The 72,089-nt window shown below is 35.1% G+C and overlaps 2 protein-coding genes and 1 long non-coding RNA gene across 8 annotated transcripts; 2 read left to right on the top strand and 1 right to left on the bottom strand.

Annotated features, from left to right (window-relative positions):
* Positions 1-1,355: 1,355 nt before the first annotated feature.
* LOC136224941 (uncharacterized) lies at positions 1,356-4,174 on the top strand. Of its 2 annotated transcripts, XR_010686697.1 has the most exons (6): positions 1,356-1,607; positions 2,570-2,667; positions 2,759-2,827; positions 3,043-3,388; positions 3,493-3,563; positions 3,678-4,174. It is a non-coding gene; the product is annotated as an uncharacterized lncRNA (long non-coding RNA). The 2 variants fall into 2 exon arrangements; XR_010686696.1 differs by having other exon boundaries at positions 2,759-3,388.
* A 34,713-nt stretch (positions 4,175-38,887) lies between these two features.
* LOC136222510 (ribosome-inactivating protein cucurmosin-like) lies at positions 38,888-39,744 on the top strand. The gene is made up of 2 exons (XM_066010283.1): positions 38,888-39,415; positions 39,469-39,744. The coding sequence occupies exons 1-2, from the start codon at positions 38,888-38,890 to the stop codon at positions 39,742-39,744; spliced, it is 804 nt and encodes a 267-aa protein (XP_065866355.1).
* A 1,463-nt stretch (positions 39,745-41,207) lies between these two features.
* Positions 41,208-46,093, bottom strand: LOC136223789 (uncharacterized). Of its 5 annotated transcripts, none has more exons than XM_066011958.1 (6): positions 45,845-46,093; positions 44,855-45,037; positions 44,428-44,542; positions 44,041-44,135; positions 43,848-43,950; positions 41,208-43,684 (listed from the first exon to the last, which is right to left on the bottom strand). In XM_066011958.1, exons 1-3 carry the CDS (start codon positions 45,930-45,932, stop codon positions 44,454-44,456), a joined length of 360 nt encoding a protein of 119 aa, XP_065868030.1. In that variant the 5' UTR covers positions 45,933-46,093; the 3' UTR covers positions 41,208-43,684; positions 43,848-43,950; positions 44,041-44,135; positions 44,428-44,453. The 5 variants fall into 5 exon arrangements, with proteins under 5 accessions (XP_065868030.1, XP_065868029.1, XP_065868032.1 ...); XM_066011957.1 differs by having other exon boundaries at positions 41,208-43,672; XM_066011960.1 differs by having other exon boundaries at positions 41,208-43,672; positions 43,848-43,943.
* Between the last annotated feature and the right edge of the window lie 25,996 nt (positions 46,094-72,089).

Genomic DNA, 72,089 nt, shown 5'->3' with positions numbered 1-72,089 from the left:
TAATATTCATTTTTACACAAAAATATCTCATTTTATGAGTGACCTCCATCTAAAATATAGATGACGGGCTATAACATATTAATAGCGCAACATCACCATTTTAATTAGTCGGAGTTACTAGTTTTTTCTGGGTTGCATTTCTTGGGGTTATTTGTGAACATTTTGTGGTGAAATTGAATTGCAGATGGTAATGTCCTCCAACAACTTATTTTGTTTTTTTCCCCGGTAAAATAGGTTTTTGAAGGTTACTATATGGTGAATATTAGGAGCTGAAATTGTTTTTATTTTTTTTTTTAATTTCTGATTTTATTTTTCATTATATCATTTTTATTTGTTTTTGTAACTTTATGTAATTTATCCTAGAAAAAGTGTCTTTATAAACATGCGACACCACAAGAATTACTTTGTGAATTTTCGTTTTATATATATATATATAAAGGATAAGGTGTGGATTTCTATTTTCAACATTATAAAAAAAACTGCCTTCATGGACGTAACTTCCCTCTCTTCTCCCTTCTGATCGAATGTGGTCTTGTAGAGGGTTTTTGATGCTTAATTGTCTTGCTCATGTAGTTTTTGTTCTGTTATCTTTTGTGTAATTTATTGGTATTAGTGGTTTTATGTTAAGGTTTGATGGGATCAAGTTTAGAAGGGTTGCTGGAAAAGGTAAATTTGTCTGAGCATGAAAATGTGGTTGTGGATTTAGAACCTGTTCCTGTGGTGGATTCTGCAAGTCCATGCAGCCACTGTCTTGTTGGTAAAGTTCTATCTCCTAAACCACTGAATCTTAAGGGGATGGCATATGCTTTTACAGTGGCATGGAGAGTTAAAGATTTTCAGTTGAAGGACGCTGGAAATAACATGTTTATTTGTGAATTCGCGAAAAAACGTGATCTGATACGTGTAGTGAGAAATGGTCCATGGCATTTTGAACGACAATTGGTAATGTTGAAAATGTTGGAAGGTGATGAGCAGTTATCTGATATTTCTTTAAATGTCTGTGATTTTTGGGTCAGGATTAACAACCTTCCATTGAATTTAAGGCCGTTGCTTCTTGTGCTGGTGTTGTCATAGAAGTGGATGGTGATAGTGTTGGTTCTTGGTGTTCTTATGTTCGTGCTCGGTTCGGTTTGACGTGACAAAGCCGTTGTCTCGTGGTGTCAAGGTTAGGAATGGAAAAGGAGTTATTGTTTGGGTTTTTTTTCAATACGAAAGATTACCAAATTTTTGTTACTGGTGTGGCTGTTTGGGGCATAGCTTTGAAGAATGTTCAGATGCTCAAGAGGAAGGGGAAGATGTCGCTACAAAAATAATGGGCTTTGGCAGCCCTTTAGTTGCAGCGGTTTATGAAACCGTCCCTTGGGCTTTGTCTTAGAAGCCCACTACATAATTTGCCCAAGTTTAGTCCTCCTTCAAATATAAACCCTAAGCGAAATTATCTGGATCCAATTCTGGCCTTCCACAGAAGAAACCAACGGCCACAACAGAGCCCACTCTATTACTCCACAGCTAACCATGGAAACGAGTCGGAGCCAGGCGAGCCATGGCAGTTTTTCTCTCCACCGTTTTCTTCCGAAATATTTCCCGACCTACCGTCGCCACCACCGGTAAGACTTCGATACCTATTTTTGTCTCTAATTCGACGATCGACCTCCGTAGACCAACTAAATTACTAACCGCGCGTCAAAGCCTCGTCGTCTAGTCTTATTATTGAAAGAAGTTTTGATCAATCTATGCTTGATTTTCAATTAATAGCTGATTATATGAGCTTGTCTGATAGGAATTGACTATTCGGGTTAGGTGGATGAGGATTCCCCGAATTTACTGAATACTGTGAAAGTGTTTGATTTGGATGGAAATGGAATTCCTATTTCTGATATCTGGAAAGATTGGAAAGCTGTTGCCATTTTGAGTAAATTATGTTTGGTTTTAGCACTAATTTGAGGCTTAATTAGGCATATTAATTCCATCTTATATTTTCTGTTGGTTTTTTAGTTGTGTTTCTCAAACGTTCTGATTATCTTGCTTCCAATAAGGTTGAGTTGTAGCCGATTATCTGAGCTTGAGTTGATGGCGGTCGATATGCGAGGATCTATTTAGATTTGCTATGTTTAGATTTGATTGTTATTTGGAACTTATCTTAATTTAGCTTATGAATTAACCTATTATTATTGGAGTTGCAATGTATTCTAATTGCCAAACTAATGTCTATGTTTTGTTAGCTGTATTTTCATATTCCGATGATATCAAGTATATTGATCAACAAGGTATTTCTTTGTAATGTATCTAATAGTTGTGGAATAAGTTCATGGCATTTTCTGCCCTGCTATATTTTATGGAGTTTTGAACCCATCAGATTGTGGACATGATTATGTTTTATGGTTTGCTTATGAAATATAAGGATAAGTTCAGTGTCTACAAATTTGGTTTCAAATGTTATGTTTTGTTGCATTAACTTGGCTTGTAAATCTAGGATCTGATGCTTTTGAGATTGACAAATTGGTGTGAGCACTCTATGTGGTAATGAGTGTTTTAGGTGCTAATATGTCTTCTTATTGCTATGATATAGGCAACTAGCTTTTTATACAGGACAAAGAGGTATGAATCACTACAAAAAAAGAGGGCTTTAGCAGACCGCGTCAACTAAATGTTATTTCATCTGAAGTGGTATTTATGCCCACAAATCTTATTGTTATGGGTTTATCAGTTTAAGATTGTTCTTGTGTGTAATTCAATCTGTGTTTTTAAATGAAATCAGGTCCCTTTGCTGGCAGATTTCCTTGAGAAGTGGGAGAAAGATGAAAATGTACAACTTATATTAATCAAGGTTAGTTCTACTTCCTTACATGTAGACAGCTGAATCAGCTTTATACTGAGCTTGTACTATTCCTATTAATCATGGTTAATTCAATCTGAGTTTAATGTTGTGTATGTGAAACCATATAACAACCTCTTATTAGTAAAATAATTTTGTCCTGTTCCTTGGTCAAATTCAGCATACGTACTCTGATTTTCATTAAAGTGCATTTCTCATTATACCAGCCCTGTTGAATGATTTTATACATTGCACCGCTGATGGAGTGGCTACATTTTTGGACTTTTCCTAATATCTATATGAGGATTCTCTTGACGGTTCTCCAATGTACTCTTTCTTCTAATACCATCCACATGTTAGCTTTGAGCATCACCATGATCACAGTTATGAGAATCACGGCTTGAACCTTTCAAGAAGCATAACATGTGTTACTCTATCCGCATTAACAGTATCCTTTCTTGTTAATACTATGATTGGGGATATTAAGGACTTCCCTTTGTGCTTGGATGGAGACCTGTAAGCATATCACATTCGATTTCTCACATTATGATCGACTTCAATGGAATTTTCGGGGTAAGATAAATCCCATATTTGTTTAGATATGTGAGAGTTTCTCTTGTAGGTGTTATTCGTGTTCCCTGTACATTTTAGCTTAGCACCAAATTTAATAATGACAGGTGGAAGTTTCGGCTTCATGCTCATTTGCTTGCATAAAGGCAAGGCAGTTTTTCCCTGAGTTCTCAATTGTGTAAGTCTCTGTTCTGAATTGTCATACATTGATATTTCTAGCAGCCTTTCTATTTGGTGACTGGAAGATATTTGTATTCCTTACTAGTCTACATTCTACATTTACATGATTCAGATACTCAAACAAGAACTTATCTTTTGGAGTGGTTGATCTTAGACTCTTCCCAGATGCAGCATACCATGATGGGACCTTGTAGTTATAGGAGGCAAACTACAAGGATGGGTATATATATGATCTTAGACATTTCGTGCTGTTTGGTGCAATTATAGTGACCTGGGTATATATATGAAGCCAGGTATATATAACAAAGGGAAGCACAGTATTGGCTGCCAAAGAGCTCGTGATGTTGCAACATTGGAACTAAGAGGCAATGCCATTAGTGTCTAGGTTTCCAATACGTACGGATGGAGGATCGACAATTTAGAAACAAGAGGGATCTCATGTAATGGTTTTATTTTGATATTTAAATGACATTAGTGTTGCAATATCAAGCTAGTGATATTGAAATGACATACTTCATTAAATTTAGTGTTTTTTAATTTTAGAATCATGTATTGAATTTACTAATACATCAAAAGTTGAATTTTTTGATATTATATGTTCTTTTTGAATTGATTTGTACAATTAAATTAATCAATAAAATTAAATTAATCAATAAATATTGTAGGTAGCAAATTCAAATGTAAAAAGTATATATAATAGATGATGCATAAATTATGTTGGGGCGGTTTTAACCGCCCCTAGAGTCAAAAGGGATTTTAGAATCAGGTGTAGGGGCGGTTAAAACCGCCCCTATAAATTCGTCGCTAATTTTTAGTCTATCCCGTCAGTAATGATTTTCGTCGCTAATTCGTAGCTCTGGTCCCCTTTGGCGATAGTTTTGGGGCGGTTTGTAAAACCGCCCCTAGACCTTGTAGGGGCGGTTTTAACCGCCCCTGCAAGCGAAAAAAACTGCCTCTATAGGCAATTTTTGTTGTAGTGTGTTGTATGGCCATTTGGGCAGAATTTAAGGGCGTCGCCGATTCGTGTCAAAAAGGTACAAGTTGATTCGAAATGTAATATCATCTCTGATCATCATTTGGAGAGCAAAGGGCCATGTAGGAAAATTAATTTCTTTGTCGAGGAGGCTGGCTGTTCTATGTTAAGGAAGGAAATTTCTAAGGGTGCTGAATTTTCTAGTGAGGGACGTGCAGGGTTGAAACAATTAAGTTCTGTGCCCTCTAAGTTAAACATTACTGATGATGATAAGTGTAATGCTAATGTTAGGGAGGGAGGCGTTATTTCTGTAGTGGATTCCATTTTGCTCAAATCAAAATTTAAAGATGTTGAGTCTGTGAATACGAAGAGCTCGGGGGCAGTGGCTTCAAATTCTAGTTCAGTATCTCTAGAATTCATGAAATGGGATGAGATATAAAACTTTCTCTGTATTATTATTCCAAAGGATCTTAATAAAGAATACAATGGTGAACAACCATTTATATAAAGAGAAAAGAATGACAGCTGTAGATAGCTGTCAACTAAAGGGTAAATCTAACATGTATACAATTCCACACTAACTATTATAGACCTAATATTAATTTCATTACCCCCCTCTCAAGTTGAGGATGGTAGATTGACTAATCCCAACTTGATTAAACTGGGCAGCATCTGAGCAGAACTCAATGGTTTAGTCAGGACATCAGCAAGTTGAGAATTACTAGTGACATAGGCAGTAGAAATGAAACCAGCCATTAGACATTCTCTCACAATATGGCAATCAATAGCAATGTGCTTTGTTTGTTCATGGAACACTGGATTAGATGCAATATAGATTGCAGACTGATTATCACAATGTAAAGGAACTGGCAGAAGCAAATCAATGTTAAATTCCTTGAGCAAATAAGCTAATCACTTAATTTCACAAACAGTAGAAGCCATAGCTCTATACTCGGCCTCTGCAGAAGATTTAGTAACAGTACCTTGCTTCTTGCATTTCCAGGAAATAAGAGAGTTTCCAAGAAGGATGCAATATCCTGTTACAGATCTTCGTGTAGTCTTACATCTCTTCCAATCAGAGTCACAGTAAGCATTAAGTTTGAAATCAATATTGCTGGGATAAAATAATCCTAAGGTGCAGGTACCTTTAAGATATTTTAAAACATGCATTGCCATTTGCATATGAATTTCAAGAGGTTTAGTCATAAATTGACTAAGCTGTTGGGTTATGAAACCTATATCAGGTCTAGTAAACCCCAAATAAAGAAGTTTCCCCACTAACCTTCTATATTGATCAGGCTGACTGTGAATAGGGGAGTCATCTGTCAATTGTAAATTGCTAGAAACAGGACTAGATATAGCTTTTGCCTCCTGAAGACCTGCATCATTCACCATATCTCTGATGTACTTCTGTTGAGACAAAAGTATACCAGCAGAAGACCTAGCAAGTTCAATACCTAAGAAAAACTTGGCAAACCCCATGTCTTTTATAGTAAAAGCCCTGTCTAATTCTTTCTTAACTTCTTCAATCAATGAATCAGATGTCACTGTTATCAAAATGTCATCCACGTACACAATTAATACCAAAAATCAGTACCAGTATGCTTAGTAAATAAGCAATAATCATGAATGGACTTTTGAAACCCCATGTCCAAAAGTTTGTTTGTAAATTCCAAATTCCACTGCCTCCCTGCTTGTTTCAGACCGTATAGCGACTTGACTAACTTGCAATATTGACCAGGCTTAGCTTTAGTATAACCTTCAGGTGGCTCTAAGTAGAAATCCTCATCAATATGACCATGTAGGTATGCATTGTTTATATATGCCTGATGTATATTCCAACCCTTAGCAGCAGCAACATCGATGAATAATCTCACGGTTGTCACTTTGGTAACTGGAGAAAAACAATCTGTATAATCTTCGCCATAGGTTTGAGTAAACCCTCTTGCCACAAGCCTAGCTTTATACCTTTCAACTAACCCATCTGAATTGTACTTAGTTCGATACAACCATCTAGATGTAATAGGTTTCTTCCCTTCAGGTAACTTAGTTAAAGTCCATGTTTCATTGGATTCAAGAGCTTGAAGCTCTTTATTCATGGCCTCTTACCAATTAGGATCACCACAAGCCTCTGCATAATTTTTAGGTTCGTGAATTTTGGTGAGGTTGGCTAAAAAAGCTTTGTAATCAGGTGAGTAAGCAAAACAGGTTTGACTATAAGTGTTGATAACAACCCAAATTATTCTTGAATAAGGAATAAGGGAAAATTAATAGAAATAATGGCAAACCATTATTCCTTCTAAAAGAGATATTTATACATGATTAATGTGGAATTAATGATAATTAATGCAGGGAAGAATATGTAAATAATGAGGAAAAGGAAGGAGTCTCTAGCATTATGCCACGCCACGTGGACCATGGCGAGATACGCCATAACGAGATACGCCCGATGAGAGAGAGTAGCGGAGACCCGCCATAGCTCTCAAGGAGAGCGTACATACGCCTTGACGGATCAAAGAATACGAAAAGGGATATTCATCTTACTGACAGAATATTATCCCAAGGACCAAAAGGGATATTCACCTTGAGAACGCCGCAAGAAGAACCGGATGGCGGATCTCCACGGTTCAGCTCAGTGAGATCCGTTGGCGAACCTATGAGGCGAATCTCCTCTTTCACCTGATTCATCACAGTAACGGCTAACCGCCGACTCGGCCATAAAGACCATTAATGAGCTATCAATTAGCTAACCGCCAGGTTAAAGATAACCTGTAACCGCCATTAATGGAGCATTAATGGAGACCTTCTAGTTGCTGAAGGTTACGACTTCCTAGCTATATATAGCCTACATCCCTAGGCTATCAAGGTACACATTCTTACAACCTTTGTCAATTCAGTTTGCTCTCTTATTCCTCTATACTGACTTTGGCATCGGAGTGTCCCCGGCCGATCCCAACGGCGCCTCACAGGGAAGTGCTCCGATCAAGGATTTTTCACCAAGTTATCAAGTGTTGGCTTGTAAAACAAAATCACTAAACTTTATTGGCCTTTTATGAGGTCTGGTTGAGTGTCTAATTGGTATATTTGCATGAATCACCGAAGTATTTGTGTTTGGTACTATGACATCTGTTGTAGTGGTTTGAATATGGTTTGGAGACGTAACGGTAGGACTTTGAGAGTTAAAAGTGGGGCTATTTGGAATAGGCTCAGTAAGTTCTGTGGGGTTAGTGTGATGTGGGGAAACAACTGAAGGCTCACCACCAAACAAGGGCTGTAAAGACACTGCAGAGGAATCCCTCTGTTCTGTACTTGAATCAGAATGTTTAAAAGGGAATTTTTCCTCATGAAATACAATATCCCTAGATACACAAATTTTCTTAGTTTCAAGATTGTATACCTTATAACCCTTCTGGCCTAAAGAGTTACCCACATACACAGACTTATATGCTCTAACTTCAAATTTATCCTTATGAGGATTAGTATTGGCTATATGACACTCACTGCCAAAAACTTTGAACCTGTCATATACTGGTTCCTTGCCATACATCTTTAAGTATGGAGATTTCCATTCTAAAACTCTTGTAGGCATGATATTGATAAGGGTAGTGGCATGCAAGATGGCCTCTCCCCAAAAACAAATAGGCATTCCAGCATGAAACATGAGTGATCTTGCTACTTCTGTGAGATGTCTATGCTTTCTTTCAGCAACCCCGTTTTGCTGGGGGTATATACACAAGTCCTTTAGTGTACAATACCAAACATCTGAAAAACATGCTGTCAAGATTGACCTACAAACTCCATTCCATTGTCAGTTCGCACACATTTCACTGCAAGCTCAAACTGAGTCTTGACCATTCTTATAAAACTAGTAAGTAACTGTGGCACCTAATCCTTAGTTTTGAACAGTACTGTCCAAGTAGTTCTAGTATGATCATCAACCAAAGTAAGCATAAATCTATCAGCAGTCATAGACTTTTGCTTATAAGGGCCCCAACAATCAGCATGAACAACTTCAAATGGTCTATTAGTGTGAATAGAACTGTTTACAAAAGGCAATCTATGTTGTTTTGACTGATAACAGACATCACAATTCTTAATTACATCATTAAAAGAAAAGACAGATAAATGCTTCTATTTTTGAGCAGAAACATGACCTAATCTACAATGCCACAGCCATGCATCTGTAGACTTAGGAACATTTGCTACAATCGTACTGTTTAAAGCAATATTAAAAACACCACTAGACTTACGAGTAGCACTTGAATCAAGTAGATACAAGCCTTGGTATAAAGTTCATGTAGCCAAAACAGCATCAGTGCTCAGGTCCTGCAAAGAGCATTTCATACCAACAAACATCAGCTTTAGAGAAGGATCTCTAAGCAACTGCGGCACGGATAGAAGGTTGTACTTGAAATTTTCAACATATAGTACATTTCTGATTTTAAAATCAGATGTGAATATTATTGAGCCAGCTTTGGTTACCATTTGCGATGATCCATCAGGAAGAAAAACCTTCCTAGGAGGAAATATATCCTCAATATCATGAAACATATGAATGCAAAAACTCATATGTGCAGTTGCTCCAGAATCCACAATCCAGGCTTCTTCATAATTATCATTAGTAGATAACACTATATGTGTGTTAGGAGTACCTGAGGCAGATGCAAAAGCACTGAAATCCATTGATGAATTGTATGAGCTTTGGTTTTGAACTCCTTTGCCTTTTGATTTGAGATACTTCTGAATCTCCACCTGCATTATCCTCTGCATTTCTTTCTGCATATCTTGAGAAATCTGCTTTGCAGTATGCTCATCATCATCTGAACCAGCATAATCGTCAAAAGGTGTATTTGAGTCTTGAGTAAGCATAGCTTTATGATTATTGGATGCAGATCCATTAGATGATCCACCGGGTTTAGGCCCCTTCCACCAGTCTGGATATCCATGAACTCGAAAACAAGTTGTCTTATCATGTCTAGCACACTTGCAAATGTCACAAAACAGCTTGCTCTTATCCTCCTTATCCTTATTAAACCTATTGTTGGAATTTCCTCCTTTCTTACTACTTGAAGCACCCTGTGTATTCTTTGAAGACATAGACAAATTCACAAACTCACCATTGCCAGCAACATTTCCTGCACTGACCTCCTTTTGCTTCTGAATTCTCACAAACATAGAGCATGCTTTATTCAAATAAGGTGGAGGATCAGTAAGTAAGATTTGATTACGAACATGTTCATACTCTATGTTTAATCCACACAAAACCTGCATAAGCTTGTCTTCATCATATAAATCCTGAATCAATGCCCTTGCTTCTTTACATTTGCAATTAGGTATAGGTTTTAAGGTAGCTATCTCATCCCACAATCTCTTCAATTTATTGTAAAATACAGTAACAGAGGAATTTCCCTAAACTATTGTACTCAATTCTTTCTTTAGATGAAAATACAAGTGTCCGTCTCTTTCACCATACCTAGCTTCTAATTCTTTCCATAAAGCTCTAGCAGTAGGTGCATAAAGAAATGTTTCTGCTAAATCCTTGTCTAAAGTGTTCAATATCCATGCAAAAACAAGATTATCACCCTGAAGCCAAGTCTCATATTCAGTAGATTCTCTATCATGAGGTTCTAAATCATCTTTCAATACGAAATTAGTTCGTTTCTTGACAGCTAATGCAATAAGCATAGATCGTTTCCAGGATAAGTAATTGCTTCCAATTAAAGGAGAGTGAACTAAAATTAAACCTGGATTATCAGTAAGATAACTCGATTCAGATTGATTGCGGCTGCGGTCCATCTCCGATTTCTGTACGTGCTCAATTTCAGGTGATTCCGCTGAGTTTTCAGTATTCTCAATTTCTGGTGATTCCGGCGAGTTTTCAGTTTCCGATGAGTTCTTAGTCTCCGATGAATTTTCAGTCTCCAACGATGTTCGATCTTCTTGATCGTTACTGGTTCCACTAGTTTCAACAACTTCGGCGTAGCTTCTTCTTCTCCCTTTCACCATGAAAGAAGCGTGTTAACAGCCTTGAAGCTCTGATACCATCTAGAATTCATGAAATGGGATGAGATATAAAACTTTCTCTGTATTATTATTCCAAAGGATCTTAATAAAGAATACAATGGTGAACAACCATTTATATAAAGAGAAAAGAATGACAGCTGTAGATAGCTGTCAACTAAAGGGTAAATCTAACATGTATACAATTCCACACTAACTATTATAGACCTAATATTAATTTCAACAGTATCTACTCTTCTTATGGATCGAGAAGTGGTAGATTGTCTACAAAATCGAAATGATGTTCCACGTTTGCTGGATGGTGGAATTAATCAAAGTTCGTCAGTGATGCATTTGGAAGCGAGTGCACAGGTATTAGCTAATAATGATGCTTGTTTATTAGCAAAATGCTATACTAGGAAGGAGAAATATGTTTCTGACCCGATTGATCAATCTCCAAAAAGTGATGTGCCTTCTAAAGGGAGATTAAAGTCCATGGCGCGTAATGTGTTGCTACAAAATAAGAGTTCAATGCATTCTATTGTTGGGAAACCAAAATCAGATGTTGTTGTGTTTTGTGGTAAAAGGAAAGGACAGCAAAATGAAGGGGTGCAGGATATGATGTGTGATAGTGAGGATTCTGGTAAGAAGGTTTGTCTTCGACAATCTGTTGTGAAAGAAAGTATTTCGGTGGAGGCTGCAGGTCAGCCCTACCAACCATTATGAAAATCCTTAGTTGGAATGTTCAAGGATTGGGCAACCCTAGAACGGTCCGTGCCTTGACTCGGTGTCTTTGGAGTCATTGCCCAGATGTGATTTTCTTGATGGAAACTAGAATGTTTGGAGTGAATGTTGATGGTTTGAGGAGGAAGTTTCAAAATTATCAGTTTTTTAAAGTTGATTCTGTGGGTCGGTCGGGTGGATTAATTCTAATGTGGAAAACAGAGCTTATGTTACAAATTTTGGGATATTCTCAACATTGTATTCATTTTGGCATTGAGGATGATGAAGGTAATTTATGGTGGCGTGGAACAGGAGTCTATGGGTGGCCTGAATGCTCGAATAAAAGGCGTACGTGGGATATGTTAAGAGATATTCATTGTCGGGAGAATATTCCATGGCTCTGTTTTGGGGATTTCAATGAGATTGTGTATTCTAGTGAGAAGGAAGGTGGTGTATCGAATAATTATCGGTCTATGGAAGCTTTCAGGAATTGTCTTGATGATTGTGATTTATTTGATTTATGTTCTTCTGGGGGCAATTTCACATGGACTAATGGTAGGAGAGGGCCTGATCGAATTCGGGAGCGTCTTGATAGAGCAGTTTGTCAGGTTAGTTCCAAAAGTTGTGGTGTCGGTTCTTTCTAGAGTTGTTTCTGATCATGCTCCAATTTTTATAGATACAGATGGGGTTCATGTCTATAAAGAGAGACCATTCCGGTTTGAACGAATGTGGGTTCGTGATCCGGGTTGTCGTGATATTATTAAATCCGTTTGGGATTCTGAGACAATGCTGCAGATGAATGTATGTTAGAAGCTTAAACAATGTGGAATTTCACTGAAGCTGTGGAATAAAACTTGTTTTGGCCATGTTCAGTCAAAGCTTAAAAAACTTGGCAAGGACCTTCAAGATTTGGAGAATTGTCCGAGTTCTTATGATACTATTTTGGCGTAGAGCGTATTGAGAATGAGATTCTAAAGTTGTAGGAGGCAGAGGAAATTATGTGGAAGCAATGATCACGTGTGTCTTGGCTTCAGGAGGGTGATAGAAATACGAAATTTTTTCATTCAAAAGCGAATGCAAGGAGACGAGTGAAATTTGTTAAACGATTAAGGGATAATGAGGGGATTTGGCATGATCAAGATGATGAAATTGAAGATATTGTTGTTACATATTTTGATGATTTATTCACTACATCAGGTCCTTCTCCTTGTGCAGACATCTTGAGTTCAGTTGATCGTTTTCTCAGTTCAGATGAAGTTGCTTCTTTACAATCACCTTTTACTGCAGATGAAGTTTTGTTAGCTTTAAGACAAACTGATGGTTCAAAGGCACCTGGTCCCGATGGTATGTCTGGTTTTTTCTATAAATCATTTTGGGATGTCGTTGGTAATCAGATTATTTCTCTTGTCTTAAATGTCCTAAATGGTGCTCCTTTTCCAAGTATGTTGAACCATACGTTCATTACTCTAATTCCAAAAGTGAAACATCCCAGTACACTTAAAGATCTACGACCAATTAATCTCTGTAATGTTGTTTATAAGCTTATTTCTAAAACGTTGGCAAATAGGATGAAGCATTATTTGCATTCTATTATTCATCCTTCACAAAGTGCATTTGTACCAAATCGGTTAATTACTAATAATGCTTTAATTGCTTTTGAAATGTTCCATTCCATGAAGCATAGAATTAATAGCAAAAAGGGTGTTTGCGCTTTGAAGCTTGATATGAGTAAGGCCTATGATAGAGTGGAGTGGTGTTTTATCAAAGATATGATGTCAGTCACGGGCTTTCCGAGTTGTTGGATCGATTTGATTCAAAGTTGTCTTTCTTCAGTTTCCTTTTCTTTCCTTATAAATGGGGTGCCTAAAGGCTTTGTTAAGCCGAGTAGAGGTCTACGTCAAGGGGATCCATTATCACCTTATTTGTTTTTAATCTGTGCGGAAGGGCTATCAGCATTGATTAGGAAATCTGAATGTAATAGAGCTTTGCATGGTATTCGGGTTAGCAACTCTGGTCCTGTTATTTCTCATCTATTCTTTCCGGATGATTCTGTTATCTTTTTTTAGAGCAACTTCTACTGAATGTTCAAATGTTCGGGAGTTATTGCGCATTTATGAGGAAGCATCTGGCCAATGTATTAATTATGATAAAACGGATATCTCCTTTAGCAGAGGTGTGGGTTTTGATTCTCGAAATAGATGTGCAGATTTGCTTGGGGTGAGAATTGTCAGTTCTTTTGATAAATATTTGGGATTGCCTTCTGTTATTGGTCGTTCAAAAAAGGTAGTATGTAATTTCCTTAAGGAAAGGTTGATGAAAAGGATTGGTGGTTGGCAGGAGAAATGTTTATCTAGAGGGGGAAAAGAGGTTTTAATAAAGTCTGTAGCACAAGCAGTGCCTCAATATTTAATGAGCTGTTTTCTTTTGCCTAAGTCTTTTTGTGATGAATTGCAGCAAATTATAGCTCGATTTTGGTGGAATCATGATTCTAGACAACGACGGATTCACTGGGTTAGTTGGGATAAAATGTGTTTGCCTAAGGAAGATGGTGGTTTGGGTTTCAGGAATATTTATTCTTTTAATCTTGCTCTACTTGCAAAGTAGGTTTGGAGGATGGTTGAATATCCTGATTCACTTTGTTCACAGGTTTTCAAACACAAGTACTTCCCCAGGAGTGGTGTGATGGATGCTACAATTGGTTTTTGTGTTAGTCATGTCTGGCGAAGTATGTTAAAGGCTAAACAGGTTGTGTACGAAGGGAGCTGCTGGAGAATAGGGGATGGAAGATCAATCAATTTGATGGAAAGTAAATGGGTTCCAAATGTTCCTTGTAATCGGCCATTATATCTTTTGAATCCAACTCCAACAACTGAGGTTTCTTGTTTGATTAATTTTGATTTGTTTTGTTGGAAGGAGGATTTGATTAATCATTATTTCTCTTCTGATATTGCTGCTGCAATCTTAAGGATTCCTTTAAGCAGAAGGATTGGTTCTGATTCCCTGTTTTGGATCCATACAAAGACTGGAGAGTATTTGGTGAAATCGGGATATAAAGTAGCCATTGCTGTTATGCGGCTAAACTCAAATCAAGCAAGTAGTTCTGGAGGTGCGGATCATTTTTGGAGTTCTCTATGGAAAATTAGAGTCCCGGCAAAGTTTGTTCATACTATGTGGTGCGCCGCAAAAAATGTTTTGCCATGTTTTGCAAATCTTTTAAAGAAAGGTATCAATTTGCAGGGATGTTGTCGATTTTGTGGCTATCATGTTGAATCTCTAATTCATCTATTTAAGGATTGCCTTGGCACTAGATTATATTGGAAGAATGCGAACTTGGTATATCCTGTTTACAAATTACCAGGCTTGGATTGCTGGAGTTGGTTTGCTGCTGTTTTGCATTATTTATCAAAGGAAGAGTTTGGAATTTTTTGTGGTGTAATTTATTACATTTGGTATGAGCGGAATCAAGTTATCCATGGAAATCCTACTTTGGGAGCTTTGAAATCAATTGCAGCAGTTAAGAGTTCTTTGGCTGGTTATGTAGCCGGGTTGCTTGGTGGTTCTGGTCGTGAATTTGCTGTTGGGTCGGGACATAGAGGAGTAAGGAATAATGGAATTTATGAGGAGCAGGTGTTTCAGTCGAATGTTGGCTCATTTGGAGGATTAATTTTTAATTTTGCAGGTGGGGCTGCTCATAGGCCAAGTTTTGCTGATGTTGATGGTTTCATTTTATCCAATAGCCAAAGAATTAATGTTTTGGATGATCATGGAGTTAATTATAATGCTGCTGATTTTTTTGAAGTTCATGGTTTTAATTTTTCTGTTGATAGAGCTGCTGTTTCGAATTTGTATTTATGGCATCCTCCGATTTTTCCAAGATACAAATTAAATTGTGACGCGACTTTTTCAAATAGAAATTTTGCGGGTTCTTTCGCCATGGTTGTAAGAGACTGCAATGGCCTTGTTAATTTGACAGGGGGCGGGCCTATCGGTACAACTTTATCGGCTTTACACGCTGAATTAATATCAATTCTATTTTCAATTCGGGTTGTTCGTGATTGTGGATTTACTGCTTTATCAGTAGCTTCTGACTCTGTATCTGCGATCACATTGATAAGAGGTGATCAGGTTATAGCTAACTCTTTGGGAGTAATTATTGGGGATATTCTGGAGGAGGCAAAATCATTTTTGTCAATTGATTTTGTTCATGAGAGGCGGCAAGCTAATTCGGTAGCGCATAATTTAGCAGCTTGGGCTAGCTCTCTTTCTCAGTTGGAAATTCTTATAGAAGATTTTCCTTTGTGTGTTTCTTCTTATATTCAAAACGATTGTGATTGGTTTGTTTCGTAATATAAGGTTCTGTTCATCAAAAAAAAAAGGATAAGGTGAAAAAAATACCTCTAACGTTAACAGTCAAGAACAATTTTACCCATGACATTTATAATGGTGCAATTTTACCCATAATGTTGGCAACCGAAAACAATTCACTCATAATTGGCAAGTTTGATGAATTTCAGACATCATTATATAACAAAGATATTTTGTTCCTTATTATGCACCAGTTGTCTATCAATTGGTTCTAAAAAAATCAAGATGTTAATAGAATTTGGGATTAATATTCTTAAACTTTTAGATTTTTTTTTTGTCTAACTTGTACAAAATATAACATATATTTTTATTTTACTTTAACTTTTTCATATCTATTGCAAATTGTTGATAAAATGACGTAAATGGAGATGACACAATTAATGGCTGAAAAGACGGTTTATTGAATTATATCTCAAATTGACTCACCTTATCAATTTGTGGGATCAATGGGCCCTTTACAACTAATGCTCTGGATAAAATTGCACAATTTTAGACGTTGAGAGTAAAATTGTTTCTTGTTATCAATGGTAGGGTATTTTTGCGTTTTATCCTATATATATATGAGAATGATTAAGTGAAAACACCTCCTTACGTGAAAACAAATAATTTATGTGAGAACCCTCGTTAATAACATTATTGTCAATATTTTCACGGTGGTAAGGACTTTTCGAATCTCCTTTTTCTTATTTTCGACCCTGTTCTCCGATCTCCTTCGTTTTTCTAGCTCAGATGTGTCAAAATCATGCATAAAAGATTTTACCCTTATGGTCCTATTTCGGTTCAGATGTGTCGAAATTGATTACTAGCAAACAATGATAAAAGACCGAAGCAACAAACAAAATCTGAATCCGCCATGGTGTTACTCATATTTTGAATTCTATTTGTGTCAATCATACATAAAAGATTTTAGAACACAAGTTGTAATAAATAGAATATATATAGCATTATTTAGAACATTGTACTTAACATTTTAGAACAAATGCTATAAAATATAGAACATGTAACATATAGCCTAACATAGTTATGTTATTCGTATGTTCTAAAACCAATGTCTTGTTTCTATAACTAATATCTTATGTTCTAAAACATAGAACATATACTCCTCTAAAATTAATGTCTTATGTCCTAAAATTAATCTTTTATGTTCTAAAATTAATCTACAATAACTTAAGTAATGAGTGTTGTCTTGTAAGAACCATTTTTATATAAGGAATGTGTTCTCCTACTCTTCCAGATCAAAATCGTGGTTTATTATTTTGGACTTTTCTTCCTTCATAATTGGAAATTAACTTTTTAGTTTAAGTGAAATACAGCATGTGTGTTAAATATCATGTATGCCAAATAAAATAAAAACCTTGCTGATAAGATCTACACATAAGTAAGCTAATATAAATCATATAGTTGTGCATATATATTTATATAAAAATGTGTGTTCCACGTGCATATACTCTTGCATTTTTCAAGGGGCATATATATTTATGATGTACGTTTTCGTACATAATAAATAAAATAAGTTGATATTTATTGAAGTAAGTGTCTATTGTAATCAACATTAAATAAATATTATGAGACTTATTAAAATAAATGTCTAATTCACTTCAAAAATGTAACTTAAAACCAGATAATGGTTTCACATGTTTAAAGAGATATTAAACATATATTAAATTGCTTACTTTCACATCTAAAGATGTTTGGTTTATCTTGTAGAAAGAACTTTTACATGTTCAGCATTATATAGTCTGACGCATTCTTCAGATACCTGATCTCTAAAAGGGGGATTGAGGCAAATCAGGTTCGTGTGTGCTAGCAAACTAACCAACCTAAAACTTGCACTTTAAGGGTGGAATGAGATTGATACCTCGAGTGATATTTGCTTAACCGACTAGCTCACTCCAAGTACTTTAAGTGAGTCTCTCGGCGAATCTAATAGCGTTTATATTTAAGGGTTACTGAAAATTCGTATGGTTTATGCTCTAAAACTAGATTTCCCTGAAAACCAATAATTTTTTTTAGTACGAGGTAATAATTGAAGTGCAAGAAGATTTGAGTTGAATGATTTAATCATAATTAGATGTCATCAGCAGGTTTGTTTAATGTTTGTTATATTGTTATTCAGAATATATACAAGGATCTCAATAGATAATTATAACATGTTTTCTTTCACTAATTTAAAGCAAAAAATAAAATAAAAAATACAGTTACCAAGTAAAAAAGTCAGAAAGAACCAGCCAGGATAAAAAAAAAAGTCAAAAACAACAAGCCAGGATTTCTCCTATAAAAGGAGAAGACAATGAAATGCTAAAATTCATCTTGTTCTCTTTGCTCACTGGATCATTATTCTATTCTGTAAGTAAAATCTCTCTTTCTCTCTCTCTCTCGAACTTACATCATCATACCCTCAGAGTAATACATCTTACTAAAATCTATATGCATAAATGTTATCAATTGATGGTATTGTAGAATTTTTCCTTCCCTCTTTATATACATAATAAGCTTATTTGTAACTCATTTGAAAATTTCAACGTGAAGAAAAATTATATTGAGAAGTTGAAGATGAAGCAGTGGTTTGTGTTGGCAACATGGTTATGCTTCAGTTTCGCAATTGCTTCGTCTCAGAATTACCCAACAGTCAGATTCACAACCTATCTCTACACCACTGGAAGCTACCAAAATTTCATTACCTCTTTACGAAACAATTTACCTACTGAAACTCAAAGCCACGGAATACCAGTTCTTCGAAAACCATCCCAAGTAACCTCTCAGAATAAATTTCTTCTGGTGGAACTCATTAATTATGATTCCAAACGTTCAATCACATTAGCATTATATGTTGTTGATGTGTATGTTATTGGGTATAAATCTGAAGGTAATTCATTCTTTCTAAAAGATGCTCCAAAAGGATCAGAAGATCTTCTTTTTGATGGAACAGAGAAAGTTAGACTGCAACTGGATTCAACTTATGCTAAATTCGGCGACAGATCGAAAATTCCGTTAGGAATTGGAGCATTAGCGACAGCCATTGATACACTCCATAACTTCGATGGTAGAAATGTTAATGATGCATTTCGTCATAGCCTAGTTGTTGTTGCGGAGATGGTTGCAGAGGCGACCAAATTCAAATTCATCGAGCAATGTATTAAGAATAATTTGGAATTTGGGTATACTCCAAAAGGAGATACTATTAGCTACGAAAACCAATGGAATTCTCTTTCGGAACAAATTCAGAAATCTGGTTCAGATGGAAAATTTAAAACGAAAATTCAAGTGCAAAATGAAGACTATTCAATTAAATATGTGTCTAGTGTTGCAGAGGTAAAATCAGATATTGCAATGTTGCTCTATAAAGGAACTGGAGAAACACTTGGAGAAGCAATTTCTGATGAAGAAGGGCTACAAGTTCTTTGAAAATGTTTGTGTTCTTAGTTCAAATGATTAAGTAGTCTTTGAGAATAATTAATTACTAGCAGATTCTCAATTTAATGCTACTGTTTATCAGCTATGAATAAAAGTATCAACACAGTATGTGCTTGGTTTATCTGCTTTATATTTACTATGAAAATAAGATACAAATTTGCCTCTACTGTTTCTTTTTTTTTTGTTTTCGACAAATGCATATTTTGCTCTAATATATTAAATAATAAAAATTTGAGTGGACTAATTTAACTTCTACGTTATGCTTAAAATGTTTACTACGTTATTAGAACATTTAGAAACTATCTACCAAAATACCAACAACTAATTTACTACATTTAAATCTCCATAAATGAATGTTCGATAAAGTAATAACTTCGTTTATATAATAAATTCTTTCGATCCCGACTTGGGCTAATGGACTAAAATAATAACCTCGCTAAATGCATTAAGTAATAAAAAAAATATATATATATATATGTATATATAGTAGCGCTCACCTGGATCCTGAATGACCAAATGAATTTGGTCATTCACTGTTAGACCTTGGTTCATTATAATCATGCGTGGATATCCAAAACGTCATAAGGTGTAGATTTAGTGAACATCGATCTAACGGTGAATGACCAAATTCATTTGGTCATTCAGGGTCCAAGTGAGTGCTATTGTATATATATACACCAAAACCTTTCAATCAATCAACTAGAAGTCATTTCTTCTGAAAAAATGCATCTATAGTTGATTGTTTTTTCTTTCCACCTAAACCAAAATGAACACCATCCTTAACTTTTTGTAGTGCAAACACAAGTAGTTGTTTAAGGTGATCATTGCTTGAAAGACCTCTTTTGACGAAACATTTGCGACAACGCAACTATCATCTGGCTCTGGATCAATTCCATCATCATTGTTCATTATTGACTAGATAATTTCTTCGTCTGTAGGCGATTCCATAACTGCATCATTCTCGCTAGGATAGTTCAAAAGATGTCGACATCCATCACATTTCTATAGCATAAATTAGAAATGACATCACCTAATCCTTGGATATCTTCATCTAATTGACCAACTTCTGGTTCATGAACATTAGCATCTTCTGAACAATCTTGCAATGTATGCATTTTACAATGAAAAATTATCTATAAAATAATAAATATTGATTTATCGATAAATAAATAATCTCGCGTAATGAATATTATTTTCCGGACCCAAGAATATACATTTATCGAGGTTTTACACTATCTAAAAGTTAATAATGATAAAATCAAACTATCTAAAATAATTAGTGTGTTACTAAAAATAATTAAAAAATTGGTCAAAAAAGATATTGTTTTAGTTTGTCAACAAAATTGTTTTGAATGTTCTATTTAACAGTCAAATAATAGGTCAAATAACTGTCAATCAAGTTTGTGTAAATTTTCTTTGTAAATATTGGAAAAACTTATGTTTCTACGTCACCAGCAGAGCTCGGTTCAGATTTCTCTCAATGTGGTTAACTCATAAAACAATCTGTGAGGTGGTCGTAAAGCATTGGTCTGATTCGCATATTTCATTACCGCCGGCTCAGCTCCTTACTCATAAATTGAAAACGCTGCGTCTGATTCTCCGGGAGTGGAACCGTAATATCTTCCGAAGAGTCACTGAAAACATTACACAGGCCAAAGTAAGACTTGCTAACATTCAGCTTGAAATCACAGACATGGGACTGAATTCGGACAAAGCCAGGGATAGGAGGACTTAGACATGCAGGAGACCGTAACTCCTCCTTTTTCCACCGTTGCGCTAAGCTGAGGAAAGTTCAATCAACGCTCGACGCCTTAACAATTGAGGGGGTCCGTACCACTGACGAAAACATAATTGACCGGCATGTTGTTGATTACTTTTCATCTCTTTTCACAGGCAAGAGCGCTCCTGCTGATATGTGTCCAATTGGAGGTAATTCCGAATTCAGTGTCCGAAGCTGACAATGTTTCACTTACAAAGAGACCTTCACATGCAGAAATAAAAGACGTCGTGTTCAGTCTAAACGGTGACAGTGCTCCAGGTCCGGACGGATTTGGCGGGATTTTTTACCACTCGTTTTGGGACATAATCGGCCAAGATGTGTGCAACATGGTCAACAGTTTCTTTGACTCTGGATACATCCTTCCTGGTATGAATTCTAATTTAATGACGCTTATTCCTAAATTGAACGAGGCAACTGTCATCAGGGCCGTCTCCAGCATTTTGGAGGCCCTATGCGCATTGTGCACTTTTTTTTCATATCCAAATCTAATACTATTTTAGAAATAATAAATATTATATAGTAAAACCAATATATTATTAACTACAATTCAAGTCATATAATAATAACATAAAACTAAGAAATTATTATTCTTCTTGTTTTTTTATATGTAAAATCGAGTTTTCTTTTATATATTTAAAATTAAGTTTCTTCTCACAAGTCATGCGAGAAGCAAGCAGACGACAAAGTATTAATTTTGGACGGCTGAACTCGAACCTAATCGCAAGATTCTATGGAAAGAAAAAGAAGAATTTATCTTCGAGATTAAAAATTGGTTGACTCGCATATTTATTATGAATTACATGCTTAAATCACTATTTGGACATCGATTGATCCAAGGAATCTTATCATTTGGCGCTTGATCTATCCAAAATTTTATCATTTGGCCACTGAACTATCACAATTGGTGAAATTCTAATCCAATGGAAACTTAATAGAATTATTGACATATGATGATATTTTGATAATTAGACTTGATAAATTTTAGTTTAGAGATTTGTTTTTTTGTTTTAATCTCATTAATTATTTGGGTAAATCAACTTTAAAACGTACGACATGTCAAGTTCATATGTCAAAATATCACCACATATTATAAAGAAACAATTTTATGAAGACTTCATCATAATTAAGTAGAATTTCATCAATTTGAATAGTTTATGGTCCAAATGTGACCAAATAATAAATTAGTGATCAAATATTAAAATTTTAAATAAATCAGAGTCTAAATAACATTTTATACCAAATTATAAATTGTAATTCATAAGTGAATTTGATCTTGTAATTTTTAAAAATAAAATAAAAAAATCAAAATTAACTATAATAACAAAATAATAATTTATACATTTGTGTTGTCAAAGAAAAAAAGAAAAAATAAGAGAAAATGTGAACAAAAAATGCTAATTCAAAGAATTGAATACTCACCCTTGTAAACATCTCCACTATGTCTTTACCATTCAAGCTAGCACCATTTCTTGTTATATATTTAATTCTATATACCTTTTAACCATAACTTTTTTAATAATTATCAAATTTTAAAAAATTTCTGATCGGAGGCCCTAGGCCGCCGCCTAGGTGGCCTCCCCCTGGAGCCGCCCCTGACTGTCATCTCTCAATTTCGTCCAATTGTGATGGGTAACTTCAGTTACAAAATTATTTCTAAGATTCTGGCTGACAGGCTAGCCATAATTGCTACAAAAATTGTGTCTGTTAATCAGTTCAGATTTGTTCAGGGAAGGTATATTCACCAATGTATTGCAGCTGCCTCCGAAGGAGTTAATATGCCAGGTAAAAAATGCATTGGGGGAATATGGCCCTAAAAATTGACACTAAAAAGTTTTTGATACTCTGGATTGGAATTTTTTACTGGCTGTCTTGGAAACTTTTGGCTTCTCTCTGGTCTTTAGGGACTGGGTTCTAAATATCCTATCGTGGGCTAAGATCTCAATACTACTGGGAGGTAATTCGAAAGGTTATTTTGGCTGCTCTTGTTGTGTCAGGCAGGGGGATCCCTTCATCAATTCTTTTTGGTCTCGCGGAAGATTTTTTCACACGTTGGATCTCTAAGCTAGAAAGAGATGGAAAGTTCAAACCCATGTATTATGGCAATAGAACAAACTTCCCTACACACCTTCTATATGCAGATGACATGCTCTTATTTGGTAAAGCAACCATGAGTAACATGAGATATATCAGGAACCTTTTTAATCTTTACACTACTAGAAAATACTCATTTACTGACGGAATGTTTTGACGGAAGATATTTCGTTAGAAATCTTTGATGGAATTTCCGTCAATGATGTAACCGTCAAACGGATTGACGGAATTGGTTGACGGAATTTATTTATCCGTCAAAATATTGGGCGGGAGATTTCCCGCCTTTCATGCTTGACGTTCTGGCTGGCAGAATTTATTCCGTCAAACGTAGATTGACGCTTTTTTTGACCAATTTTATTATTTCTGTTGAAAATGTTATTTGAAAAAAATAAAATAGACTGAATATATATATATATATATATATATATATTAATATAAAATAATGAAATATATAAATAGAATTTTTAGAAGATATTTTCAGGACTCTCACACTCACCAAACGCAGGATGGGTCTTTTCACTCTCTCCCTCATGTTGCGATTTCCCCTTCTCCTTTTTCTCTTCTTCTGCAAACCCTAGATCACTAAATCGAACACACAAAACCTCTCTCCTTACAATAACCAGATGTACTTGCAGTTTGTTTCTCCAAAAGCCACAACTATTGAAGACGATCAGATTTAGGTCTTTACGGTTGAGTTCCAGATTGCGTTTACCTTTTCTTTTTCTCTAGGTTTCTCTTCAGTTGAGGTAAGTTGCCTTGCTATTGTATTTATGAGATTTAATTTCGATTGGGTCTTTTGGATTTAGGGTTAATGTTTAGTGTATTAATCTTTTGGATTTATGCTCCTATTATTGTTGTTCTGTTGGAGACTAAAAGGTTTAAGCTTTAGAAATGGTAAAAAAAAGTCATCAGACAGCGAGGCGAAGGAAAATAGGAAGAAAATTAGATGAGTCTGTAAATCTGCTTACTAACTTCTCGAACCCAAACATCCATAGCCCACTAACCTCTGAAACCCAAACATCTTCTAGTTCTATTTCTTGTTGATTAGAGTTTGTTTTGATTTTTCAGGACATAAAATCTCTTAGGTCAAAAGCTTCCTGGAATTGCTACTTCAACCATTAAAAGCCTAACTAAAACTGATAATGTAAGTTCTTTTCTTGCTGTGTATATTTGCATTTTTTCCTGAAGCTAATTGTTTGTAAATTTGTGTTTTAAAGCTCTGAACGGTTGAAGAGAAGAGTGTTTGGGTTGTCTTCTTGGCTGGAGGGAAGGGCAAAAAAGAGGTAACCTAATCTTTTACCTTTTTTGTTCTTGTTTGTCTTAATTTCTTCTTGTCTTACCTGCATATCATATAATCGATGTAAATTGCCATTCTTGGGCACATCTAGATAAAAATGTTAGAATAATCAATTTGAATAACTAGCTATCCACAATCAAAGTCATGTCCATCTTGATAAAGTAAATTTAATCTACAATGGGTTTCCTGTATTTTCTTAATGCAAATAAGTGAATATTTGAGAGACAGATCTTCACATTTTCATTTAAATTAACATAAGAAAGATATAACTGTTAGTTTGACCAGCAGGCCTCATATCATGTCTTAATCAAATATCTACTATAACAGTTTCACACTTTGTTTCATATTTAGATGCAAAGTGTATGAATATATAAAAATGGAAGTTAGAAGAAATTGTATTAAAAGGAGAACAAAAAGCTCTACTTGATTTCGGACAGCAAAACTCTGTCTACTGTTGTAAATTTAACTGAGCATATCAAAACTCTAGCACAGGAATATCACTCCACAAAATTGCATGAGCAGATAAAACTAAAACTGTAGTTGCTAGGGAGACAGACCCTAACGAGGAATAAGGAATTATACAGCAAGTTGAAATAAATTTAATTCTATTTACAAGTGCCGACTTCCCTAATCTTCAACTGACTGAATCTCACCCATCATGATCCGGTTAACCACAACGTTGAATCCCAAATCTGATGGACTCACCTTCTTCCCCTTTTTCCCTTTCTTCTTTCCTCCACCCTTGGTTGAACCATCTGCCATGTCCTGGTCAAAGTCCCTCACACCTGCATTGTCGAAATTCATGTCTCCGGCACCTACCCCAGCTGCCGTTCCATCATTCCGACTCTGAAAGGCTATCTCAACCACATCTGCTGGTAACATTTCTTTGTAGTTTAGGAATTTGTCGATAAATTCATGGTCGGGATCAAATGATCCAATGTTCTGTATCAGTAGCATTGCAGCCTCTGATTTGGATTGCTTTATGCAGAACTCCAAGAAACAGATGCAAAGTGTATGAAATTAATTGACAAATGACAATTTAATTTTCATATAGTATATGAAATTTCCATCTCCTTTAAATTAATTAAAGACAAAGTGAAACAGCAAAACAGAGAACCCATATTCAAGTATCTCTCTATCCTTGTTCATATGGAAGAGCTTGGGAAATCTTAGAAGATGCTTCAAAACCAAAGTGCCTAATTAATATATCTGCTAAAACATATGTTTAAGCATCAAAAATCTGATTTAATAAAATATAAACATGATTAAGCTTAAGCTTTCTTAATTTTAGTAATATAAACATGATTTTCTTTAATGTATGTTGCTTCCTTTGTTTTTTGTCTTCACTCTCTCCTCAATGCTAATGCTTATGAGCCTCTTGCACCTTCTGCTTCTTCTCCTAGGGTTCATCAGAAGCTACATTTAGTTTACCAAAATTGCAGAATATGGTTCCGCTGAAGCAATAGGAGTTTATAGATAATCTATAAATCTCATAGGAAGCCTACAAATCCCAGAACATTCAAAAGCCCGCCTCTAATGTGCAGAAACACACTTTTTGTTATAGTCAATATTCGATCCAAATATAATATGGTGTCTGCTGGTCAAATCTAATTATATATCCTTCTTCTACTACTGGAAATGAAATTCTGAAAAACTGGTCAAATCTGCAAGGTGCATGAACCAATAGCCTAGCCTAGAGGTGTTAAAAAACCCGAACATGACCGAAATAACCATCGAATAGAATAATTTCGGTTTTTGGATTCTGTTTTTCGATCTATTAAGTTCAATTTCTCTTTTATTTTTGTAATATTTCATTAATTTCGGCTGGTTTGGTTTTTAAAGACCGAATTAACCGAACTGATTGAAATCAATCTTAATAAGAAATTAGATATATAATTATACTTAAATATTAATAAGATGATTAATTTAAATTATAAGGGAGGATGATAAGCTAGTTTCAAGTAGAAATTAGATTTGCAATTATAACTTATGTCAGTTCTAAGAACAAACTTACTTTTTCTAATTAGATTTATAAATAAACTCCTCGACTCTATAACTTAAGAGAATTTCTGTTAGTATTTAGTTTAATTCTTTTAAGATGTTTGTTTAAATTCATGTGAAGTGTGACCTCCTCCTATTATATGCATAAAGTTTCAAATATATATATAAGACTATTTTAAGTTTCAGAAGACTAGCTTACTTGATATAAAATGTGTCAAACCATTATAATTTATAAACATAACAACTATTAACAACTAGTTATTAGATTTTTCTATAAAAATGTTTAAATTTTCAATGGCAACTTAGAGACTTGATCTCACAAAATAGCTGATTGCTGGCCATTTTATTGTCTAATTTATCTTGCTAGGTCTAAAAACCGAATTACTTAAACTGAATGTATCTTCATTTAGAAAAACACATTTTCAATAGAGGACTTATTAATACAAGGAAGTCTTGGATGAAGTTCATCGGACTTTTCCCGTTGGAAAGTGTAATGTAAATTTAATGCTTGTGTTACACTGGGGTATAAAAATGTTGAAAAAACTTCGTCCGACTTTATCCTAGTTAATCTAACATTATCCGGAAAATAATTTTCAACCCGGTCATTTGCAAAGAACAAAAGCCGAGTAAGTATGTAGCATTCGAACATAAAATGGCCAAATCCAGCAAATGCAGCATGGCATCCAAACTCTTATGGTTGGATGTGAATCAGATCAGTCAGGTATGGATGGCATTGATTCTAGTCTTGAAAAAGTGTTAGGAGCACTTGCAGAGATGAGAGCTGAGATGGATCAGTTGCGTGTATACATTGTATCAGCCACTGAATCACATCGTCAAGCACCATTTCAATAGGGCAAGGTATGTTATTTATCCATATGATAGTAACTTTGTTTTAACAGTAACTATATCATCAAGATGCATAGAATAATCTTAAGTTTGTTAGCTATAGATAAGTTAACCAATATCAGATTATATACTCAATTGTTATGAGTTGTAGCTAGTTATCATTCCATCAGGGTTCTAAACAAACATAAATAAGATGTATTAATTAGTTAATTATCATTGAGATCCTTGGTGCATCTTTTTTTTAACTGATTTGATATTAAAATTGTTTTGGAAATTATAATTGTGTTATCTTATAGCTTAATAATCTTTTTTATATAATCTAATTTTATATATAAAAATGTGTTATATTTTTTTTACCAGGTATATTTTCTACAGTTATGAATGGGTGCCATCAATATCAACGTATTTTGATAGTTGAAGCGTGGCGCATTTTTTGACATTTCTTTTGGGTTAAAGATTTTTTAGATTTCTAGGGACACCAAATTATATCAACTTATTTTGGTACTTGATGCTTGGTGTCTTTTTGTATATGATCTAAAGAATCAAGTTACTTTAATTAGGTTATTTTTGCAAGTATGGATATATTTCGGATTGATAATTATTAATCTATAAGTTTAGTAATTATAATTATGTTTTTATGGATATATTGATTGCATTTTTTAGTAATTATATTTATGAAATTGGATTAAATTATAAATTGTAATTATAAAATAAAATAGGGCTACTACGGAATTAGTGTCATAATTCCGTCGTAATATATTTCCTGAAATAAAACATATCTACCAATGAAATGTTGTTGTCGGCATTTTGTCGTAAACGAAGAATTTAAAAAATTTATTTCTACAATTACTGACGGATTCATCCGTCAATATTATACTTTCTGACGGATAGCTATTCTGACGGAAGAGAGTTTCATCAAAGCTTCCGTCAGAAACATTGACGGATCAGAACGTCAGATACAACAAGAAAAATCATTGACGTGAGATTTGTCCATGGATTTATTCCCGTCAGCACTCCGTCAGTAATCTAAGTTACTGACGAAATTTAGGCGTTTACTGACGGAATTTTCCGTCAGTAAACTGGTATTTTCTAGTAGTGTTATGAGAATATCTCTAGACCAGCTGTGAGTTGGGAAAAATCGGCTATCTATTTTGGTATGGCAATATGCGCAACTGGCTTGCCTCAATAGTAGGCATACGGGCTGCCTCTTTGCCCTTCACTTACCTTGGTGTGTCGCTATTCCACAATGCTCCCAAAAAACGTCAGCTTCAGGCCCTCACAGACAGGTTCCTAGCTAAATTAAGCAGTTGGAAATGGCATTCTTTATCAATGGTGGGCAGATTAACACTGAAAAAATCGGCTCTTTCTGGAGCCCCAACTCATTCCTTCATGATCTATAAATGGCCTTTGGGCCTGTTGGCTCAGATTAATAGAGCTGTCAGAAATTTCATGTGGACTGGAGATAAAGACTCACGCAAGTTGATCACCGTTCCTTGGGATGTCTGCTATCAGAGTATGGATGCTGGAGGGTTGGGCATTAAGAACTTTGCTTGGTTTAATAAGAGTTTACTTGGTAAATTTTTCTAGGACATTTTACAGGGCAAGAATTTTGTGGTTAATTTACTCAAATCAAGGTTCCTGATGGTTTTTGGACAGCCGAAGAAGTACATCAATAACTCATCGATTTGGGGCTCCTGTAGGAACATTTACACAGTTATCAAAGGTCAGTCTAATTGGTTGGTTGGGCATGTCTCTCAACTGAATTTCTGGACTGATCAATGGATCACTCCCACCATTGCGGAACAGCTGGGAATCCCGATTGGAAACCAAGGTACTATATACGACAGCGTTGATCAATTCCTCGTTGAGGATTATTGGGACAACATTAACCACTTTTCGAAGGATCTGCAATTGAGTATTCATTAGATAAAATGTGGTCTTGATTCCTCGGATGTCTGTTTCTGGACCCCATCAGCTTCCCGTCAGCTAACAGCCAAGGATTATTATGAACATATTGCAGCGCCTGTGGGTAATGTCTAGGGAAAACTAATTTGGAAAAGTTATATTCCTCCCCGTTGATCTTTCGTCTGCTGGCTATTGCTCCACAACAAAATCACGGTACAGGTTACGCTTCAAGATCGCGGTATCCATCTTGCCACTCACTGTGAACTGTGTAAAAATGATGCAGAAACTACAGACCATCTCTTCATTACTTGTGACTACGCGAATGCAATTTGGGGCGTGTTGAGTCGTCGCTTTGAGATAACGGTCTCTTGCACAGGTACTTTTAACACGTTTTTTGTGTCTTTACTTCAGCAGGCCCTGCCGCATTCCCAAATAAAAGAATGGAGGTTTGCTGCAATCACGGCTCCATGGTTTCTGTGGCGCATCAGGAATAAGTTGATCTTTGACAATGAACTCCCTTCAATCCAAATGGCGTCCTCCCTCTTTGACAACTTCGTCAATGATGTGCGTTTAACAAATCAGTCGCTGCCTAGGCCGCCTGCCTCCCCAAACTACACTTACATCCGATGGATCCCACCTCTAGCTGGGTGGGTCAAAGTGAATACAAATGGTTCAGCAAATGGGTCCCCTAGAGCAGCGGGTTCAGGCGGCATCTTCAGGAATTACAGAGGTTTCCAGCCAACAGCGTCGTTTTGCTTTCCCTATTTCAAACTCCTATGCTCATATTATGCCAAGCTTAAGGCGGTGATATTTGCGATAGAGCTGGCTTGGAAAAAGAATGGAGGAATCTCTGGATCGAATCAGACTCAACCTTTGTGGTTAATTTGCTCAAAAGCCGCTCTACGGCAGTCCCCTGGACGGTTCGCCAGGATTGGCTCAGATGCTTATCTCACTGCAGGAACATGAATATAGCGAGTACACACATCTTTCGTGAAGGTAACCAGGCGGCAAACTCACTGGCAAAATTCGGCTCCACCTCAACGGGCATTACGTGGTAGGCCTCTGCGCCCCCTTTTTGCTCGTATTCAATTTTCAATGATCGGTGTAACATTTTTCATATTCGCATCTCCTAACTCTTTGTATCTATTCTTTATTTTTTATATATAAGGGTTTGAAGGTTGTGAAGGACTGGGGTGCTAACCTAATCGGGATGTCAGGTTAACACACCTCCTCATCCCAGATTCTTATAAAAAAAATGTTTCTACAAAACATTTGTAGATACATTTATACTATTTAATACATTATAAATAGTTTCAAAAAAAAAAAAACATTATAAGTAAATTTGAACTTACCAAAAAATGATTGGGTAACATTTAGATGTTAATTTAAATTAGTAATCCTTATAGTAATTCTATAATAGTCTCGAAGTAGTACACTTGAAAATTGCAAATATTTATTCCATAATACCAGTAATATTCTAATAAATAATATAGATTGGTTGGGTGTGATATTGTCAAAATTCCCTTCTCCTTAATCAATTAATAATTGACTTAATTGAAAAAGATCTTTGGTCGTTGAAACTAGATTCTAGTGCAAAATGCTGAGGATCCTAAGGTCGCAAAAGTCATAAGAGGTTATGAATAGTTGATTCGCACATCAATTAAAATCAATATAAAAAGTGAAATTTGTCTGTTCAATATAAAGAAAAAACAAAATCTATCTATTCAATATAAAAAGCTAACTATTACGACGAGAAATGTGACAATTTGAATATGTCAGGGCTAATGGACTGTTAAATCTCAATCTATGTAAAAAAAATTTGGACAAATCATCGTAATCAACTAATATTTCGTTAGTTAATAGGGAAAAATTGTCTATATATGAAACTCTACAATCTTGTCAAACATATTACAATTGCATATATTGTAATTATTGAATAGTTAGAGTTGCAAAATATATATTTGCTATCTTTGAGTGGGTAATTTGTGAAAGTATATGATCTTTTTCATTATTAATACAAAATTTTAATGTTGGGCGTTAAAGATGTAATGAGAGTATGTTCCATTGCTAATACTAATTTCTAATTGTTACAAATTTTTATAATAAGTGACTTTTTAATAGATACAACTACTTCTAATGAGCACATTTTTATCATTATAAGTACTTTTGATGAGCGTATTTTTAATCATTATAAACATTTTTAATAAACGTATGTTTAATCATTATAAAAACTTCTAATTAGTGTATTTATAATCACTATAAATACTTTAATTAGCATATAGTTTTTTATCATTATAAATATTTATAACTAGCGTATTTTTAATCATTATATGTAGCTTCTAGTAAGGGTGAATGTCCACTCATTGTTAGTGAATAGTGGCTCAAAATTATTCTGTTTTTGAATAATTTTAGTAAGAATGGCTTATTCAAGGAGAAAATTCAGCTTACTAAAAACATTTAATGAGTGTTATTACACTTTTAGTGATGGGTTTTCCCTATCATTAAATCTTATTTTTCCATGATTCTACGCCAGGCTCTGTAATATCAACCACGATGGAGCTTGCTCCATCAGAAGGATGTAGAAATAGAGGGTTTAACAATTTTTGGCTGTTATTTTGTTGCTCACCATTGAAGAAGGAAGAAGAAGGGAAAGAAGAAAGCTTTAAATTAGCTCTCTTATTTCTCTTTGTGCAACTTGTGCTCTAACACCATAAAAGTAAATTTTCAGGAATAAACACACAGAAAGTGCATTATTCACATCTACTGTCTCTTTCTATGTTGCTTGTTATTTATTGTTAAATGTGGTTGTTGTGAATTTCCTTTATTTTATATATGTGAATACTTGCCTTTATTTAGCGTGGTTTATGACCTATTCCTGGTCCATATATGTGTCTATTGCAGATATTGTGAGTTATAATCTTTAGATGACTTACTTTCGGAGGAAAAAGTAAACGTCAAACGGTATCAACGAGTTGGCTCCGTTATATTTGACACTTCGAGTATATAATAACATTTTAAAGAAGAACATGGTAATAATAAAATGACTAAAATCTTTATTGTTTATTGAATTTTAGTGAAAAATACTCTTTGGAGACCGAGGAAACATCATTTCTATGGTTATAAATTTTTAAACTACAAAAATGTCTTATTAATATGTGAAATCACAATATTCAATTTATAATTTTCCTTATATATATATATATTTATAGAATTTCAAATCTCCATTTAGGGTTTCAAATCACCTACTCTTAGAGACCAAAACCGTGGGTTACTATTTTGGACTTTTCTTCCTTGCTAATTGTAATTTAATTTTTTGTTTAAGTGAAATACAACATGTGTTAATTATCCGATCGTGTATAAATTAATTTTTTGTTGAAGTGAAATACAATGTGATCGTGTATGCCAAATAAAATAAAAGATCTAAACATATGGAAGCTAATATAAATCTTATATAGTTGTGCATATATATTTATATATAAATGAGTGTGTTCCACATGCATATATTCTTGCATTGTTCAAGGTGCATATGTATTAATTATGCACATTTTCGTACATAATAAACAAAATAAGTTGATATTTATTGAAGTAAGTGTATATTGTAACCCAATATTTAATATTATGATTCGATAAATAAATTTCTAATACATAGTCTAATTCATCTCAAAATATACGTGTAATCCATCTGAAAATATACGTAATAAGAGGATTGTTTCATCTATTTAAAGAGAGAAATTTTTTTAATTTTCTATGTTATATAGTCGACAAATTCTTCACATACGTGATCTGTTAAAAGGGAATCGAGGCCAAGTGTTCATCTGTGCCAACAAACTAAACAACCTAAAACTTACGCTTTAAAGGAAGAATGATATTTGTAACTTATTTGAAATTTTCTTAACCAAATAGCTTACTCTGCTAATCTGATATATTTTATATTTAAGGTTTGCTGAAAATTGGTATCTCTTATGTTTTAAAATTAGATTTCCTCGAAAATCATTAACGTTGTTGATCACCAAGTAATAATTCAAGTGCAATAAGCTTTATATGCATATAGAAAATAATATAAATAATCAAAGACTATTAGAAAATTTGAGTTTAAACTTTTGAGTTGAATGATTTAATCACAATTAAATCTCATCAGCAGGATTTCTTTATTTTTGTTATATTGTTATTCAAAATATATAGAAGCACCTCAATAGATAATTATCACACGTTGTCTGTCACTAACTTAAAGCAAGAAATAAAAAAAAATACAGTTACCAAGAAAAAATAGTCAAAAAGAGGAACCCAGGATTTCTCCTATAAAAGGAGAAGATAATGAATTGCTAAAATTCATCTTGTTCTCTTCGCTCACTCGATCATTATTCTATTCTGTAAGTAAAATCTCTCTTACTCTCTGTTAGAACTTGAGGTTCTAACTTTAATAAGAAATAGATTTAGGTGAGAAAAGAAAGAGAATAGGTAAGAGAGAAGGAGAGAAATTGATGAGAGAATATTTCATTAATTAATTGCATACCTTTTAATACAGACACTGTGCTCTATATAGAGGATGAAAGAAAGAGAAACAGTTAGCAGTACAGCTGACATAATACAGCTGGCTAACAAACTCACTAGACTCCAAATAACAAACAAGCTAGCTAGAATACATGCCCAAGCCTAACAATTGCCTTTTGAAGAAAAGACAAAACATTTGTTACTGAAAGAAATAATAACTAACAAAACCTGGAATAATTACATATCCAGTCCTCTAAGTTTTACCCCGCCGCTTATATGTGACAATACCCCCTCCTTCATTGCATTCTTGTCCCCAAGAATGAAAAAATTCAGGAAATTGGACAGCAAACGTAGCCTGGTCTGCCCATGCAGCATCGATAGGTGGCAGACCCTCCCACTGAATCAAAATCTGAGGGACTGCCTGGTCATTAAGAATAGCATTGCGAGAATTCACGACTTTAGCTGGGCGACTCACCCGTTACTGTTGGTGGCAATATAGTAATAGGAGTCGTTGTGGATGTCGGCTTCTTTTTTAACAAAGACACATGGAAGACATCATGAATTCTGCAAGTGGGCGGTAGCAGCAATTTGTATGCCACTTTGCCAATTCGTTCCACGATTTGAAAGGGCCCAAAATAACGAGCAGAAAACTTATGGGAACTCCGAAAGGCCAAAGTAGCTTGCCGATAGGGTTGAAGCTTAAGATAAACCCAATCTCCAACGTTAAATTCTCGATCAGTTCGTCGCTGATAAGCAAATTGTTTCATCCTATTCTGCGCAGCAGATAGGCATTCCTTAATATGAGAATTCAACTGAGCACATTCCTGTAACAGCTCCTCGACTGCTGCAACATTAGAAGGACCAGAAGGAAGGATTGGAAGTTGAGGAACAACTCCATATAAGGCCTGGAAGGGGGACATTTTGAGGGCGCTGTGGTAAGATGAGTTGTATCAGTACTCCGCGAGGCTGAGCCAGTTTGACCACTTCTTAGGATTCAAAAAACACATAGCACGCAAATAATTCTCCAAACACTGATTGAGACGCTCAGATTGGCCATCTGTTTGGGGATGGTAAGCACTACTAAAATTCAGCTGAGTGCCCAAAAGCTTCATTAATTCCTTCCAAAAAACTCCCGTAAAAATTCTGTCTCGGTCAGACACAATTGATTGTGGCATGCCATGGAGTTTGAAAATGTTGTCTAAGAAGACTTTCGTAACCATGGCAGCATTGAAAGGGTGAGATAAACTGATGAAGTGCCCTGCTTTAGAGAAACGGTCCACCACCACTAGAATTGTGTCATAGCTATAGGATTTAGGTAATTTTTCGATGAAATCCATGGCTATGTCTTGCCATGCTCCAGCAGGAATAGGTAAGGGCTGGAGAAGCCCAGGATAAGCAGAATGGTCAGCTTTACAACGTTGACATGTGTCACACTGAGATACCCAAGCAGTCACTGACTGTGATAGATGAGGCCAATAAAAATGTTGTTGAACTCTAGTTAGAGTGCCTTTAATGCCAGAATGACCCCCTAAAGGAGAATTATGACATTCTCCAATGATCTTCTGCCTTAGATCAGTAGAAGTCCCAATGTAGAGCCTTGAGTTAAACCGGAGAAGCCCGTTGGAATATGTATAAGAGGAATGAGACTGAGGTTTAACAGTTAACTGTTGGATGAGTGTAGTAGCTAATTCATCTTGCACATAAGAGGACTGAATATCTTCCATCCAAGTGGGGATATTCATTGATAATGCCAACAATTGAGCTTGGGACTGGACTTCATCTTCATGTTGCCTGGATAAGGCGTCTGCCACTTTATTTTCAGTCCCCTTTTTATACTTAATGGTATAATCAAGCCCCAAAAGCTTGGAGATCCCCTTGTGCAGGAGATAAGTGTGTAACTTTTGCTCTAAGAGGTGTTTGATACTTTCGTGGTCAGTCTTAATGACGAAGACAAAACTTTCCAAGTAATGGCGCCATGTAGTGCAGGCCTGTAAAATTGCCAATAGCTCTCTCTCATAGGCAGAGAGTCGCTGATTTCTAGGACTGCGACTTTTGGATAGAAAACATAGATGTCGTCCTTGCTGCATAAGGACTGCCCCAATTCCAGTTCCACTCGCATCGCACTCAACAATGAAAGGTTGGGTAAAATCAGGAAGTGCCAAAACTGGTGCTTGAGTCATGATATCTTTGAGTTGAAGGAAGGCTTGCTGAGCTGCTGGAGTCCACTTAAATCCATCTTTTTTAAGTAATTCTGTGAGAGGCTTGCTAATAATACCATAACTTTTGATGAATCGACGGTAGTAGCCCGTGAGACCCAAAAATCCCCTTAAGCCCTTCAAAGTCGATGGAATTGGCCAATTCTTCATGGCTACAATTTTAGCAGGATCAGTGGCAACACCCTGTGCAGAAATGATGTGGCCTAAGTATGCCACATGGGAGACACCAAAATCACATTTGGATTCCTTGGCAAACAACTGGTGAGTAGATAGTAGATTGAACACCAATTCAAGGTGGATCAAGTGCTCTTCCTCTGATTTGCTGTAGACCAATATGTCATCGAAAAATACAAGCACAAATTTCCTGAGAAAAGGCTCAAAAATTGTATTCATTAGTGATTGAAATGTGGCTGGGGCGTTAGTAAGGCCAAAAGGCATGACTAAAAACTCAAAATGCCATGTATGTGTGCGAAAGGCAGTTTTTGGAATATCTGCAATTTTCATCCGTATTTGGTGATAACCTGCCCTTAGATCAAGTTTAGAAAAAACTCTAGCCCCCCCTTAACTCATCAATCAACTCTTGAATCACAGGAATTGGGAATTTATGTTTAACAGTCGCCTTATTTAGTTCCCTGTAATCTACACAAAACCTCCAGGTACCCTCTTTTTTCTTTACTAAGAGAACTGGTGAAGCATACGGGCTTTGGCTAGGCTGTATCACGCCATTGGCTAACATTTCTGTGACTAACTTCTCAATCTCATTTTTTTGATGATGAGAATATCGGTAAGGTCGAACATTGATAGGGTCAGTGGTGTTCTTTAAGTGAATGGCATGGTCATGAGACCTTTGTGGTGGTAAGGTTGTGGGTGGTTGAAACAGAGCTTGGTATTTATATATTAAGGATTGATACGACGTAGCTACTATTGGAGTGTGAATTGATTGGTTTAGTGTCTCTGAGTCGTCAATTTCAGAAACTGACATTAAAAATAACCTTGAGGTAACCCCTTTCCAACCCTTAGAAACTAGTTGGTTCATGGCCTTAAGTGACATAGCCTTAATCTTTGGTTCCCCTGTCATTCCCAGCAACTTTATTTTCTTGTTATCCTTATGAATTAACAATCTATTGCACTCAAAATCAAAAGTGATTGGAGTATGACTCCTCATCCAATCCACTCCTAATATTAAATCATAATCACCAAGTTCTAACTGTCACTGCAGCAGGTTTGACATTGAATAGAGGTATCCTGGCCTCTATGGCCAACTTCTGATCCACAAAGCTGTGGGTGCTCCCACTGTCGATGAGAACCATAATAGCCTTCCTCTGTGCCACTCCCTTGAGTCTAATGGCATTTTGAGTAACTCCACCATCAAGTGCATTGACTGATAAGGATATGGGCTCTGATTGCTCCTGTAATTCCTCTATGGAATTGCCTTCCTCTTCTTCCACTATCTCATCTCCTACTTCATTGCCTTCCACCATATTCATCATATTCAGTTTCTTGGTAGCACACTGGTGTCCTGGAAAATATTTATCACCACATCTCCAGCAGGCGCCAGCAGTTCTCTTAAATGTTTGAGAAGGTAAGGGTGGTTTAGGGTCTGGTGCCTTTGGTATGATGGCAGTGGAGGTTGAAAGTTGGTTATTAGGTTTGTAAGCTGATAATGGAGTGGGGTTCCAAGTCTTAGGAGTAAAGGTTGGTTTGAAGGTGGATTTGGGTTTAACAACATCCATCAATTCTTTGACATGAGTTTCTTGAAGCTTAGCCTGTTTAATGGCTGTATAGATCTCAGTGGGTTGGCTAGACCTTACTTCAGACCTGATTTCAAGTTTTAACCCTGAAATAAAACTGCTAACATAATACGATGGAATGATCGATGGAAACTTCTTCTCCATTTTGAGTTTCAGGGCTTCGAAAAGCTCCTGATACTGAAGAGCTGTGGTAACCTGCCCGAGATTAGCCATTTCTTCTACTACATCACTGGTTTCAGTATCTTGGAACCTCTTGCTGATTTCTTCAACAAATTCTTCCCAACTGGCTTCTTCATTTGCTTGCACCCAATTTTTGAACCACTTATCTGCCTTTCCCTGCAGATAAAGTCCTACCAAATCCATCCTCTTCTCAGGAACCACATCAAACAACTGGAAATATTTCTGGCACTTGCTAACCCAATTCTCCACATCTGTGCCCTCAAAGTGAGGAAGATCACATTTAGGTAACAGTTTGTTGAAGTAGGGTGGTTTCGAAGATTGATCTCCTATCTAAAATGGGTATGGGTTGTTAAGAATTCCTTTGCTGATGAAGGAGGAAGGTTGGTTAGCAGAAGGAGATCCTCCTGTGGAAGTTTGAACTATTTTGGTAAGTGCAGCCATGGATTTGTTCAGCTCCAACAGTATCTCTTGAGTGGTCAAATGATCCTTCCTATTCTGAGCCTGCTCATGGCTAAATGAGTCCATGCGTTGCTGCTGAGCATTATGCATATCAGTCATCTGTGTTTGCATAATCTGCAGTTGCGAAGCAGTCGATTATCGAATTTCCAGTATCTGTGCATTAATTTCCTTAATCTGTCGATCGGAAATATCCATAGCTTCTTTCTGTGCTCTAATGGCTGCTCTGGTTTTCTTGACAGTGTTAGTTACCATACAACTATAATGGCCAAGAATGGCAGTCTCTGATACCAATGTTAGAACTTGAGGTTCTAACTTTAAAAAGAAATAGATTTAGGTGAGAAAAGAAAGAGAATAGGTAAGAGAGAAGGAGAGAAATTGAGGAGAGAATGTTTCATTAATTAATTGCATACCCTTTAATACAGACACTGTGCTCTATATAGAGGATGAAAGAAAGAGAAACAGTTAGCAGTACAGCTGACATAATACAGCTGGCTAACAAACTCACTAGACTCCAAATAACAAACAAGCTAGCTAGAATACATGCCCAATCCTAACAATTGCCTTTTGAAGAAAAGACAAAACATTTGTTACTGAAAGAAATAATAACTAACAGAACCTGGAATAATTACATATGCAGTCCTCTAAGTTTTACCCCGCCGCTTATATGTGACACTCTCTCTCTCCAACCTATATAATATTGCTTATGTGATATTGTAGAATTTCTCCTCCTCTCTTTATGTATGTACTAAGCTTATTTTTATCTAATTTTTGACTGTTGAAATTTTCAGCAGGTGAAGAAAAACTATATTGAGAAGTTGTAGAAGTTGAAGATGAAGATGAAGCAGTGGTTTTTGTTGGCAACATGGTTATGCTTCACTTTTGCAATTGCTTCGTCTCAGAATTACCCAACAGTCAGATTCACAACCCATCTCTATACCACTGGAAGCTACCAAAATTTCATTACCTCTTTACGAAACAATTTACGTAGTGATACTCAAAGCCACGGAATGCTAGTTCTTCCAAACCCATCCCAAGTAACCTATCAGAATAAATTTCTTCTGGTGGAACTGATTAATTATGAGTCCAAACACTCAATCACATTAGCATTATATGTTGTTGATGTGTATGTTATTGGGTATAAATCTGAAGGTAATTCATTCTTTCTAAAAGATGCTCCAGAAGGATCAGAAAAGCTCCTTTTTGATGGAACAGAGAAAGTTAGACTGCAATTGGATTCAACTTATGCAAAGTTAGGCGACAGATCGAAAATTCCATTAGGAATTGGAGCATTAGCGGCGGCCATTGATATACTCCATAACTTTGATGGTAGAAATGTTAATGATGCTTTTCGTCATAGCGTAGTTGTTGTGGCGGAAATGGTTGCAGAGGCGACGCGATTCAAATTCATGAGGAATATATTAAGAATAATTTGGAATTTGGGTATACACCAAAAGGAGATACTATTAGCTACGAAAACCAATGGAATTCTCTTTCGGAACAAATTCAGAAATCTGGTTCAGATGGAAAATTTAAAACCAAAGTTCAAGTGCAAAATGAAGACTATTCAATCAAATATGTCTCTAGTGTTGCAGAGGTAAAACCAGATATTGCAATGTTGCTCTATAAAGGAACTGGAGAAACACTTGGAGAAGCTATTTCTGATGAAGAAGGGCTACAAGTTCTTTGAAAATGTTTATGTTCTTTGTTCAAATAATTAATTAGCCATTGAGAATAATTAATTACTAGCATATTCTCAATTTAATGCTACTTTTTATCAGCTATGAATAAAAGTATGAACACTGTATGTGCTTGATTTTATTTGCTTTATGTTCATTATTAAAAAGATAAGGTCAAAATTTGTCTAAAAAATAACACCAACTAAGTTTGCTATATACAAGTTAATAAAAAATATTGTAAAAGTATCTAGAATGTTTGGTGTGTAATATTTGTAAGGTTATTTTGGTCCTTTTACTGAAGCACAGTTTATAATTACCACCATTTGACATCCATGTAAAGGGTTATATTTTCTCTCATTCTATTGTATCTCTCTTTTTACTCTCTTAGATCATCTACCTTGATTCCCATCATCATAGATCAAGCATTTTTAGAAGACTTTTGCTGAATATTCTTCATATCAATTATGTTATGCCAACTATCATATCAATTACATTCCAACAACAAATATATTAACTAAAACTGTCATGATATCCACATAATAGTTTATATATATTGTCATCTGAACATAAATACATTGACAAAATTTAATACATATTTTGTCATGTTAATTACGTTCCAATTACACTGAAAAAAACATATATGTCATAAATGTCATAAAGTTATTATAGCAACTACATTTTAACTTCATAATCTGATAATTATTTAAATAGTATGTCAGGAGAATATAATTAAGGTGACAAAGCATATTAGCTATGTTGTTATATGATTACTATTCAGATAATACCGTACAATTTGATTGCTACCATATGAACGTTATTCACACAACACATTTTGTCTGTCATCTAAAGCATCAAGAGACGGCGGCGAACCATGTATTTCTACCTTTAGTGTGTATAAGTGTGTATATATATATATATATATATATATATATATATTTGTATTATATAATCAATTAAAAATACTAGGTTTTGTAATTATTGTAATATTTTGGATTTATATTATTGTTTTTTTTAAGAAAGATTTATATTATTGTTAAATATATAAATTTGTACCATATTGTGTTTTTGTTGTATAATATTTTAATTGGGATGGAACTTGGTTTGGCTAGAGAGTGACTCTATGTTCGTCGTTTCGCTACTGAAATCCTGCCTGGGACCAGCCCCTTGGCAACAACTATCAAACTGGAAGAAGTTTCAGGCCCTAAAGAACAGTATGTCTATTGTAATCTCGCATGTCTTCGGCGAGGGAAACATAGTTGCAGATGTTCTAGCTAGTTTGGGGAGAATCAGTCATAACAGTTCCTGGTGGGATTCTCACCCAAGTTCGTGTGATAGTTTAGTTGGTATTAACCGTGCAGGACATATGATTTATCCATTTTCTTAATTTCGCTTTTGGTTGTAACATTTTTTCATTCATTATTTATATATTTTGAGCTCGGAGTTGAGGTTCTAGGGGGTGCCAACCTAGTTGGGATTCCCGAACGCCTCACCTTCTCCTCCATTTCCAATAAAAAAAAACAATATTTTAATTGGGTATTATGCAGATAATTTTAGCATATAAAAAATTAAAAATATAAAATTTTTAGAAAAATAAAAATCATATTCTGACACAATTCTGTCCTCAAATTATTTTAACCCAATAAGTGTGTTGACCGTTGGTTAATTCGGTGTATTCTATACGGTCACACAAGTTCAGGGAATAAATGTCATAAATTCTGTCAGGAAATTCTGACGTATTGTTCCATCTGAATTTTGTCAGCCTTGGCGACAGAATTCCATCATGATATTTCATCAGGATAAACATAAGCAAATTTAGTGTTGATGGTTTTACCCATATTTTCCATTCAGTTTGAATTCTACCATTGAGATTTGCAGACGGAAATAAGCCAATGTTTCGTCAGAGATAGAAGTTTTATATCATAACATTCTTTTTTTTTTTTTTGAGCAAATGTGGTTTCCATTGCAGTTGAAATTTGGCGGAACTCTATTCTTATGCTTATTCATTATCTTGTAAGAGAAAACGTAATATATTGTGGTAATTTAAGAATCGAAATAGCCTCAACCTTTTCTCCATTGTTTGATTGAATTTGCATAAGATGATAGTTGTCAGCTCATCCATGTGAGCACTCCAACTCTCAAATTAACACAATACTCAAACCTCAAGAGTAAAAAAAAAAACAAAGTTCATAGTTTTTCAGCATACTTATGAGATTTTTATCCCTCATGTATTTATAAAATGTATGACCTTTTTCAACCATTTTCTATTAGTACCTTTTTACATGTCAGACTTCTATTGGAGCATCTACCCCTTCTAATAGCAAGTCATTACATGTAAAGGTCTTTCTTTGCTACGACAACATCTAGCAGATACGAGTACATCATTATTGGGACTGAAGATGAGAATTTAACCTAAAAGACAACATTTGACTGACTCTCAAGGGGGTGCCCCATATGGGTCTCAAGCCCACTCTTGGAAGTAAATACATTTAGTAGATTACTATCATATATGTGCATATATATACCCATATGATTATAAGAGCATCTACAGTCTTCGTATCGCTTTTTTCGTCTCACTTCACTAAAATACCATCTTTTAAAAAAAAATCTAATACACTCAACCACATCTCCATTACACCCATTTTGCATTTTATGATTGTTTGCTGCTAATTCTTTCCTTTATCTTTAATTGTTTTGATTTGTTTCATTCTCAAAGTCATCTTATTTCTATCTGTTCCTGTTCTTATTTGCTTCTGGTCTTCGTTTTTATGTTTCTGCCTATTCTGTACTGTTCTTATTTGCTTGCTTTCAATCTTTTTGTTTTAACATCTTGCTTTCAATTTTTTGCTCCGTAATTAATTATAGTTTAGTTATTTAGTATTTTTAATATGGTTTAGTTATTTAGCATTTTTAAATAGCAATCTAGCATTTCAATTTAGAATTCTGATTTAGTAGGCAATTTATCAAATTTAACTAAACTTGTAAACTTATCATAAGGTAAACTTGTTATATTGAAAGAGAATTGTTTGATAGATTTGATAATGAATAAATTATCCAAGGTTTCATGTAATTGAAATTGGGGTAAAGAATTTATCAGGGGCATGTTTGGTAGCTCATTTTCATGCTTTTGTTTGCCTTTCAACTTCAAATTGGAGAGTTTTAGGTGTTTAGTTAGGATATTTTGTTTGCCTTTTACCTCTAAAAAATAGTTTTTTTACAAAAGCACTACTTTTTGGAAAAACAATTTTTTCCAATAGCAAACAGTAGGTAAAACAAACGGGCCCAGTTCTCTCATTTTAACATATTGTTTAGTCCATTTATTTTGAAAAATAAATTTTAAGGTCCTTACCTTTTATATTTGTTAACCTTTGCTCGTTCTATCTATTTTTTTTTTTTTAGATTTCGAACTGTTATATTCGACATAAACAAATAAATATAAAATATAGAGTAATATAGTCATTTTATACCGCATTGCTGTCATGAAAGATAAGATATATTTCGTTAAAAATAGAAAAAAATGACCAAAGGGTTAACCGTAATTAAAAGTAGGACCTTAAAATATAAGGAATAAACAATGTTATGTAAAAATATGGCACTAATAAATTATATACACTACAAAAAAAAGGACTTTCAGAGACGACAAAAATCGTCCCCAAAAATATGAAAATTTGTCCCCTATACTTTCAGGGACAAAATTCGTCCCTATTTTTCGTCCTTGTTTCCTCCATCCTTGATTCTATGGGGGACAAAAAACATGATGTCGTCCAGGATTGTCTGCTTTCTACTTTAAATAGAGCCAATTAAATTGGAAAAACATAAATAAATTTACCTGAGATAAATGAGGATAAAGACCATTAATCAACCCTCAGCCACATCATTTAAAGCAAAGATAACAACTTCCCTATCTTTGAGGGCCTTATCACCCTTAGCAGACAACTTGGCCTGCAAATATTTCTGAAGTAAAATTAAGTTGAGGAATGCATAGCTTAGAGTTAGAAGGAATAATTCAGTGCAATCTTCAAATTGAAATAGCTAATCATATTCTGCTTTAACATAAACTTAAAGGTAGTCAACATTTGCCGGCAACCCCATAAAATCAAATGAGCAATTAGCATACCCAGAATATTCAGGACAGTTAACTTCACTGCCAGAATCTGCATGATAACCATTTTGAGTTCTTTTATATCCTTTTTCAATTAAGTGGATGCGGGAACTGTACCCTAGGAATTTAAGTATTAATTAGACACCATTATTGAATTTACAAAAAAAAAATGGAAAGATAAAACACTCAATATCTCAGAAGAAACTACCTTAGCTCGTGGAAATATTCCACCTGATGAAGAATGCCATAAAAAGAAGAAATAACAAATGATGTACTAAAGAACCTGTGCATCAAAATTAAAACCTGAAATTTCAAGAAGCGCCAATTAATAGACTAAAAATAGAAAAAAAGTATATCAGTTATTTCTATTGACAGAACAGAGAATCAAGTACTAAAGCAATTAAGAATTCAGTTGAAGATTATAATAATTTCATGTACATTACCCATATAACAATATTTGAAGTATTTTAAGAGCTATAAAATGTAATCCACGTACCTTAGCTTTCGACAAATTAGGCCAAGAGAAAAAAGACGTGGATAAAAGGTGCAACAATCAAAGTCAGAGCTAAGGATCCAATAAAATGTATCCAAGTACCTTAGCTTTACCTGCATCTCAATCCACTAAGTTGGTAAGCTTTCCACCGAAACTGCTAATAAACTTTTCGTCTTGGGAAGTGCTAGTAATTGAAGCCATTGCCAAATAACATTTCCTGTGAAATTAAGAAACATAAAAAAAGTGAACATTCTGTATTCATGTTAACCAGAAAGAAGCAAAGTCATGTCACCAGAAATGAACAGTGCCATAAATCCTTTTCTTTTCTATTCCTTTACATTTTATGAAATTGCCAGCCTAAACTATACCAGTTTATAAATGATGTTCGCATTTGGTAAAAAAAAATTGGATTCTCTGTATCATAATCTGCAAGTAGATGCCGACGGTTTGAACATCAAGTTTAAGCAAACACACACAAAATATCTCAGAATATTATGAATCACATTATAATTTACAGACACCTTCACACCTGCGAGACAAATGGGACAAGCATCCTCTTCTTCGAGTACTGAAAATGTTTCTTGTAGTTTTGATACCCTCTGCTTCTTTGGAGACTCCGGCAATGAACTTGCTGAACTTCTGCAGTTTAGATCGTCAATAGACTCGCATGTTGCTGAAGTATCAAGGATTCCACCACTAACAGATTCAGAATCTGATGATCAAATATTAAGAGCATCAAAGCAATAATCAATTTTGTGAAATATTCAGACTAAAAACATTCCAATTAAGCCTTTATGAGCAGCCAAATGGTTTGAAAAATTCCTTGGCAGTAACTATCAGCAATACTCCAAATAGGATACCGACAACTGTCTAAGTAAAGTATAAGCAACAAGTAATTTTTAAAATTCCTGAAATCTGAAGTTGCAGTTAAAAAATCCTTATTTGGATAGTATTTTCTCCATGCCATTCCTTGTTGTCAAAATCAATCACTACAAATATATGGTAGTGATGAATGATCAATCCATATAACTTACAAAAAAAAATCAAATGCTAAACTTAACAATTGCTTAATATCACATATAAAAAAATGACAAGAAGGAACGCTAAAGAGTCAATGCATAGTTGATCTGTGTAGGAAAAATAGAGTATAAGATAAGGTTCCCAATAGGGTAGCCAACTAAGGCTGGTCTTCGAATATCAAAAATTCAGCCTGCAGAATGATCCTCAGTATATCAATTCGTTTTTCTAGAACTAAAGTTGATGACAAGGTTTTTTCCCCAAAAAATTAATGTTTAAAATTATGGACATTCTCCTCAATTCTTCATTCGAGTTTCAAGTGATTATACATACCTCTAGTCTCTCAGTTTAATAAAGCTATTGGTTTAATCCTCAATTTATTGACCAGGCTAAATATATTCTGATATAGATTCCAAAAACCTAAAAAATGCAAAACAGAAATCACATAATTGGATTCAAATAAATTAAATTACAGTAAAATGCTCAAAGAATGATCAATTACCTCGGACACCAAGATCATCTGGAGAACCAAAACCATTGCCATCGTCAAAGGCAGTTACCTTGAATTTGTCGATTAGTATTGAATTCATCGATCACGATTGAAAGGAGATGAAAGGAAGGAAAATAAAAGAACAGAGAAAGCCAAATGGAGAAGGAAAACGAATCGAAAGAACAAACGAGAGAGAAGGGATGTTTGGTGGCGCCGGTGTATCGACTGGCAGGGAGGGGTAGAAGAGCGAGAGAGAGAGAGAGAGAGAGCGAGAGAGAGCGAGAGATAACCCTAAACAAAAAAGCCCATGTATATTAATTTCAATTGGCAAAAAAAGATTTATCTAATACACTAGGAAGAAAGAGTTGAAGCAACTGATTGAAACAAAGGAAAAAGATAAAAGATAACGTGGGTCGTCCCCTTTCTTTTTCAAAAACTAAATGTACAATATTTTATAATTTCAATTAATTAAATTTGTCCCCTTTTCTTAATTAAAAAAATTAGAGACAAAAAGATATAGTAGTCCTCTATACTAATTTAAAATTTATAATTGAGGACTAAAATTATAATTTATCACCAACTAATTGTGTCTGTAAGTCTCATTTTTTGTAGTGATACCTTGAAACTATAGTTTTTGTATAATTTTATTTTATACTCATATGTAGTTGCCCCCACTACCTATAAATCCTGGATTCGTCCCTGATTTTTGATATAATTTTCACTGGGTAAATTACACCAATGGTATCTGAAATATACCTCAATTCACACTTTGGTACCTAAATTACATTTCGTCTCAAAAATATATCCCAAATATGGGTAACCGGATATTTTAATACGTGCGACCGGAAATAATCAGTCAACACTTATTTGACCAATATACACTTAAAAATGGGACCCATTTCTCTCTAATTTGACCATCTCTCTCCATCTCTTGTTTCTGAAAAAAAAACACCATTGATATACACTGATAAAATGTGTTTCTCCCTCTTCAAATCTCACCATCTTTTCATTCTCAATCTCGCTCTTCCCTCTCTCTCTTTCTCTCTTAGAATCTCACCATCACTTTCATTCTCAATTTCATCCTTTTCTCTTGTATTTTAGGCTTATGGAGACTAAAATATATAGGCCCAACTGCAGCGATCCAACTTTTTGGGCGATTAGGGTTTCAGGAGTATAAATGTAACCTCTTTCTTTGTAATCCGTATCTTATTCATTATAGTGAAATATCCTGGCTTGGTAGTGCCCCCAGACGTAGTCATTCTAATCGAGTGGCGAACTGGGTAAACAATTCTTATGTGTTTGCTTATTTTTCGTTTATCGTAATTTCAATTATTCTTAACAACTGGTATCAGAGCGGGGGTAATTACGATGGGAGATGGAAAAACCCCTGTGGAGAAATTCGATGGTTCGGATTTCGATTTCTGGAAGATGCAGATCGAGGATTACCTGTACGGTAAAGATCTGTACCAGCCTCTAGGTGAGCAGCCGGAGGATATGTATGATGAAGAGTGGAAGCTGTTGGACAGAAAAGCGATGAGCGTGATTCGCTTGTCGCTGTCCAGGAACGTGGCGCATCACACGGTGAAGCCAAAGACCACGAAGGAGATGTTGGAGATTTTGAGTTCGTTATACGATAAGCCTTCCGCGGCCAATAAAGTTCATCTGATGCGACAACTGTTTAATCTACAAATGACGGAGAATATAGCAGTGGCGATGCATCTGAATGATTTTAATATGACGATCACTCAATTAAGTTCTGTGGATATTGATTTCGACGAAGAGGTATTAGCCCTAATTCTATTATCTTCTTTACCATAAAGTTGGAGTGGCACGGTTACTGCCCTGAGTGCTTCAGCATGGAAAGAAAAACTTAGGTTTGATGATGTCAGAGACTTGATTATAAGCGAGGAGATTCGCAGGAAAGAGTGAGGTTCCACATCTGGATCAGCCTTGAATGCAGAGAATCGGGGCAGGTCAGATCGCAGAGCAAAGCAGAATTGTGGCAGGTCTAAGTCCAAAGGGAGAGGGAAACCTGTGAAGGACAAGAGCCACATCAAGTGTTGGAACTATAATGAGAATGGTCATTACAAGAGTGAATGCAAGGCACCGCAGAAGGAGAAGTCAGTGAATTTAGCCAGCGAGGATTTTGGTGATGCGTTGATTCTGAGTAATTCAACTGCAGAAACATCAGCAGAAGCCCTGGTATTGAGTGTAAGAAGTCCTTTGGAGTCTTGGGTATTAGACTCAGGAGCTTCGTTTCATTCATGTAGTAGTGCAGATTTGATGGAAAAATATACCCCTGGGAAATTCGGAAAGGTTTATCTTGCTGATGATGAGCCTTTGGAGATTATAGGGAAGGGAGATGTTTCGATCAAATCTCTGAATGGATCTGTGATAAAGCTGTCTGGAGTAAAGCATGTTCCTGGCCTAAAGAGAAATATGTTGTCAATTGGGCAAATGGATGATGAAGGTTATTGTGTAATCTTTGCAGGTGGTGCTTGAAAAATGACCAAAGGAGCCATGGTGGTTGCCCGTGGTGAGAAGGTTGGATCGTTGTACTTAACAGACAACGTTTTCAATAGCATTGATGTCGTGAGGGAGAATGTCAATGCAGATTTGTGGCACTGTCATCTTAGTCACATGAGTGAAAAGAGGATGAAAGTGATGTATTCAAAGGGTCTGTTGTCGGGTTTGAAATCTGCTGATCTTGTGCTGTGTGAGGATTGTATCTTTGGGAAGCAGAAAAGAGTTAGTTTCTCTAAAGGTGGCAGAACTTTGAAGAAAGAAAAGTTGGAGTTAGTTCACAGCGATCTATGGGGTCCTGCACCTGTGAAATCTCTTGGTGGAGCTTTGTATTACATGACCCTTATTGACGACTCCACTAGGAAAGTGTGGATCTATTTTCTGAGAAAGAAATCTGATGCTTTTGATTCCTTTCGAAAATGGAAGGCCCTGGTTGAGAATGGGACAGGTTTGAAAGTAAAGTAAAGTGTTTGAGGTCTGATAATGGTGGGGAGTATGAGCTTAGGGAATTCAAGGAATTCTGTGCTGAGAATGGAATTCGCATGGAGAAGACTTTGAAAGGAACTCCTCAGGAGAACGGAGTTGCAGAACGAATGAACAGAACTCTGTGTGAGCGTGCTAGAAGCATGAGGCTGAAGTGCGGACTTCCGAAGATGTTCTGGGCAGAAGCAGTTAACACTATTCTTGATCAACAGAGGGCCATCGGCTCCCTTGCAGAGTGGCATTCTAGAAGAGGCTTGGAGTGGCAAGCAGGTAAATTTATCTTTTCTGCGAGTATTTGGATGTGATTCATATGTTCATATTGCTCCCCTTGAGAGAAGTAAGTTAGATGCGAAGTCTGTTAAATGTACGTTCATTGGATACGGTGGTGATGATTTTGGATATCGGTTCTGGGATAGTCAGAACAGGAAGATTATCCGCAGTCGAGATGTTGTTTTCAATGAGCAGATGATGTACAAGGATAGTCTAGGAGCATCTGATACTGCTGATTCAGAACCAGAGGTCGTGGACCTAGACATCACGAATTCTGGTGGGAGCAAGGAGGTAGTTGTGGAGGAGGCAGTTGTGGAGGAGGTAGTTGTGGAGGAGGTAGGAGAACCCCAAACTCCACCGGTTACACTACGCAGATCCACCAGAGAGCGTAGAGCACCTGACAAGTACACGCCTACAAGCAACTACATGCTGCTGACAGATAGTGGTGAACCAGAAAGCTACTTGGAGGCATCTCGTGGAGAGGATGCGAGCAAGTGGAGGCTTGCAATAGATGATGAGATTGATTCCTTGATGACCAATGGCACCTGGGAACTTGTTGAGCTTCCAAAGGGTAAGAATGCTCTACAAAACAGGTGGATCTTCAGAATCAAATAAGAGGGTGATGGTAGTAAGCGCTACAAGGCAAGGCTGGTTGTGAAAGGCTTTCAGCAGAGGTATGGTATAGATTATACTGACGTTTTTACTCCAGTGGTGAAGCTTACTACTATTCGTTTAGTGTTGAGTATGGTAGTTGCAGAAGATTTGGAGCTGCAACAAATGGATGTAAAAATAGCATTTCTTTATGGGGACTTAGATGAAGACATCTATATGAAGCAACCTCAGGGCTATGAGTCTGATAACACTGAACTGGTGTGCAAGTTGAACAAGAGCTTGTATGGTTTAAAACAAGCTCCAAGACAGTGGTACAAGAAATTTGACGGATTCATGCACGAAATTGAGTTCGTGAGGAGTGAAGCTGATCATTGTTGTTACTTCAGGAAATTGAATGAAGGCTACATAATTTTACTGTTATATGTTGATGATATGCTGATTGCAGGGTCGAGTGCTCGAGAAGTGAGAAAACTGAAGAAGCAGTTATCTAAGCGGTTTGCTATGAAAGATCTCGGAGAAGCTAAGCAGATTCTGGGCATGAGGATTGAAAGAGATAGGAAGGCTGGAAAGTTGTATCTCTCACAAGCTGAGTATATCAAGAAGGTCTTGATTAGATTCGGCATGCAAGATGCCAAGCCAGCTACGGTTCCTTTGGTAGCCATTTCAAGCTATCTAAACATGACTCAACCAAGAGCAGAGAAGAGCGAGTCCAGATGGAGAGAACTCCGTATGCCTCAGCAATTGGCAGCTTCATGTATGCAATGGTGTGCACAAGTCCGGATATTGCACATGCTGTGGGAGTTGTTAGTCGTTTCATGGGAGACCCTGGTAAGAAGCATTGGGAAGCAGTAAAGTGGATTTTGAGATACCTGAAGGGAACCGCTGAACATGCCTTATGTTTTGAGGGCAAGGAAGTTATGTTGACAGGATATGTGGATGCAGATTTGGCATCTAGTGACCTTGACAAGAGAAGAAGTACAACCGGATATGTCTTCACATTGGGTGGTTCTGTTCTCTCTTGGGCTTCAAAACTGCAAAAGGTGGTGGCTCTGTCTACTGCAGAAGCTGAGTATGTTGTAGTGACTGAGGCTAGTAAGGAGATGGTATGGTTGTAGAATTTCTTGTGTGAGTTGGGAAAGAAGCAGAAGGATCATGTTCTGTACAGCGACAGTCAGAGTGCCATTCATTTAGCAAAGAATCCCGCCTTTCACTCAAGAACAAAGCACATAGAGTTGAAGTATCACTACATACGGCATCTCTTGGACAGGAAGATATTGCAGTTGATGAAGATTGCAGACACAGAGAATCCTGCAGAATGTTGACTAAGGTTGTAACCTTAGAGAAGCTGAAGCTATGTATGGCTTCAGCTGGCCTTGGTAAATAAGTTAAAGGCATGGCACTACCATAAGATGACGGATTTAGTCTCCAGGTGGGAGATTGTTGGGCTAATGGAGACTAAAATATATAGGCCAAACTGAAGCGATGGGACCAACTGCAGCGATCCAACTTTTTGGGTGATTAGGGTTTCAGACGGTTAGGGTTTCAGGAGTATAAATGTAACCTTTTTCTCTGTAATCCGTATCTCATTCATTATAGTGAAATATCCTGGCTTGGTAGTGCCCCAGACGTAGTCATTCTAATTGAGTGGTGAACTGGGTAAACAATTCTTGTGTGTTTGCTTATTTTTCGTTTATCGTAATTTCAATTATTCTTAACATTGTATATATGACCTGTTAGCAAGAAGGAAAGCAGCTTTCTGGGTCATATTTCTTGTGTGGACGTTCCATCGCAAATCTCTTAATCCATAGCATGTTCCTGATTGTGAGGAAAGAATTTTTAGTTATAGAAAAAAGCTGCTCCAATCATGAGTTTTTCTTCATTACCTATTACTAGAAAAAAATGATAAAAGAAAGTTTTTAATTGAAAGTCTTTCTAATGCTGAGGAGATTTGTTTTCAATCAAATCCGGATCATGATCTTCCAACTTTATCTTTGTTTGAAATTAAAACAAAACATAATCTTAATTAATAAATATTGGAACCTGATTAATCCTTGTTCTACACACTATGCATGTAAATCAACATATTAATCATTGTTCTACACAATCTGCTTTTGACTCATCAATATCAGCATACAAACCCTTTTTTTTCTAGTTCTACCCAACTTGCTTTCTGGTTCGTGAAACTCAATTCTGCTTCGTAGAAATGTTAGAGAGAAACATTGAATTTTCATTTTTTGGAGAGAGAAAGGAAATGAGAGAAAAACAAAAGAAACTAAGAAAAAAAAGAAGAAGAAATGAGGGTTCACTGAGAATTAGAGAGAGAAGAATGGAAGAGAGGTAAATTAATCAAAATTTTAATTAAAAATGGTAAATCTCTGGTTGACTGGTTAGTGACTGACTAAACGTACTTAATTGTCCGGTTACCATTACTTCAGGTATATTTTTGAGACAAAATGTAATTCGGGTACCAAAGTGTGAACTAGGATATAATTCTGATACGATTGATGTAATTTACTCAATTTTCACTAAATTAATTGATCATTTTGATTGTTTATTGTAGTTTTTAGGCCTAATATGCAAGCCCCCTTAAATTGTCCAAAAATTGAAAATGGTCCATGAACTTCAAAATATTATAACTAACCCCCTTAACCTGCTTATTTGAAACATTAATATTTGTAATTTTGAGATTTTTTTTTACCTTTTTATTAACATATCACTAGATTAGTTAGATGTAACAACCGATATTTTGGAATCTGTTATTTTTGATGTAATATTATGTTGAATGTTTTTTTTTTTGGTTTAAGAATTATTTATTCAAAATAAGCAACTTGAGGAGTTATTTGCTCCAAATATAACTTGAGGGGTTATTTATTCGACATAAGAAAGTTAAGGGGATTAATTGTAACGTGTGGAAGTTCAGGGATCAGTTGCAGTTTTTGGACGACTTTAAGAGTTGGGATGTATTAGGTCTAGTTTTTATTGTTGATAGTTAACTTAGAATTTATTGGAATTTTGATGGTTATAATTTTGATTAGAGATTTCATAAATTGAGAATTTGATAAATTGTGAATGGATACCTTCAATTTGATTGAGAATTTGATAAATTATGAAATTTTTATATTATATAATTTATATAAATTGATGATTTATAATTTCGCTTGATCGAACACAAATTTTTGTACGTGTTTTCTTAATGACAATCTAACTTAATTTTAAAAAGTTTTATATTGGTTCTTGAGCACTCAAATTGAAAGCGATAAAGTAAAGGTTTTAATTGTAAACCAACAAAGATGTTCTTCTCTAGCTAAACTAGAATGAGTTAATCCTATAAGCCTTGAATTTTCAAAGAGAAAATTTAGATTGATCAAAAAGTTGTTCTTGTTTGTAAGGTTTAAATACTCCTGCTAAAGAAAACTAAAGACATAATTATCCCTACTAGGGTTACAACTAAAGAAAGATAATAAAGGTTAAACTAGACAAAATGTATATCATTCCTCATGAAGAAAGGAAACTTGTAATTTAGGCAGCTTTTATATCTTTCCTTGTGAAGGAAATGAATCTTGTAAAATAGGTCGAATGTATATCATTCCTTGTGAAGGAAAGAAAGCTTGTGGCTATCCTTCTTAGACAAGGAAGGAAATTTCACTCATTGGAAAGAAAGTAGTCTCTAGGATTTACCTTAGTTATTCATCCAACATACGCCATCAGGTGCACGTGTTGTTCGTCTTGTCTACATCTGAAGATGATCTGCCAGGATTCAAGGTAGAGTGAGATCCGCAAAACTGGGTCGAAGTAGATACAATAGGTAGATCCGTCGAAGTAGATACATCGACGGAGATACAACGAATAGATAGGTCAAGGTAGATCCACCTAGGTAGATAATGGAAGTAGAGACGTCGATGAGTAGATACGCCAAGGTAGATACGTCGAAGTAGATCCGCCCAACTAGATACCTGAAAGAGATATATCAAATAGATACGTCGACTAGATTCGCCCAGTTAGATCCGTCCAGAAGAAAAGATAGACTAAAACTTTTATGTGTGTATGTCTCCTCTTCTGAACCACTTCCCCTACATACCTAACGGAATCTGTTACCTTACTACTTCCCTAATCTCGAATTGGAACTTGCTGAATAGATGTCCTCACCATCCGCCAATGCACACGGTGTGTGGATTTCTTCACACGGTGAGTGGCAGATACATCTGCGTCGTGGGTGCAGTTCTAGGGGCGAGCAAAAGCTTTTCTCAATCTTTGGGTTAAATGCACCATTGGTCACTGAATTTACATGGTTGTCTGAAAATGGTCACTTAATTTCAATTTGTCTCGATAAAAATCACTCACTTTTGAGTTTTATCTCAATTAGGTCACTTTGCCGATTTAAGTGGTTAAAATACAGCGAAATAATAACATAGTGACACGTCAACATAAATCAACTCACATATCTGACCGAAACAAATGTGACAGCTATGTGTCCGTTATTTTTATGAAAAAATAAATAAATTTTGTTTTTTTCAATAAAAATGACTGACACGTGATAGCTAGGTAACTCATACATGGATGTCGTACGTTGTTTCGGTCAGAGATCTGAGTTGACTCATGCTCACGTGTCACCTATGTTATTATTCTGGTGCTTTTTAATCACTGAGACAACATATAAATTTAGTGCTCATTAGTGCATTTAACCCCTCAAACTTCACACAATGTGTGTGACGTGTGGCCTTCGGAGACAACAAGTCTCATTTGCATGAAGGCCGTTTTGCTGGTTTTGGCAGATTTGGCTCCTTCCTTCAGACCCGTGTTGGAGATACCCGCATCAAATTCAAATTAAATTAACTTTAGGTGACAGAATGAAGTATCGGTTGTGATTTTGTAAAGTACACAATATTTTGCGACAATTCGATGGTAAAATTGTCGCTGTTGATTTTCAACATAATTTTTTAGTTCTTATAGACGTGGTTGCAGATTCAATTGGGGAATGAATATTTTTCTCCTAAATAAAAATCGATTTGGAATTATCCCTCTACAAGGATCTATAGAAGAGAGTGTTTCAGGTCACAGATCTGCATTATAAAGATATTTGTGGATCACATCATGAATTATAAATAAAGGCAACAAAAATCACTTGTGTCCTATATTGCAGGAAAACAAAAATTGATGGATCCCGATAAAAGAAATTTGCACTAGATAATCATAGTTCTTTAATAATTTGCTTAAAACAGATTCCGTCACTATTCATGATCATCTCTCATGATAATATAAATTACCCAAGCGAACTTTTACTAATTATAGCTTCGTTAACAGCTTACAGAGAGTAGAAATTATTCAGAAAATAATTTTTTCAAAGTTTCTCAATTTGATAATTCCATTTTGTGTAAATAGAACTTGAAAAAGGATATGACTGTTCATGGACAAACACGACTATTCACGAATGAACATTAAGAAAGGAACGTGTTTGTTGGTATTTAATTAATTACATACTTTTAATCATTTTGTAAAATAATTGAATGTGAAGATTTTGTGTTCAACATTAGTGCTTGGGGGGAGTTGCTAGGGATTTTCTGTGTTCATCAATACTATACATAGTAACTAATTAATTATACAATTTTCGGGATTTAATTATACTCTAAATCTACCAAGAAATAAAACGAACATGATGAGAGAGAACCAAGAATCAAAGCCATATCAAAATGTGAATCATAATAATAGATAAATAATAATAATTTTGAATACATACTACATGGATGGAAATAATTATTATAAAATATAAACATTATTGAGAGACATGGTACTGTAGAAAAGGGAGCAACAACATAATAGGAGAATGTGAAGGAACTAGTCCTTTTGGTAGCATCCCGAAACTAAACTTACGAGATTTGTGAATAGAAGGATATTGTCTAGAAGGACCTATTGGAAGAACTGGTCCACCAAAACAGATACTGAAAATCATCAGCAAAACCAACACTAATACATTTCTGGTCCACCATTTCTTTAATTATCTCTTAATATTTCAATTTGTTTCTTCTAAACTTGTTTGATTAACCCCTTTAAATATGTATAGGCATGCTTCTACAATTGGAAACAAAATCTTCTCGTTTATGTGTATATAAGATTTGGTAAATGCATATAATTAATTTCCATTAAGAGAATATTCAAAATTAAATGCATATTTTTTATTTCCATTGAGAGAATATTCAAAATTCTGTTCATTTATATCTATCTTTGTTATATTCAAATAACTTAGACATAGATTACCACTAATTTTAATAAATTTTATTTGTTATAATAAATTAATTTTGTCTTAATATGTTTTTAGTCCCTTTTAATCCAAGCAAATCAACCCTCACTATACTTGAAAATTTTATATTCATCTATTAATTGATTCCTGAAAGGTACCTATTAGCCCCTTCAATTTTCTTAAAGTGATATACTAGCCGGTTGAACTTGTTTAAAATGTATATATTTCAACTTTCCAAAATCACTACTTATTTGGCTACATGAATTTTAGGGAGTTAATAAGTTACTCTTACCTAAAAAATTTGTGACAAAAAAATAAATAAACAAGTTCATGAGATAAATTAAACATTTTAAAATATAGGGAGCAATTGACGTTTTGGAACAAGTATATGGACTAATATGTATTAATCCTCTAGTTTTTATTTCCTTTATTGGTTGGGAACATGCATGCGATGTGGTTTTGCAATATTGTATTCACAGTTCTCGAACAGGAAAGTTAGAAAAGACAATAGTTAGCTAGCAAGGCATATCATAGGCAGTTTCCCATTTATTTTTGCCTATTACTGTTATAGTCAAATCTGTAATTGGATCGAAACTGAAATATTAGGTTAACTGAACATATGGTTTTGGTTTAGGATTGAAGAAATATATTAATTCAATTTTCAGTTTCTAAAATAAGGCAAAACTTAAACAACTCCAGTAGCACCTCTATTTGGAGACAACATTAACAAAAGCAAGCCCGAATCCTAAACCAATAAAAAAGAAGCTGGTTAAGCTAAAAAGTCTGACGAGAGATGGTTATCACTGAAATGGTCATGTGTTTATCCTCGAATTGAAAAAATAAAGTCATTATTAAATTATATAAAATCTTCGTTGATTGGAGTATAAATACATCATATGTAATAATCGAAACAGTTTAAATCTTCGTAAACACAATATGGTTGTATATGACGAGAACTCAGATTGTAATTACTTAATCAGAGGAGCATCTCCAGTCAGACTTTTTAAACTCGGATTGTAAAAAAGACGAAACCGAACCTTGAAAGGTCTAAATGCCTAGTATATATCATTTGATTAGTGTTTGTGTGAGTTGTGAGTTCGTTAGGTTTGTTCATCTAAAGTTGTGGTCCTGGATGTCTGCCCCATCCTTGGGCTCATCGAACCTAACCTCGATGGCCCAGCTTCATCGGGGCGGTCGACCTTGCCTCTCACTGATTTGTTTAAATTTTATTTGTTTTCATCTTTATCTATAATAAAAAACGAAAAATACTTCATTTTTTACTTGTCTTAAATTTTTATTTTTCATATATTTTGTTTGGCCATAGTAAATCAGATCTAGCTTTTATGTATCATGCGTGTACACGTGTATATACAGTTTAGCTTCTATTTAATTTATCGATTTGGGAACATGCATGTAAATTCTTGAAGAAAAATATTCTTATTTATGGTGATGTTGAAGAAATATGGTATTTCATTTTTTGGATTTGTTTTCGGTTTTGAAGGGTCAAAAAACGGACCGTTTCAGTTAACTAAACCGGGTTTATATGGACTAAATTCGTGGACTAAATTCGTAGGAAATGGAAATTCCTCATTGTTAAAGGTATGAAAATCTTAACAAATTTCAAAGAAGAATACTATATTTTTAATTCATCAAAAGATGATCACCCTTACAAATAAGAAGGCTTATGTAGCTCTCTCAAATAAAATGTAAAAGATCAAAAATCCTAACTAGGGTTACAACATAATAGAGAGTGATATGGGTAGAATGGAAAGTATTTAGGTTCTTAACCGTAAATGGCAAGACAGTAAATACATGAGTGGCAAAACAGTAAATTTTAGAAAGTGATAGAAAGCTGACGGTATTGTCTCAAGGTTCATTTGTCTAGGAATTAACCCCTACACGGTGTGTTAGTGAGCCTACACACGGTGTGGGTCACTACACACGACGTGTGGCTAGTGTTCCATTTTCCCAGTTCCCCGTGCCACCTCCTCTAGAACGAGAACCCACTCCACATAGTGTGTTGGAGCGCTGACACATAATGTGGGGAAATTATGCCCCTTTTCTCTACGTGCTCGCTCGTACTTCGTTTCTTACTCGGCTATCTTCGCCTAGACTCGAACTCTTGAATGTGATGACCCGCATCATTCACTCCCTCTTGAAAGGAACTTGTCCTCAAGTTTCTCTCGTTATGTATAGACTCCAAGCTCTCAAATCGAACCAAGGTGTTGTTCGAAATGAATTTAAGAACCCCATTCCATATATCTGTAGATTCGTCTTCTACGCATAAACTTCTTCCCACATTTCAACTTGTGTCTTGCCCCGATTCTCATCCTATGTGACACTCGTGTCCCACCTTCTACCGACATCAAATGAGATATCTCGGTGAAACTTACATCACTAACTTGAAGATTCGCCACATCCTTCTTTTGCTCATGAGCTTGTTCATAAACCTCTAATCAAGCATGCTCGTAACACACGACCTAAACGATATCAGGTATGAGGGTGAGACATAATCTAAAATTTATTTATTTATTTGGCTTGGACTTGATAATTCTATCAAGATTTCTGCGTATCTTGAACGTATTTTAATATTTAAATCGGGAATCAAAGCCACGTAGTTCTACCTACGTTAGTAATTTTACGTGTCCTTGACTGATTAAGACAATAGTATTTAGTCGATATTTAACTTGTCATTATTCCCGTAAATAATACGAATAGTAAAATTATAAATATAATTTTGTAATTCATATAATATTTTTTGATAGAAATTGGGACGAGACAAAACTTGGGCGGGGTGAGCACTCATGACCCAAGAACTGAAAAACCCGCAATATATAAATCAAAACAATTATAATAATTATATAAATCAAGTTAGAAAATTTACGAACTTAAAATAATTATTATTTTTATGAAACTAGCCCATAATCGAATAAGCGTTTTATCAAACCAACCCATAACCAAATAAACGTTTTATCAAACCAAATTCGTAATCAAACAAATGGTTTTTCAAGCATTATTAGATCTTGGTTTATTAAAATCTTAAGGTGGAGATTCAAAATATCCTAAAACCTAGATTTAATTAATAAGCCTATATTTTAAGGGTGAATGCCCAAATTCATTTGGTTATTGAGATCCAGGTGAACATCTATCCATCATATAGTTTCTCCTCTTACGTATCAATCCATAAACCACATATATAGTCAAGACATATCTCTTTAACCTTGTCTATCCCGCATGGTCTTACCCAACACTTCTTTGCCATACCCGATAGGTCTTTTTATCGGAGATTAATATAAGATCTATGATTGGGCCTTAACTATCAGCTCGAGCTTCTAGTTCAATTGGTTCCATGACATGGTATCAGAGCCTCTAGGACTAAACGGTCGAGGTTTCGAGTCCCGGCAACCTCATTTATTTGTGGAATTAAAAACATATGGCGGGATGGGCATGTGTTGTGCACAAACGGTCGAGGGTTCGAGTCCCGACAACCTCATTATTGTGTGGAATTAATAAAACACATGGCGGGATGGGCCTGTGTTGTGCACGCTGCAAGCCAATGGGCATTTGCGTGTGGGGGTGTGTCGGAGATGAATATAAGATCTATGATTGGGCCTTAACTATCAGCTCGAGTGAACATGGTCTTCAAATATCAAAACCAGCCATCCGGATTTACTTGTCCCCGAAAATGCCTCTTCGTTTGAAGTTGGTTAGATGGATCAAAATCTTTCTCACTCCACATTATACAATAAAATCACAATTATGTACCCTTGTAAATTTTCAATCATTTTCCTCAAATTAATTTCTCAAAACATATAAACTCAAATTTATCATTAAGAAACTCAATCATATATACATATGTATATAACTCAAAATATACTTCTCAATTCAATTAACTATTTCATAAAAATAATCATAATTATTCAAATATACCATTAATATAATTATAATTTTTAGAAATTCAATATAGTTACAAACAAAATATAAAATCATCAAATATTCTTTTAATATTAAATAAAACCATTAGAAATTCGTATGAAATCACCGATTCATAATTAGACTGAATATACTGTTAACACAAAAACTAGTATCGTTAATTCCGACCGAAGATTCAGTTAGATTCGCTACACTACTAGGAGTCTATCCATACCAATTTTTATTATCAATTTCTTTATATTATTAGTATTTTTCGATATATAGAAATTCAAACTGACAATTTAATAATCTACACTAGCCTCAATTTGGACCATAATCAATAATATATAAATACTAAATGTCTAAACTCAACTAAAGATAAAATAAATAAATACCTCTTATAGTCGTAACCGTAAAAAATTCTAGTGCCCACACGAGATCTTTCTGCTTGAACTCTGCCAAATTATCAAAGATATCTCTAATAAAATTAACCACCAATTGCCTTTCCCTATATATATATATATATATATATATATATACTCATAAAAAATTTTTGCTTCTTTGGTATTCTCATTATTTTTTTTTGTTATAAAATAGTATATAATAAATTTGTAAAACATAATTCTTACAACGTGTATAAAGAATCCTACATTTTTCAATAAATCAAAAGCATACTTGCTCTAATTTCAGAATATACCTTGCTTACTTCTAGAGACCTCTATTGCAAGGAAAAACAATTAAAATATCCCTACAAGTCTTTGATTTGAAACAAACCATCCAAATGTTGCTTAACGGTTTGGATTTCTATGTCATCATCCTCAATTAGTATCATATGTTGGACAAACATTACGTCTGTCTTAAAAATGTTAGATGTGATTAACCAAAAAACAAATCGAACACAGAAAAACATACGAATAAGAAAACTAGAAATTAAAAGGAAAGAGTTAGACAAATCTGAGGCCTGTATTAGCAGTTTCCTTAAAACAGATGTCGTCGCTATTGATGATCGTCTCCCAGGATACAACAGATTATGCAAGCGAACTCAAACCGTGTGTAGCCTAGTTATCACCGGAATAGGAAAACAAGAACAATGTGAACAGACAGAGAGCATGAAGAATTCCAGAGAATATTTTCTCCAACAGTTTCAGCAACTTGTGAATTTTGACAATTCATTCTATATAAATAGAACTCGAAAGGATATGTCATTTCACGAACAAACACGACTGTACACGGACAGACACGACTGTTTACATACAAACACGACTGTTCACGAAGGACACGACTATTCATGGAAGGAGGTGTTTGTTGGTATTAAAATTAACAAATAATTTTATTCAAATTTTTCCAACAATCCCCACATGAATAAAATTAGAAATGAGACGATTAGGACATGGTGATAACTTTCTATAGAAGATATCTGCATAGGATAGGTAGCTAATGTGCATTGAACCTTCCCTTGTGAAAGTATATTTACTTTACTGGCTGATTAGTAGACGCGATATCTTTGAACTATTCTGCTGTTTGTGTAAATGATGATATACCCCACACAGATACCAACATAACACGGTATGGTTCTCATGATTACGTTCGTTATGGTCATGAACATCACCTGGTTCTGCGAGAGTTTAAGAGAACTAGGCCCCACACTAGTCTCCATCGAAGCGACCCCACTTCACTCTGACATAGGTGATTTATTTGCTCAGAATACTGATGCACAATGTATCATTAAAAGCATATAGCTTAACCTTTACCCGTTGATGTTACTGTTTACATCTAGGAATGGACGAGGGTTTAACCCCCACAGTGAACGCACAAGGTTTATGCAATTAGGTTGTCCGTTTGAACCTAGATCTTGAGATCTCCAGTCAATTAGGTAGGGTTTTCCTTCACATAACGCCTCTTCTCTATGGGCTTTAGTCACATTCCTTTCGATGATTTTTCAATTTGATCTCGGTTCAACCTTTAGGTTGGCGGATCCGCTATATCCTTTGATACTACAAAATCAACAAGGTATACACTCGTTGAGATCAATTGACTAACGGTGTTATCACACAGAAGCTTTTTTATCCGAATTTATCATTCGAAAGTTTTTTAAACCGCATATTCACTAATTGATATGATGTTTTTCTTTGATTCCATCATTGAGACGTACTTATTTTAAGGCGATTTGATTTCTACATTTTTAGTGACTTTCATAAATTAAATCTAGCCAATTAATGTTCATCTACCAGTGTCTAACTCGGCTAGATAACATCACTGTTTAGAGTTGTCAATTTATGATATTTCACATTTCTAATGTAAATCAACCACTACGCGCGCGCGAGAATATCAAAATTGGAATTTCCACATATCATCATCATTTCTAAAGAAAAACATATTTTCTTTTATCACCAAGTCTTTAAAATTCATACCAATGAATTTTCCTAGACTTCTAGTGTGGCTTAGACGTTGCCACTGGTACAAGTAGGCCTAAAGCCTTTGAAGTGACCGTGTTCTTAAAACCGGATTCATCTTCAATTAACATATATGTACCAACACATGTCAAACGGAAATTAATCTGGTTAAACAAACATAAACAAGACTATAATTAACAAATTTTTCTTCCTGAAATCCAAACAAACCGTGTTAGAATCAGAAAATCATAATCTGTTTCAACAAACAGATACATAACCAAATAATTGACAACAAGAATATATAATGTATATATATTTTATGTTATCCACTTTGTCCCAATATAATTTCCACTCAAATATTCGGAATTATATTATATTCGTCAAGACGATCCATAAACGTAGTCCAGTACACCTGAATGATGGATTAATCTAACCCTTGCTATGCATCTGCTCTTGCTTGTGAATTAATAGATAACTTTAAAACGTTTAAAAGTCGCAAAACAGCAGTGATTGAACGAAAATTGAATGATCAATCAACATCCATTTTTTGTAACATATTTTTCATTTAAAAGTGATGTTCGAGGTGCTGATCTATAATAAATATATCATAGTGCATTTTATGATATTTCTACCAACAATTTAATTGCTATGAAGTGAAACATCACCTGTACATACATAGAATACCATGCCTTCACCTTTAAAAAAAATGCACTTCCTATCAACATTTCCAATACGCGATTAAAACACATGCTGCCAACTTTGTAAATAAGAACCTACAACAACTCCAATGTTCTTTGGAAAAACAGAACCTTGACATGCTCTCACAGAAACTCATAATAATTTCAAATGGTTTCTTTGGAAAAATCAACAACTAAATTTGATCTGTCTTAAGATTGTTGGACAAACATTACGCCTGTCTTAAAAAGGTTAGATGTGATTAACCAAAAAACAAATCGAACACAGAAAAACATATGAATAAGAAAACTAGAAATTAAAAGGAAAGAGTTAGATAAATCTGAGGCCTGTATTAGCAGTTTGTCTCCCAGGATACAACAGATTAGGCAAGCGAACTCAAACCGTGTGTAGCCTAGTTATCACCGGAATAGGAAAACAAGAACAATGTGAACAGACAGAGAACATGAAGAATTCCAGAGAATATTTTCGCCAACAGTTTCAGCAACTTGTGAATTTTGACAATCCATTCTATATAAATAGAACTCTAAAGGATATGTAATTTCACGAACAAACACAACTGTACACAGACAGACACGACTGTTTACATACAAACACGACTGTTCACGAAGGACACGACTGTTCATAGAAGGAGGTGTTTGTTGGTATTAAAAATAACAAATAATTTTATTCAAATTTTTCCAACATCATATTATTCACAAACTATGATTTTGTGTATCCAAAACTGACTAAAGAAGTTGTGAGATTTGCATTCCAATATCTGCTACCATGTTTCAATCCATAATAAGACTTAATTGATCTTCACATCTTTGTTTTATATTTTCCCTAAATAAACATGTGGAATAACCATGTATACTTCTTCTTTTATGGTGATCACCATAAGAAAAGCATTGTTTACAGGGAGATTTACATGGAAATTCAAAATTTAAAACTTATTTATTTTAGGCCCACGAGTTCACCAACAGCCCGCACGGATTTATTTTTGGGCTCCTTCCCAAAAGGCCTCATCCTAATGTAGTTGGTGAACTTCTTTATAAACTATGCATCTCCCTTGTATTTTTCCGATATGGGACTTGGGATGTATACCCAACAATCCTCCCCTCAGACCAAGGACCACAAGCCTCCCCTTCAGCGATAATCTGTCTAATCATCTTGTACCGCCGTCAACCCGCGAAACACGCCACCTGACCACCACAATATCAGGAAGACTTTCGACACAAGGCACCAAGCTCTAGTTCAAGCTCGAGTGAAGGGCACCAGAACTTTAGATCTCTGCAGGAAATCTATGATGCAACTAGGGAAATAGATGAAGAAGCAGGACTGTTAAAGAATGTTAAAGAATGGTGGCAAATAAAGGAAGTATAACTTCCGCTGCCCATTCACCAATTAACCTTTTCAAAATGTTAATCTGACATTTACAAAATAAAAATTAACACTTTTGATATATTAATAATTAAATTATCAAAATTGATAAAATAATAATACTATTATTATTTGTGATCTTCATGTAAATGACTCTTGTTTACATCATGTTGTGAAACATCATATTGCTTTGTTGCAATAACAGCTAGTGACAATTTAACAGTTGTCTTTTTTTTTTTTTTTTGTCAGAGATTAATATAAGATATATGATTAGACCTTAAACATCAGTTCGAATTTTTAGTTTAATCGGTTCATGACACCTTTTCATGGCTGGTGAAAAGCAATCAATGTAGTCAATGCCCCTCAGTCTCTATATAGTCTTTGGCAACTAAGCTTCCCTTATTCCTCTCTAATGTACCATGTGCTTTTAGCTTTGTCTTGTAAACCTATTTACATCCAATTGATAATTACTTGTTAGAAAATTCACCAACTAGTATCGATTATTCAATTATAATTCTCCGATCTCTTCCTTCATTGCCTTTTTCAAGAAATTATGCGTGATTTCTTAACTAAAAGACCTTGGTTCTTCTTGTGTATTTAGGGATGAAATATATTTTGACATGTCATCATCTTTATTGACTTGTCAATCTTTGAGATAACTAACATATATAATATAAGAATGAAATTTAACCGAAAACATATATAATATAAGAATGAAATTTTATATATTGCAATTAAGGGATTAATTAACCGAAAAGAAAATAATTTTAAAAGTAAAATTAAGAAGAATTATCATCATCACCTTGGGTTTAAAACTCAATTTAAATGCAATACCAGTTCATTAAATAATTCCATATATATATATATTTATATAATTTTGACAACGCTATAAAATAAAATGAAAAGAGACCATAAGGAACTAACAAAATATTGTCAGGAACTAACCAAATAAAATTAAAAAAGACCTGAAAGAAATATTATCATTAATATATTAATTCCTGAAAATATATGCAGTAAACATTTCTATTATTAAACTTGTAAGTATATAACTTATATATCCAAGAAGTTAAGACTCGGTAATTAATTATAAACTGTAAGAACTATCTTGTTAAAAGACATGCAATAAACGAACATGCATAGTGATATCGTATAAAACGAAATTATACACGTACAATTGTAGGAATCATATTGAACACCATGCGTAACGAATAGGACCCTCGGATCAGTAAGAAACCTCCATGGAACGTTTTCCTTATAGGGGAAGCCTTATGCAGCTAGGTCAAGAGTTCCATATTACAAAGGACTTCTCCTATGACTAGTCTCCTAACAGTAGAAGAAATCTTAACACTGAAATGACTCCTACCAGACAAAAGATATGGTCTAAACCTATATATAGACAGGTATAGCCACATCCTATGATACGTTAACTCAAAAAAATTTACACTTAGTCCTTACTCTTCAATACTTTTTAAGCACCTACTGACTTAGGTAAAGGAGTGGTTTCGCCGGACTCTAACTCCTCTCTAATCTTGGTTCTGTTTTACAGTTTGATACACATAAGACTCGACGAGACATTCAGACCCTCCATTCAGAGTTCATAAATACAGTTATCACATACAACCCAAAACAAGATAACTTTTATTTTCAAATGTCATTAATTGGATTGCCAAATCACTTTCATCCCAGGGAAAAATAAAAATAAAAAGAGAAATCTAATATTTAGAATTTTAGAAAAGTAGTTAAGCGTATGAACATTTATCGGAATAATACGAACATAAAATTTCCCCAATTTAGTGTCATTAATGTTGAATAATAGAACAATAGAATATATTGTATTTGTGATCATATATGAGAATAGCATAATATATAACAATTGTACAGCTAAAGTGGCCGAGCTACATATGTATACGTAAGAGAGGGAGAGTTCTATACAAACTAAGATAAGAAAAATAGAGTCCTAGAAGACTTAAGTAAATAAAGGCTAGATAGAAGATATGAGGTATTATCTTCCTGGATAATTACAAAGAATAGCATTATTATCCATAAACATTACTTATATTAACAATTAAACCCCACATTATTTTTATATGATTAATTTATTTTAATTGATAAATTTAATGATTGATTCTGATGCAACTAAATCAAATATATAAAAACATGATACTGTAAGAGCAACACAACCTCATAATTACAAAATATTTAATGGATTTAGACTTTTTAAATATCAATGCATATTCATTCTAATGCCAAATGAATTTTTTTCTTTATCTATTGATAATACTCATCAAAGGAATGCTTATAGCAGAAACTTTGGAAAATTGAAAAATTAATGTTCATATTCCTTTGATATTTTGACAAATTAAGTTTTAAAAAGAATAATACATGTGAACCTTGAAATTTGAAATCGCATTAAATTTAACTCAAGAGCAATCATAGCATGGAGAGATCTTATAATGGTACACATTCTAAAAATATGCTAAAACTCAATTGTAAGGAAGTAATGCTTTTCTATATGCGAATGCACTAGGAAGAAAAATAAAAATAAATGATTTCACATACTCCATGGACAGAAAAAAAAACATCCTACTTGATTGTCTTACTATCACCAAGACACCAACATAATCACTGGAAAAAAAATTGAAAACAAGAGATAATCACAATAATTATTGTTAATTATCTCTCTACCCATCATAAAATACTAACGGATTAGGTTTATTTAGAGTTATTTAATAATTAGTAATTATATTTAGAGTTATTTATTGTCAATCCTAGTTAAACTCCACCTCATGTATTCTACTAAATATAGAAAGCGGCTCAACCCTACAACAACAACAACAACAACAAAGCCTTAGTCCCGAAATGATTCGGGGTCGGCTAACATGAACCATCATATAAAACCGTGAAAATCAAGTCGTGTCAGCGACACAGATTCGCTCCCTCCACTCCGTCCTATCCACTACCATATTTTCCTCAATTCCCAATAAACTCATATCACTCTCGATCACCCTCCTCCAAGTTTGCTTAGGTCTTCCCCTACCCCTCACCACTACATCCCTTTGCCACTCTTCGGTTCTCCTAACCGGCGCATCAAGCCCTCTACGTCTCACATGGCCAAACCACCTTAGTCGGTTTTCTCTCATTTTATTCTCAATAGATGTGACCCCTACTTTTGTCCTAATTATTTCATTACGCACCCGGTCCTTTCTCGTGTGACCACACATCCATCTCAACATACGCATCTCCGCCACCGACATCTTATGGATGTGGCAGTGTTTCACTGCCCAACACTCCGTACCATATAACAATGCTGGTCTAATTGCCGTCCGGTAGAATTTTCCCTTCAATCTATTAGGCATCCCGGGATCACAAAGGAAACCCGTAGCACTCTTCCACTTCGACCAACCAGCTTTAATCCTATGAGCAACATCTCCATCTACTTCTCCATCCGTTTGGATAATAGATCCTAAATACCGGAAGCAATCCGAGGCCTGAACAACTCTCCCATCTAGGATGATTGTCCCTGCCTCCCTACTCCTACGGCCGCTAAACTTACACTCCAAATATTCTGTCTTACTTCGACTCAACTTAAAGCCTCTAGATTCTAGAGTTTGCCTCCATAGTTCCAACTTCATCTCCACTCCTTCTTTCGTCTCCTCAACCAACACAATATCATCTGCAAACAGCATGCACCATGGTATACCATCTTGAAGTGAACTTGTTAGTTCATCCATAACGATGGCAAAAAGAAATGGGCTTAGTGCGGAACCTTGATGCACTCCGATCGTAATAGGAAACTCTTCATTCTTCCCAACACTAGTACGTACACTCGTGCATACTCCCTCATACATGTCCTTTATGATGTCAATATATTTCCGCGAAATGCCTTTCCTTATCAAGGCCCACCAAAGTACTTCCCTTGGTACCTTATCATATGCTTTCTCCAAGTCAATGAAAACCATATGCAAGTCTTTCTTCTTATTTCGATAGTGCTCCATTAATTGTCTCATTAGATGGATGGCTTCCATAGTTGATCTTCCCGGCATAAAGCCAAACTGGTTTTCCGAGATCTTCACCGTCCTCCTTAGCCTTTGTTCAATCACTCGCTCCCAAAGTTTCATAGTGTGACTCATTAATTTGATTCCCCGATAGTTGGCACAATCTTGGACATCGCCTTTGTTCTTATACAAAGGGATTAAAGTACTTTTCCTCCATTCTGATGGCATCTTATTGTTTCTCCAAATTTTGTTGAAGAACGTCGTCAACCATTCGATTCCTCTTTCTCCCAAACATCTCCAAATCTCAATAGGGATGCCATCAGGTCCTACTGCTTTCTTCAACTTCATCTTACTTAATGCCATTTTGACTTCACCCTTTTGAATTCTCCGCAGGCATTCATGATTTATCATATCGTGATGGATACTTATATCTCCAACATCTTGTTGGCGATCTCCATTAAATAAGTCATCAAAATAGGACCTCCATCGTTCCTTGATATCCTTATCTCCAACTAGGACTTTCTGGTCCACATCCTTCACACATTTAACTTTTCCGAGATCTCGCGTCTTCCTATCTCTCATCCGAGCAATTCTATATATGTCTCTTTCCCCTTCTTTCGTATCCAATCTTGTATACAGATCCCGATTCACCTTTGCTCTAGCATCTCGTATGACCTTCTTTACTTCCCTTTTAGCCTCTTTGTATTTTTCGTAGTTCTCGTCACTCCTACATTTCCCCAATAGTTTATAGGATTCTCTCTTACTCTTTACTGCTTGTCGTACTTCTTCTGTCCACCAAGATGTGTCCTTACCCGGTGGCATGCTACCTTTAGATTCCCCTAGAACTTCCTTCGCTACTTCCCTTATACTATGCTCCATCTTATTCCATATCGAATCTATATCTGAATCCATATTGCAAGTCCAAATATCTTTTTTGGTCATCTCATCCACAAATTTTTGTTGATTCTCCCCTTGCAATTTCCACCACTTAATCTTAGTCTCTATTTGAGGTGTTTGTTTTCTTATACATTTCCTACTTCGAAAATCTAGCACCACTACTCTATGTTGGGTTGTCGTACTCTCACCAGGGATCACCTTACAATCAATATAACTCTTTCTCCAAGCACTCCTTACTAAGAAGAAGTCAATTTGGCTCGCATTACCGCCACTCCGATAAGTCACTAAGTGGGATGTTCTCTTCATAAACCATGTGTTCATGATACTCAAGTCATAGGCTGATGCGAATTCCAAAATATCATTTCCTGCTTCATTCTTATCTCCAAAACCATACCCTCCATGAACACTCTCAAACCCATCTCGCCTAGAACCCACGTGTCCATTGAGATCACCCCCTAGTACCATTTTTTCATCCCTAGGAACCTGTTGCACCACTTCCTCTAAGTCATCCCAAAAAGCTTGTCTTATAGACACATCTAATCCTATTTGTGGCGCATATGCACTAATGACATTCACAACCTCATCCCCTATCACTAGCGTAACACTCATAATTCTATCGCTCTTCCTAGACACCGCTACTACCTCATCAATATACTCCCTATCAATAAGAATACCTACTCCATTTCTACCCTTATCCTTTCCTGAGTACCAAAGCTTATAACCCCAAGGAGCTATCTCTCTAGCCTTAGCTCCAACCCACTTGGTTTCTTGTAGGCATAATATATTTATTCTCCTCCTCTTCATAACATCTACAATTTCAGCTAATCTTCCTGTCAAAGAACCTATGTTCCATGTCCCAAAGCGTAACCTACTACCCTTACCCCTACCCCTACCATTACCGTGGACTAGCTTATTTACCCGCAACCCTTGCATATTTGACACCACCCCCGGGTCCTGGGGTGGCGCGCCGCTTCGGGGCGACGACCTAGCAACCCTTGCACATTTATCACTAAACCCGGGTCTAGGAAGTGCAGCGCGTCGCTGAGTAGGGAACGCCCCAACGGTATTTATATTATGGTTCATGTCATAAGATGTGACTAAGTTTTACGCTGGGCGCCACAAACCTACCGCAACCCTCCTCCTTTGTCCGGGCTTGGGATATATTCGACATTGACTATGCAAATTTCAAATTTTGATATTTCTCAACACTTAATTATTCAATCAATGTAAAAAGACAAAACTATAATATTCACATTTAATTTAGTTACAATTTATAAGAAATCATAGAAAGCATAAGATATCAAGTTTATGTGTAGATAAATTATTTTATTCAGCAAAATTCAAACAACATTGGCAAGGGAAAAAAAGCACTAACAAGCCTATGGTTTAAATAATGACAATGTCCACAAATAATATTCTTTAACCCTTGCCTGTTAACTTAGTTTCAAAAATTATGATCAAGCAACTTAAAATTAAAATATGAGAGTCAATGCTTTAGAAAATTTCATTAGACACTCGGCCAGTATGTATCTTAACTCATTATACTCTACCCCACTGGAACGTAAAACTGACGCTCTGATACCATTAATGTAACACCCCGTTTTAAAAACCTTAAATATATGGACAAAAATAAATTTCTATTCAATTTATCATCAAATTGATGCTCACAAACCAATAAAATCCTTTATGAAATAAAAGAGTACACTTAAGAACTGATGACTCTACATACTGGTCGATCCAAACGAGCATCACGAAGCATTTAATGACATTAACCTGAAAAGAAAACTGGTGGAGAGTGGGGTGAGCTTGGGAGGCTCAGTAAGATAGCTAACTATATACAAAGTACAACCAAACGCGCATACAATTCAGTTTACATGCATTTAATAATTATTAGTTATCAAGCAACACATCCAATACTTAATGAATTACTATTAATTTATTCAAGGGCCCTGCTTACTCTAGTCCAGTAATACTCAATGGTTGCTTGGCCATAATATCCATATCATGGGATACCCTGTCGTAACAAATACCCGGTATCCCGTTTTCTATCTCTAGGTACCCTATCGTAACAAATACCCGGTACCTTAACACCCTGTCGTAATAAATACCCGGTGTTTATATTCATTTTTTCTCATTTCAATCGCAACCATTAAATATACTATCCCAGTTAAGCTTTCTTAATCTCTTATATTTTCTATAATCAAAATTTCACATCTCATATCTTTATCATCATCATTCTCAACATATTTATACCAACATGACTATTGTCAATGTACCAAATACACATGTTAAACACGAAGATCAAACCAATAGACAATTTATCTCAACAAATCAACACCATTCAATTAACTCACATTCATTACAAGTATAACAGACAATTAAATAGACATATGAACAAGCAAACAAGGAACTTTGTATATAATTAACTACTTACAGCATTCTGAACGATAGACTACCGAATACACGATCGTCGAACCATGAACCGCTTAACCATCGCATCCTATATAATTTATTTACTAACTCATTAAACAAACACCATAAACGTGATGATTAAGTAATAATTGAACCATTTTCAACAGATCCATAATCCACTTTATTAAAAATAAAGATTTTGATTATATATATAAATGGGTTAAATTTCCAAAAGCTTAAAATTCTTCACTGTTAACTCTCAATAATAATAATAATCATATGGATGAAAAAAACGATTTAAGGAATAAAACCATTCAAAACTTTCATAACTTTTAACAGGAACAAAGCCAATTAATTAATTATTGAATGGTTCTTATATATGTATATATACACTTGCAAATATTCAAAATATAACAAATGCTTGATAAAACCAAGAGAAAAAGGTAGGTATAGAACCTGGAAAAATTGAG

The sequence above is a fragment of the Euphorbia lathyris genome, chromosome 3 (genome assembly GCF_963576675.1).
Source record: "Euphorbia lathyris chromosome 3, ddEupLath1.1, whole genome shotgun sequence".
In the NCBI taxonomy this organism is placed as follows: Eukaryota; Viridiplantae; Streptophyta; class Magnoliopsida; order Malpighiales; family Euphorbiaceae; genus Euphorbia; species Euphorbia lathyris.
The sequence above is the reverse complement of the archived record's forward strand: the minus strand, read 5'-3'. Positions and strand labels throughout refer to the sequence as shown.

Bases quoted from the DNA above. Each gene is read 5' to 3' on its own strand.
- LOC136223789 (XM_066011958.1), bottom strand. From the start codon at position 45,932: ATGAATTCAATACTAATCGACAAATTCAAGGTAACTGCCTTTGACGAT. The intron at 45,038-45,844 runs GTAATTGATCAT...TTTGATCATCAG, and splicing joins AGATGATCTTGGTGTCCGAG to ATTCTGAATCTGTTAGTGGT. The intron at 44,543-44,854 runs GTGTGAAGGTGT...TTAATTTCACAG, and splicing joins TTGTCCCATTTGTCTCGCAG to GAAATGTTATTTGGCAATGG.
- LOC136222510 (XM_066010283.1), top strand. From the start codon at position 38,888: ATGAAGATGAAGCAGTGGTTTTTGTTGGCAACATGGTTATGCTTCACT. The intron at 39,416-39,468 runs GTAGTTGTTGTG...CAAATTCATGAG, and splicing joins ATGATGCTTTTCGTCATAGC to GAATATATTAAGAATAATTT.